General features: G+C 35.0%; 1 protein-coding gene across 2 annotated transcripts; it reads right to left on the bottom strand.

Moving 5' to 3' along the window:
* Positions 1-39,626: 39,626 nt before the first annotated feature.
* Drep2 (DNA fragmentation factor-related protein 2) lies at positions 39,627-70,386 on the bottom strand. Of its 2 annotated transcripts, none has more exons than XM_072524210.1 (3): positions 70,204-70,386; positions 47,841-48,111; positions 39,627-41,177 (listed from the first exon to the last, which is right to left on the bottom strand). In XM_072524210.1, the coding sequence occupies exons 1-3, from the start codon at positions 70,213-70,215 to the stop codon at positions 40,165-40,167; spliced, it is 1,296 nt and encodes a 431-aa protein (XP_072380311.1). In that variant the 5' UTR covers positions 70,216-70,386; the 3' UTR covers positions 39,627-40,164. The 2 variants fall into 2 exon arrangements, with proteins under 2 accessions (XP_072380311.1, XP_072380312.1); XM_072524211.1 differs by having other exon boundaries at positions 39,627-41,174.
* Between the last annotated feature and the right edge of the window lie 1,703 nt (positions 70,387-72,089).

Genomic DNA, 72,089 nt, shown 5'->3' with positions numbered 1-72,089 from the left:
TCCAATCTCAAGACTTTTTAATTTCTATAAAGTTAACATTTTGCTTCCTCTGCTGCTTTTTCTTTTAAGTATAGTGTTTTTTACGATAATACCATTATAATTCAGTGTTCTATTTCTATGAAATATAGTTTAAAAGTTTAAATTAAAGACATTCTAACCTTACTTTATTGACACATGCATTTTATTGCTATTTTTATAAAACAACATGCTTTATTATTTACACAACATTGTAAACTTGTTGTAGTAACTATTAGAATACTTAGATATTGCAAAAAGCGGAAAGATTCTGTAAAAAAAATGAAAAAATAACGAAAAATACAAATTATCCACACTAAACAAGGTTTGTTTGGAAAGTGAAACTGACAGATGTCAATAAAATCTACGTCATCACTTCCACGGTCCATTTCGGCTACTTTCTCCTACGAGTACGTAGAAAGTAGTTCTCAGTGAGCATGTTCAGATTGTGAGATATATATGATGGAATGGTCTGTTAGGTAGGTGCAGGAAAAACATATATTTGAATGAAAAATGTGTGGCATTAGAGCTCAATGCTTATTTTTGTTGTATTTTCATTAATTTTGGATCAGAAAAGAAAATCAATCGATACAACATCGTGTAATTTTGATTATGATAAGCATGAAAGCACTGTTCACCAACGGTTGCTTGAAACTAAAATGACCTTGAAATGAATCGAATATTTTTTCCTCTACTTTGTTTTTTGTTACTTATATAAACAATATTAAACCAAGATCAAGTGATACAGAAAGGGTTTAGGTATTTGATGACTGGAATACTATAACACATACCAAGTGGATTATTAAATAGTAGACTGTTAAGATAATCAAGTCTTGTACAAAAAAAGTTTAAATTTTGGTAACATTTACATTAGAATCTTCAAGTGATTTCTGTTGCTGCTTTAGGTTTATATCCCAATGTTTCAATAAATTATCAATGTAATTTGAAGATTAAAAAATTGCTTGAACTTGTTTAATAACTTCAAATTGTACGGGATGTTTCCAATTTAAGTGGGTCACAGTATATGTGATAAAACTGTATTTTCGGCTTAATTACCTCAAGTTTTCAAAAAATTTGCACATTTTGCGTGAAAGATCTAATGTAAATAACGACCAAAAGTTTTATTGGGTCTAATATAAGGTAATAAACCTGAGTCACGAATACTACTATTAATAATATCGAATGCGGAATGTTTGAATACAATTCCCGAACAGCTCCCTTCTTTTAATTGTCATATATTTATTAATTAGTAGCAATTGTGTCTCAGCAGTACGCAAATTCAAACAGAACTAACAAATGTTGTAGGGGGGTGCTTGACACTCAACCATGAGAGAGCTAAACCACTTAATGAAAGTTTAATAACCCGCCTTAAAATATAACCTCACTTTTATAGATATACTGAGTCAAATATGAGTCTATAACTACTACAAAAAGTGGAGTACTTTTAAACCTAGAAAACATAATATATCTGCAGGTATATTATAAGAATTTTTTGGTAGTAACTCAAAAAATATGGCAGACAATAGTAAATCTTCAAGATTTAGTAAAAAATATCTTATAAGTTCTAGACAGTTTAAAAATTAAAAGTAACAATAAGCTGGCAATTTCGTATGGAACATTGGACCTGGCAGCGAAGATAAAGGTCAAGGAAGAATGTCACAAGAATGATCAGTGAATAATGTCTACCGAGGAAAACCAAGGTCTTTGCTGGATTGATGCTATCTTGTATGGAGAAGCTAAGAGTCAAAATATGAAGAACAATAGCTGAGGATCGATCTGCTTTGATGCAGATAATTGATCAGGCCTGGGCCCAGCATGCACTATAGCGCCAAGTAGTAGTTGTTGTAGTTGGTAGAAAATTTAAAGCTCTTGATAGTGATATCTACTTAAAAATAACCAGGTAAGATTATCATCATCATCAGTGGCATTACAGCTTGTTATGAGCCAAAGTCTTCTTCAAAACAATCTTCCATTCGCCCCTGTCTCTAGCAACTCTTCTCCATGCTTTAACTGCGATGGATTTTAGATCATACTCTATGTTATCTTGATACCTAAGTTTTGGTCTTCCTCTGGCTTGTCTTCCCACTGGCCCTCTTTGGTTGAAAATATTTCTGATCGTTGCATCTTCATCTCGCCTAATTACATGTCCTGTCCATCGAAGGGGAGCTAATTTAATACATTTTTCAACGTCAGGTTTCCCAAAACTTCTGTATAACTCAAAGTTGTAGCGCCTACGCCACAAACCCTGTTCTTGGACTCCTCCATATATTTTCCTTAGAATTTTTCTCTAGAAGCATTTAAGCAATTCTTGGTCGTTCTGTGTAAGTGACCACGTTTCTGACCCGTATGTTAACACTAGCCCTATTAGTGTTTTATATATGGTAACTTTAATTTTCCTGGGTAGTTTTGGGGCCATCTGTTTCCTCAAGCCATAATAGCACTTATTGGCAAGCATTATTCTTCTTTTAATTTCTTCGCTGACATTGTTGTCTTTGATCAGCAGCGAGCCTAGGTAGCCGAAGGTGTCCACCCCTTCCAGTTCCAGATCATCAATTAATAGTGTAGGTAGATGGTTTCCTGATCTAGTACAATACATATACTTGGTTTTCTGTGCGTTTATTTTTAATCCCATTCTCAGTGCAGACGCCCTTAATGATCGAAATGCTTCGATCGGAGATTCTATGGACCTAGCAATAATGTCTATGCCATGTGCATATCCGACCACTTATACAGATTTATTAAAGATGGTGCCATTCGTATTAATATAGCACTCTCGAATTACTTTTTCTAGTGCAAGGTTAAATAAGAGACACGGCAGTCCATCTCCCTGTCTCAGTCCATTTTTACAATGGAAGGGTCTTGAAAAGTCGTTTTGGATTCTGACTACACTCTCTATGCCTGTGAGTGTAAGTTCCGTTAGTTGAACAAGATGAAGCGGCATTTGAAATTCCACCATAGCCTGTAGAAGATTTTGTCTGTTGACTGAGTCGTATGCGGCTTTGAAATCCACAAATATGTTGTGGGTGTCGACTCCGAACTCAAGCGTTTTCTCAAGAATCTGCCTGACTGTCCAGACAGTCGTGAAAGGAGGAAGAGCTAGTAAGTCGAACCATAACTATAACGTGTGAAATATGCATTTACACAAATGCATATTTTGACGAACTGAAGGAAAGGAAATATAATTTAAACCACATATTGAAATTTATATATTGATATTAATATTAAAAATTCAGTTAAATTTCTTAAATTTTAGTTTTCTAAGATATAGTGTGATCCAGAAACATCGGCCACCAATTCACGGTTGATAGCTCTACCTTTGAAGTGGTGAACAAATTCACATATTTAGGCTCCCTGATCACTAAGGAGAACGTCATGACGGAAGAAATCAAGCGAAGAATATTCCTAGCAATTAAGTGCTATTTTGGACTGAGTAGACATATGAGAAGCAGAAACTTAAGCCAAACACATATACAAAACCCTTATACAACCAGTGTTGACATATGGGTCGGAGACATGGACCATTTCCAAGGCAGATGAAAACCTCCTGCTTATATTTAAACGAAGGATCCTGAGAAGAATATTCGGTGGCATCTGTGAAAATGGTGTTTGGAGAAGGAGGTATAACTACGAGATATATCACAGATGTAAACATATATTTGGTGGTAAAGACGTAGTATCCCTTATAAAAATAGGAAGACTAAGATCGGCAGGACATCTGGCAAGATCACAGCAGAACAACCCTCCTAGAAGAATCCTTATGTCACAACCTGTGGGAAGTAGAAGTAGGGGTAGGCCAAAACTCAGATGGAGGGATCTGGCAGAGCGTAAATCATCATTGAGGGCAGAAACATTTAAGGAAACTTCATTAAAAAGACATTCCCTTAGTCTAACAGCAAAGAATTGTGATAGTGAAGAATAATGTGTATGTCGACTGATTTTAACTATTATATTTCCTATTTTTCTTTGCGTAGAAACATTTACCTTTAATCTTAAAAAAACCAAGTGGTTGTCACAATATATTTATGCTTTAACTGCTAATTAAAGTATTCCACTTGAAAAGGGAGTATGTTTAATTAATTGGTGATAGTATAAACTCACTTAACACCTTAAATACATTTTTTATTCCAAAATAAACATTGAATAGATAAGTTTCTTCAAAAAATGATCTTGTAAGGAAGCATTTGATTTCGGCTCCATAAATTACTAAGCAATTTATAAACGATATTAAAGAAAACATGGCTTAACTCTCCCTGACTCCCCCTAACATTAGTGAGCCACAATTGCCACTCAACAAAAATGTACTATTTTGACTGTATAAGTTTGGCACACATGTGGCAGCTGTAGCTCGATTCTATCTGTGAAAATTATTCCAACATTTACACCATTTTTACAAACTTATTCTAGTTCCCTTTCATGATTTTGGCACAATGCTAGGGCTTCGGTAACTGCATTTTTTTACTCGAATATGAACTAGAAACCAAAATAGCAAAGATTATTTTCATATTTCTTATATATTCACGGTTTTAACAATGATTATAAAATATTTACTGGTAGAAATACTAAAACGCTAATTCGTCATTAGCCAAAAGCCATAACTATTCTCTGAAGATTAACAAATTTGTACTCTTTAAAAACCACATTTCCAAGATTAGTAGGTCTTTAAGATACAATGCAAACTTTTCCAAAGATTAAAGACAATGAGGTAAACACGTTCTGCAAGTATGACAGAGAAAAAAGATTCGAGCAGTATAATGGACGGGGTTTATCGATCACGTGACCTTTCCACTGGATATTGTTTAGTAGTGGAATGGTCACGTGGTCGATAAACTCCGTCCATTATAAAGAGATGCAAGTACTACTCGCATCTTTCTTCTCTGTCGTACTTGGGGAACGGTTTAAGATTGCAGCGCGCAATCTAGGTATTATTATGTCTATGTTATTAAAGGTAATTATTAAAATTATAGGCACTACCGTCGATATCCAAGCCCATCTCCAAAACCAACACCTGTACCATATCCAAATTTATACTTCTCACAAACAATTCATTAAAATTTTGCAAATTGTAAGAAAAATATGCCACAATTCTTTTACAATTCCCACTTCTGCCTAAATATGTAGCTTGTGGTTTCACAGAATGTAAAGCATCGGCAAGAAAATGCCCAAAAAGACCAACCAAGTAAATCTAAAGAATACTTAAAATTAGAATAAAATCGGTAAATAAAAAACTGTGAAATTTAATTCTAAGGTAATAAGAAGTACTAAAAGATATCAAATAATCACTTAACTGCATAGTATGTTTATAAAATCAACAACCCTAAATGGTAAATGTCTAGAAGCTGCTTCTCAAGCTTCTTAACATAATAATATATAAAACATTGATACCACTGTAGTTTTCAGTGACAGCTATTTATATATATTGTAATGTTGGACTTGGACTACAACAGTGAGTTACCAACTGAACCTACAAAAGGCGTTACAATTAACAATCGCTTACTTAAAATATTTATATGACAACACAATTAGACCATAAAGTTAATCCTTATAATCCAGGACAAAGTTAACTTAATAATACTTCCTCAATTATTCTTGGTCTAATTCAAAAGAAAAGACAGTTATATAGAGAAATTAAATAAGGACAAACCTCAGCATTAAAAAGCACGTTTAATATACTTAATAAGGATATCCTGGTACTAATAAGAGACTCAACATCTTTGCGTCAATCCATGCTCTTCTTCTTCTTCTTCCTCTTTATAAGCAATTCTGCTTGTTCATTGGCGGATTAATATCTCTATCACTCCATCTTTCGGTCGTCCGATGCTTCTTTTGCCGATCGGTGACGATCTGTTGCGATTTTGACGACACTTCATTCTGCTTATGTGGTTAGTCCATTCTTTTTTTTTTGTGTCCATTCATTTATACACTAAACGTTACACTTTCTTCTAATGTCTTCACTTCTCTTTCAATCTCTAACGTATTTCCTGTAATTCTTCTCAGTACTCTCATCTATGCCGTTTCCTGTAGCCTTTGCGTTGTGGCTGTGTCGGGTATTGTTTCTGAAGTTTCTGATGCGTATGTCATTATTGGTCTTACACTGGCTTTATAAATTCTTGAGTTCATCTTAGTGTTAATGTGTCTGTTTCGCCATATAGTGTTATTAAGGCATCCTGCCAGTCTATTTGCTTTTTGTACTTGATCTCTCACTTCTTTGTCCAGGTTTCCATAGCTGGACAGTGTAATTCCCAGGTATTTTATTTCCATTACTTGTTCAATACTGATATCATCAATTTCTATTTTACATCTTGTTGGTTCTTTGCTGACGACTATTGTTTTAGTTTTCTAGATGGGAGATTAGATTTTCATATTAAATTTTTTTGCTCTTATGTTCAATTTGTGGACCAGTCTTTGCAGACTATCTTCATCTTGGGCTATCAATATTGCGTCGTCTGCGTAACAGAGCATTTTTATTTATTTGTTTCCCATTCTGTATTCTCTTCCTTTGTTAACGCTTTTGATGATTTCATCCATGATTAAATTAAAGATTCCCACAATAATAATTGTGCATTGTCGCATATATAAACTTTGTGAGGGGATAATTGGTGATGAGCAGTTTGGTTTCCACATGATATGGGTACTCGGGAAGCTCTTTTTTGCATGCGAATGCTCTTATAAGAGAATATTGATTTTAGAAAAAATATTTACGTATGTTTTATAGATTTCGAAAAAGCCTTTGATGGAGTACCACATGATAACATATCGACAGAGATGTTAAAGCTTATAAATGAGGAAAACATTGGAATACTGGTCAAGCTTTTCAATGATGTTTATTCGACTGGTGATATCCCTGAAGATTGGTTAAAGTCCGAATTCATAACACTACCAAAAAATCAACGTCCGAAAAACTGTAGCGATTATAGAATGATAAGCCTTATGAGCCACACTTTGAAAATATTTCTACGCATCATCCACAGTAGAATCAGAGATAAATGTGAAGAAGACCAGGATGAAACACAATTTGGCTTCAGAAATGGACTGGGAACTCGGGACGCCCTCTTTGCACTAAATGTATTACTGCAGAAACGTCGAGATCAAAGGAAAGACGTCTTTGCAGTATTTATTGACTATGAAAAGGCCTTTGATCGAGTACAACATCACAAATTAATTACAATATTAAAAGATAAAGGAGTTGATAGTCAAGACATACGATTCATAGAAAAGTTATACTGGCGTCAAACAGCGACAGTTCGCATAAACGGAAAATCAACAGAAATATGTAAAATACAAAGAGGTGTCAGACAGGGTTGTATACTATCCCCACTGCTATTTAATTTATATTCAGATAGAATATTTAAAGAAGCGCTGCATAATTTGGAATGGGGCGTGAAAGTTAATAGAATCCTGATAAATACAATCAGATATGCAGACGATACAGTTATTTTAAGTGATGACATGAATGGATTACAATGCCTTTTAAATGCCATTGATACAGTGGAAAGAGAGTTTGGCCTAAACATAAACTGTTCAAAAACAAAACACATGGTGTTTAGCCGTTTAGCACATCAAGATGCACGATTATATGTTGATGGTCATATAATTCAAAGAGTGTCCAGTTTTAATTATCTTATTACCATATTACTGAACAATTAGATCTAGATCAAGAGATAAAACGTAGAATCGAGATAGCCCACACGACATTTTTAAAAATGAAGTCATTCTTCTGTAATGATTCTTCTTCAACTTCGAAAGCGCATGGTTAAATGCTACATTTGGTCAGTCCTATTATACGGTGTCGAAGCATGGACATTAAAAATATCCATCATTAATCATCTGGAGGCCTTTGAAATGTGGCTGCACAGACGTATACTAAAAATTCCATGGACGGCTATGCTGACAAATGTGGCAGTCCTTGAGAGAGCAAATGCTGCTCGCGAGCTGCTTGATAACATCAAATATGTAGAAAGATGGCCTATTTTGGACACGTAGTAAGGGGAGAGCGATATAATATTCTTCAACTTATTATGATAGGTAAAATCGAAGGACGCAGAGGAATTCGTAGAAAGCAGGCCTCTTGGTTGAAGAATATCAGGGAGTGGACAGGAATGAGGAAAGCTGAGCCACTCTTTAGAATAGCTCAAGACAGAGACAGTTTCACCATGTTAATCGCCAACGTCAAGGGCACTTGATAGGGCACGTTAAGAAGAAGGAGTACCACATACACTATTATTTCAATGTTTGGACTCAGTTGGTTTGGACACGTATGATATTAGACTGCTCAAGCTGCTCAAAACTGCTCAAACTGCTCAAACTCAATCTTTACTGCAATCAAACCGCTTGTATTAAGGTGGATCAAAAGTTTCAGCTGAAGTTTCTATTAAGCGTGGTGTCAGAAAGAGATGTGTTATGTCACCGATGTTGTTTAATGCCTACAATAAACCAGTTTTTGAGATAGCGTTAAATAATCGTCGCAAAGTACACGATGCAACATAAATAATGCAATCATTAGTTCAAAGGCTGAAAGTATGTTTTAAACCACGAAGATTAATATCAAACCCTAATAAACTTCAGCTCATATTGTCTAATTACAAAATATGTTTCACTTAGTTCTAAAATTATAAAATTTCTCTTAATAATTGATAATAAATTAAACTTAAGTAAACCAACTCTTAAAAAGAAAGTTAATAAACGTGTTTATGATTTAAGATGGTTAACATACAGACAAACAACGTTGAAAATTGTAGAGGTTGTTAAGAGAAGCAAACTGGAGACAAAAATAAAATGAGACACCCCAACAACCTACTTAACGAAAGCAGAGGAACCAATATTGGAACGTATGCAACGCTTTATCAGTGTGCGCTTTCGGTTTCAATGTACGGAGGAGAAACACTGACCCTTACTAGAAAAGTAATAAATCAAATACAAGTGGTACAGAAAGCAATGAAATGGTCAATGTTGAATGCATCCCTCAGAGACAGAGTTCCAAATCAAAGAGTTAGAAGAAAAACTGGTATTAAAGGCACAGTTAAAATGGTTACAACGCTGAAATGAAACTGGGCAGGCCATGTTAAGTCAGAGATGGAAGACTCATCAAGAAAACCTCTCCCAACAAGACGGTTGGACGACATTAAGCGTATTCAGTATAATTAGAATCAAAGTGCTCAAGACCCGAAGTAAAGGAATTATTTACAGGAGGCCTATGTTCAGTAGCGAACTTAAAGTGGCTAAACATATCAACCAGATAATATATTTTATAATCTTTGAACAGTTTTAAAATGTTAATGGTTTTTTAAGATATTAATAGCATTACTTAGCTTTAGAGCCTTATATTTAAATCGCATCGACTAACATGCTGTCATTTTTCTCTCATTAAATACAAAAAGATTAAAAAATCTATAATAAAAACTTAACACACTTATTTTATTACTTGTATAAATTTATTTTTATAAAAAAATGCAGTTTTTATAATACTAGTCCAGTCTATCGCGCAAATGCACGATTTTTGACAGATCTTAGAGGATTACACGGTCCAAATCAGAAACCGATCTGTCAGTAATTATTACCTAGTTCAATAATGTCAAATATAATAAACATAGGCTTCCGAAAGTATCGAAATATATACCAAAAAAATTACCAAAAAAGTTTTTTTAACTAAAAAGTATAACAACTTTTTTGCGGATGCCTTTGTTTCTTTTTATACATTACTAATATCCGCCGTGTTATAGAATGCGCCATTTTTATAAAATATGTACTTGTGTTTATTTGGAACAATCTTATGAATAATATTACAATGCAAAGACAATAGTTGTTACTCACAAAAGAGGTTTTGTCGAAACCTGGCACAAAATATTTATAACAGTTTTCTAAAAATCGTAACAAAAATTCAGAAATATGCAAGAATTTTGGCTAAATAGGCCAGAGACTGAATCTAAAAATGGGGTATTACCTCAGAATTCTTTAAAACTGCATCGATTTACTTAATGTTTTGATAAGAGTTGTAAAATAACTCAAATAATAAAAGTTATATCGTGTCAAACACTATGTTTATGTGGGATTGAGTCACAATTGATTGTAATGAAAATTAAACCTTTAATGTTGGATGTTTCGATTTCCACTTCGGAAATCGTTTTCAAAAAACCAACAAAGTTGTACGAAAAAAGAAACATTTTCATCCAAATTTAAGATTATAAAAAAAAAACAAAGAGTTTTGTTTTTTTTTTATTGTTGTGGACGCAATATAAAGCGAGTTATAGCTCCAAGAATCCAACTTTTTATTTGCCGAAAATTTATTTGGAGATTTCAACTTTAAATAACTGAAAAACACCAATTTATCAGGAAGAATTTATAAAATATTTTTTAAAGTGCTGAACTATAGCTTTAAAATGAGTTTTTACAAAAGTCGTTAGGACAAAAATTAAAACAGTTATGATGAAAATACAATAGGCCCCACAATTTTTTAGAGAAAAAATTAACAGTAGGTATACTGCATAAATATACAAAGCACTACGTGAAATGGGAATTAGTGAAAAACTGATAAGAATGGTAAAAGTAACACCCGAAAAACAGAGAATAGGGTTAAAATAAATGGCGAAGAAACAGATAAGTTTGAGGTTAGTGAGGGGGTGCGACAAGGAGACCCACTGTCATCGCTGTTGTTCAGTATCGTCCTCGAAGTTACCATCAGAGAAGCTGGAATCAACAGGTCAGGACTTATATATCAAAGAAAACACCAATGCTTAGCATTCGCTGACGACATTGTACTGATAGCCAGAAGTAAGCAAGAATTAAAAGAAATAATAAAAAGATTAGAAATGAAAGCGAGAAAGAAAGGGATGTATATAAATGAAGAAAAGACCAAATATATGGAATGGACAGAAAGAGATTACCTACAAGAACAATATCTGACAGTAATAACAGATGAAAAAACATATAAATTCGAAGAAGTATAAATATTCCAGTATTTAGGACATCGAGCAAAAAGACAAAAGAGGGAATGTAATCCTTATGAAAAGGAGACCAAAAAAGTGGCCTCTGATGGCGGACATATCCGGAAATGCGAATGCGCCAAATTTAAATTTTCCGACACTTATTAACAGTAGCTATAAAATATTTTTCGAATGTGTCTTAGACGAGAGAGTTTTAATTAAATATTAACGATAATAGTCCAAAATGGGACACAATTGTTAAAAAACTTCAACATAAATAAGATTTCATGTGACAGTTGGGACAAACAATAACATAACCCAACTAAATTTGATGTCTTAAACAAGGAAAGGTCTCTCGTTCCTTGTTTAATGTGGCCTCTCAAGATGGCACTTTGTGTCTAACAATATTTTTGCCCCCACTACCTTTACATTCCCTCTTTTGTCTTTTTGCTCGATGATTTAGGAGCGACATTCACGAGAAGACCAAATATGAAGGAAGAAATCCAAGCGAGAATTATGGCCGGTAACCGTTGTATTTTTGCACTAAACAATTTATTAAGAAGCAAAAACATATCTAGAAGGGCCAAGATAAGAATATATAAGACAGTAATAAGACCTATTGTATTATATGCCAGTGAAACATGGACAATGAACAAATCCGAGCAAGTTTTGCTGCAAGTCTGGGAAAGAAAAGTCCTCAGGAAAATATTTGGAGGTAAATTATGGAATGGTATATGGATAAAAAGACCAAATATGAAATTAGAGGAGATGTATGGAGAGCCGAATATCTTAGGACAAAAATTAAAACAGTTATGATAAAAATACAACAGGCCTCACAATTTTTTTGAGAAAAAATTAACAGTAGGTAAAAGTGACCAGTAAAACTAAAACTTATCGTAACCCTTGAAGAAATCGTTTTATTTATTCTACAATAATATGTTCCAGAAGTTTGAATATTTTAAAGAAAGAAAGAACAGATTTAGAAAAAAAGTTGTTTAAAAAAAATTTTGTAGGTGAATTCTATGAATATTAGACTTAGAATTACTTCAGATAAAATAATATACGTTATTTTTAAACAATTAATTTTCAATGAAGTGTAAATTCTATGTAATTTTAAATTATCACTTTTTTTATTTAAATTACAATGTGTTTACAGTCATTACAGCAACAAAGGTCATGGGTACGGTTACAAACAGTTACAAGTAAAACAGTTACAAAAGAATTACAGTATTTACTATTTAAATGGGAATAAGCCACAATTAAAGGTTAAAGTACGTTTATTGACGTTTCAATTTCCACTTCGGAAATCGTTCTCAAAATACCTATGTATTTTGAGAACGATTTCCGAAGTGAAAATTGAAACGTCAATAAACGTACTTTAACTTTTAATTGTGGCTTATTCCCATTTAAATAGTAATTACGATAAAATGTCACAAGAAAATAGCTTTAGAACAATATTAAGAAACCGTTATGGGCCCAGCGTTATCAAAATTTTCGGAGATTGGAAATTCTATACAAGAAACTGGCACATTGTCAAAATTCATTCAAATTTTTACGAAGATGTAGAGACAACAACCCAATACCAAAAGGCTTGAAGTTACGTCTAGCATATTCAAGCAGAAGGTTGGAAAACATTCTATGTAAAGCCAGCTTGTCCATGATCCGCAAAAGGTTACAATATCATGGATCTAATTTATTTTTTGTCGAACAAGATATTGTAAGTATTGAAGATTTGCTTTTCAATGTGATATCAAATTCTGATTTTAATCAAAATATTTTTAGTTTACATATAGTATATGAAGATTCATATAATAAACAAAGAGATATACATTTAAATAAATTTAATATTCTATTAGAACAAAACAGTATACACCCTTTAGATAACCTCAATAGAAATAATGACATTTTAGCGACAGTTGTCAATCTATCAAATAGACATTTAAATGCAACGGAGAATTTAATACTGTCAAAGGGTCTAAACTTTGCTGTTACTCATCCATCCATTCCAAAATTAGACATAATAAGCTCAGTGGAAAAAATATCTCAATGTTTACCAACCCACGAAAAGGAAGAATACAGAGTAATTATGTAAACTTGAATTGGAAAAGTCTATTAAAATTGAACAAAACATAAGTGTATAAGAATTTAAAAAAATGCCGACTCCATAATCATTCTACCAGCAGACAAGGGGAATGCAACTGTGATAATGGATAAAATTCAATATGAAAACAAAATTAAAGATCTAATAATAAATGGACCTTATACAAAATTAACAAAGGATCCAACAAAGCTTTGGAAAACAGAATATATAGAACTTTATTCAAGTTTAAAGATTGTTTAACAAGTTATCAGAGAAGATTAATTACACCTCATTACAGTAAGACCCCTCATTTTTATGGAGTACCGAAAGTTCATTTGGTATTTTGAGAACGATTTCCGAAGTGGAAATTGAAAAGTCAATAAACGTACTTTAACCTATAATTGTGGCTTATTCCCATTTAAATAGTAATTACTTTAAAATGCCACAAGAAAATAGCTTCAGAACAATATTAATTACAGCATATTTAAAAAGAATTATAATGTGAGCAAAATGACAAGGCAATATCTATATTGCGCAGTATAACTGACAGTCTTTGAGAATCATTATCATATAAGTTACTATTGTCATTAAAAGTTACTGTTAGGTTTTCATCCAGTTTGTGTAGTCTTCGAGTATTGATGTATAGGAGGATTGCTTTGACTGATAAGGTAGTCATGCGTAAGACGGCAATGTTCCATTCTTAGTCGTCTGATGACAACTTTGTTCCTTCTACAAAGTGCTGGTATTTTTAAGGTAGGATTTCTCAGTTGAAGATCATAAAGTTTGGAGCTTGTTCTATTTCAGAAGTTTCGCCAGGCTCTCAAGCACATTTGATTAACTGTATGTTGTAAATCTAACCCAAGTTAAATACTTTCTATTGAAATATTAGAACGGGATGCCTCCTTCGCAGCGTGATCTGCACTTTCATTTTTTATAATATCTACGTACGATGGGGTCTAAATTATATTAACTATTATCTTTGATTGGTGGCATGCGTTGTGGATTCTTCTTAGGAACTTCTTCGGAACGTTACCGTTCCGAACGTTGGCGATAATTCTGGCTATGATAACTTTGTTGGTAGCTATAAGGAATAGCTGTGTTCAAGTCTTTCTATACCATGCTCTCAGGTTAGCAAACCAGGATATTCTTCTTCGTCCTGGGGCTCTTTTGGCTTCAATTTTACCTTGCAAAATGCATTGGAGTAGCTTATATCTGCTTTGATATTTCATTATATGTCCCAAGTACTGCAGCTTACGGCCCTTCACGATGTTAACCAAGTCAATGGTATCTTCAGAATCTTTCTGTATAACAACAGCCTAAAAGCCTGACGTTTTGATAGAGTTTCCCCCTTCAATGTCCACGTTTCTATTCCGTACAGAAGCACTGAGTACACACATTTAAGGAGCCTTATTTTTTTTTCTAGGTTGAGGTCATGGCTCTTGAATACAGAGCTCATAGTCAAGAATGCACTTTTTGCCTTTCCGATGCGACATTTAATCTCTTGGGTATTGTCCCACGACTCATTGATTATAGTTCACAAGTAGTTGTACTGTGAGATACGTTCAGTTCTCATTTGGTTCACATACAGATTTGATGATAATTAGCTTGGTTTTGCTGGTGTTTATATCCAGTCCATATGTTCTACTTGTTTCCGTTATTTTGTTCATTCAGTTTTTCAGCCCTTCTATGGAGCGTTGTGAATACTTTGAGTTAATGGATTTTGGGAGTAAATATTCTTGATAAATAAGATGGAGGATAGTGAATCAGTGCAGATTGCAAGGTTTTTGTTTTTGTTGGTTGGACAACTGAATACTTTCATGACATCATATAGTTCGGCTGTGTAAATGGTACTAGTATGGAAGATGGTAGGTGTAGCTATAACTTCCTTGGTGGCAGCGACAAACGAACCAACCTGGTCTTCAACTTTAGAATCATATGTATAGATAATAGAGTCATACTATTTGGCGTGGATGAGTTCCAGGAAGGATGACTTTAGGACGTAGTAGAGAATTAGAGTATGAGATTGAAGTAGTACTTTGTAAATCTATATCACCTATGAGATTTACCTGTTAAGAAATTGTAAAGCTGGTTTTACTGCTCGGGGTTTATTTAATGATATTGGTTTAATAGGGTTTATTAACCAGTTGACTGGGTTATTTGGATTAGCTGATACTTTAAATTAGTAGGACAGAAGTCGCTGACGAAGAATATCGGTAGAAAGTTCGTTCGCTTCGACTTAAGTAATTTCTGTGGGACTAGATCTAAACACACCAAGACTTATTTGAAAAGCGGTATTCTGAATGATTTATGAGTGGGGAGTTGACATGTATAATATACTTCCATAGTCTATTTTTAAACTAATTAAAGATTGGTAAATTCTTGGCAACATATCTTCTTCTTCTGTTCCCCATTGATGGTGCGTTATGATTTTAAGATATTTATTCTTCTGACTAAAATTAAAAATGCAAAGATTCAAAACTAAAAACTGTAAAAATGCAGAATATTATTATATTATAGAGATACTTATATCAATTAACCTTATATTCATGGAATTTACATCCCAAATTTTGAAACATTTAGAATTTTTAAACTTCTGGAACATATTACTGACGTCATTTTTATTGCTGATTTTTTCTAAAAAAATTTGAGAGGCCTATCTTATTCTCATCATGACTTTTTTAATTTTTGTCCTACAGACTTTTATAAAAGCTCGTTTTAAAGGTACATTTTAGCACTTTTCAGTTCTTTTACGCTTTTCAAATAGATTTTTGGCACAGAAAAAATCGGCTTCAAATTTCTTTGTTGTTTTTATAAACTTAATTTTTGTTAAATTTTTTTTTTTTTATATACAACGTAAGGTTATTTTTTAATTAATCGCGCAAAACAGTTGCAAAAGATATTTTTTTAGGAAATAACGAATAACTCGAAAAGTATTGGTTTAACAAAAAACGTTATATAACATTTTTTGCTTAAAATTTAATTAAAAACTGGTTTGTAGAAATAAATTAAGACTTACTCATAATTTATTCATTTAGATTATTTACAATATATTTATTTACTTTACCTTTGACCTGATGATGACTAGAAAACTGTAGTGGTCGAAACAGCTAAATAAATAGACTGTGAGTAAGTCTGTAATTTATTTCTACAACCCAGTTTGAAATGGACTCACATGGGTAACCAATTCATTATTTAAAATTAAGTTGTTTATCGATTTCTAAGAATATTTTTTCGTTTTAGATTTACACCCCTGAGAAGGGGACATTCACCCAACGGGTAAAAGCACATATTGGCATTATAATATAACTTTTGTTATGTTATGTTACAAAAATAATCTGTCGAAATTTCAAGTAAATCAATGTAGTTTTAAAAACGCAGAGGTAATACCCCATTGTTAGGTTTAGTAACTGGACTTCGTTTTAGTTTTCTACATGATATTAGAGTTTTAAATTTTACATAATTTTGATTTATCTTGTAACCAAACATTTTGCATATGGTTTTATACCTTTTGGGTCAAGTATGAGATAATGTTCGCTTTGGAAAGGTACCTGCAAAACTGCTATGTATTTACCTCTTTACTACTATTTTACCTCTGTTTTCTTTTATTTCTGTAGTAAAAATACGTATTTTTATTAGCATTGAGTATTATTGATGTAAAAAATATAAAACTCAGTATTAATTCTCGAATTCGTATACAATTTGAACTCCAGATTGGGATAAATTTTGATTTGACTCTGATTTGATTTGGGGTCAAATCTTCTTACTCATACAAATTGAAAAATGTTGTATTGTTATATGAATGTTATCCAAAAAGAACGATCTTTGTCCTCCACATGGGGCAATGCCGGAATCTAAAAGAGTTTTTGATTAAAAATAAAAACGTTGAATCTAAGTTTCACTCAGAATAATCAACCGATCAAGACAAAAGTAACTGTCGAATTTTTGCAATTTTTGCTGAATTTGTTGCTCTTTGAAACACATATATCGAACTTAGACAGAATTTTTATTTATACTTATAACCAAAAATGCCTATGGCTTCGCAGAAATCAAGCGTAGACTAGCAATGGCCCAAACCACAACAGCTAAATTTGTTTTAAGTATGGAAAGACCGAACAATAACAAAGAATTCCAAGCTTAGGTTGCTCAATGCCCTTATTTTTTCCATTGCTATATAAGCAGCTGAAAGATGGACTTTTTAAAAAATCAATAAGAATAAGATTGAAGCTTTCGAAATGTGGGCATATAGAAGAATTCTATGAGTGTCCTGGACAGAACATAGAACCAACCTTTCAATTTTGGAAGTGCTTTATATCAAAAACCAGCCTACATAGCTAGAAGAATGGGGAATATGGAAATAATGGGAGTAAAATCTCTAACACACACTATGGGCAGATCCATCTCTCTAAGAGGCTGGTGAAAAAATCCCTATATGAGTCGTCCATATGGCACAGAATCGCAGCCAATCGAGCTAACAATATTTAGAGTGTCATCACACACTGGCAAGCGCTCAAAGAGTGAGGAGGAGAAACCTAGAGGGCCTGAATATATGTCAATGTAGCTATATTAACTTTTTTAAAATAATCAATAATCCCGTTAGATTCTTATGCAGTATTGAAGGGAAAAGCCTAGAAGAGAAAATCGGAAAATGATTTAGTGTGACATTTAAGCAATATATTAGGAACATAGTAATCTAGTCTTTGACATACAGTGGATATAAAATGAAAGGAGAATAGTTCAAAAGATCCGTGTGTGTCAAAGGGCGATGGAGCGTGCTATGTTGGGCGTTTCACTACGAGACAAGATCCCAAATCGCCAGCTACGACAAAGAACAGGAGTGGCTGATGCAGAAGAGAGAGTAGCAACACTGAAATGGAACTGGGCAGGTCACGTGGCTCGAATGACAGATAATAGATGGACAAAGCGGATACTGGAATGGAGACCAAGAGATGATGCCTACCGAAGCAGAGGTCGTCCACCAACACGTTGGACTGACGATCTAAAACGTTGTTATAGGAATTGGATGCAAGAGGCACAAGATCGAAATAGATTGAAAATTATGAGGAAGATCTATGTCCAGCAGTGGATAAGCGAAGATTGAATGATGATGATGATGGATATAAAATAGGTTTGGTAAAAGGAATCACGATGTACTAGATTGCAGAAGTTATAGAAGCGCTAATATTGACTCCGATCACTATCTCCTAGCTGGTAGCCTCAAAGCACGTATATCAAACGCCAGGAACGATAACACTAAGTCAAAAATATACAAATATAACTTTGATAAATTGAATTTTACTGACGTCGTAAGAAATTTTCAAATATGCTTTGATCGTAAACTATCAGAACATCCCAGAAGTGAAGTAGATCCCACTGAATTTAATACAAATTGGGAGTTTCTAAAAACCTCGCTGCAAAAGATCGCAGATAAAGTGTTGGGTGAGGTATCCAAAGGACAGTCAAACAACTGGTTTAATGAGGAATACAAACGAGTATAAAGAAGACTGACGCGTATCTGAAAATGATCAGCAGAAGGACTAGAAGCAATGTTGAAGAATATCGAGGTAAATAGAAGAAATGAAAAACAAAAGCTCAAATAGAGAAAGCGGCGATAAATCAATAAAGAGTTCGAAAAAATGAAAAAATTAAATAGAGAATACAAACACAGAACATTTTAAAGATAACACAAAAAGAATCAGAAGTTTTCAAGCCACAAGCAAACCAAATCAAGATTTATAATGGAATCCTTTTAAATGACAAAGTAGAAATAGTGAAAAGGTAGCAGAAACACTTTAGTATGCTACTTAATGGAAACAGTAGAGCTAATGGTAGATATAATATAGAACTATAAAAGGAGGAAACTGAGCTAACCAACTACGAACTTTGGAAGACATTTATAAAGCAATTGAGTCTCTAGCCAGAAACAAGTCACGCGAAGGAGATAACCTGTCCACAAAAATATTTAAATGTGGCGGTCAAACATTTGTAACCATCTTTCACAAACTATTATTAGAGGTATGGAAAGAACACGCTTTACCAGAATTATCTTTATCAGAATATTCTTCTTTTTGTAGTGCAAATCCATGTCGGATGTTCTGAAAAGATTTGTGGTTGTTGTATTGAACCATATACGTAGATTTTTCAGCCAGGAAATTCTTCGCCTTCCTGATCCCCGTTTTCCTTCTAATTTTCATTGAAAAATTACTTTTTTCCTTGAAGATTGGAATACTGGAATTATATTCCCTATACACAAAAAACGAAACGTGCTTGACTGTTCCAACTTTAGAGGAATTTACCTTCTTAATACGACATACAAAATTTTGTCTTTGATACATAACAAATGATTGGCATAGTATACTGGCAATATAATAGGATCATACCAAAGAGGCTTTCTAAAAAACAGATCTACCATTGATCACATCATCCATCAGATAAATATTAGAAAAAAAGTCGGAGTACGACAGATATTGCATTTACGTCTTCGTAGATTTTAAGACAGCATACGATACTGTTGACAGACTCCAATTATATTCGGCTATGATTGAATTTGGGACACCAAAAGGATTGGTAGAATTAATTAAAATGACAATGAGAAAAGTTGAATGTAAAGTCCGAGTACAAGAAGACCTAGAACCATTTACAATTAACAGAGGACTATAATAATAATATCGTATGGTTTTTTTTTGCCGGGGAGATCCTTTTGGATTGTTCCGGCGCCAATTGCATCTTTAACCCTGTTTCAAGTAGCTAGTATCGATGCACACTAGCAGAGGGGAACCGACGGCTTTACGTGCCCTTTGAAGCACGGTGAAGGGCTCGTCTCATTTTTAGAAATGAAAATGTCGTTGTTGGTGCCGAGATTCGAATTCGTGCGCTCTGACTTAAAAAGCCAGTATCTTACCGCTGAACTACGGCCGTCCACAACAGAGGACTAAAGCAGGGAGATGCGCTATCATATAGAAGCACAGAGTGCCTGTTCAACCTAGCGTTAAAAAAAGTTATGATAGATTCGGGAATAAATTTAACGGATACGATACATAATCGTAGTATACAAATAATCGTGATTATTGGAATAACCCAAAATGAAGCAGTTGAAGCTTTCAGACGTATTAAAAACGCCGCAAAAAACATCTGACTGAATTAACTTCCAGAAAACTAACTATATGCTGGCTTTATCATGAATGCAACAAATAACTTTGAGATGCAACACGAAACTAAAGAGTTCTGCTACTTAGGGTCACTGGTTGACTGCAAAAACAACACATCCAAAGAAATAAGAAGAAGAATATACGTGGCTAACCGCTGTCATCAACTAAGAGAGAGAAACATGTCAAGAGCAACAAAGTGCAAACTTTATAAAGAGTAATACGTCCAGTGCTCACTGATGAAGAAGATCTTTTGGCCGAAGGCAGAACTCATGGTTGAAGAATCTACGTGATTGGTATCAATGCAGATCGATTAATTTGTTTAGAGCAGTAAGTTTAAAAATAAAAATAGCCATTATGATTGCCAACCTCCGTAGGGAGACGATACTCTAAGAAGAAGAGAAGAGCTCACTTATGGATCGGAAACATGAGCAATGACGACCCGAGATAAAGAATTACTACGAATCTTTGAAAGAAAAAATTATTGAGGACCATATATGGCGGAGTTAACGAACAGGGTCTGTGGAGAAGGCGATATAATTTCGAACTCTATAGACTTATTGGTGATGCAGATATCATGAAATCCCTAAAAATAAACCGCCTAAGACAGGTTTGCCACGTTATGGGGATGGATGACAGTGATCCTTCTAAAAGAACCATGCTAAATATGCCGGTTGGAAGAACAAGAACGGGGCGACCTAAACTCAGGTATCTAGAGGATGTGAAATACGATTTAACAGGGACAGAGAAGGAAGGAAAATTGTTTTGAGGCAGGCCAGGGCTCACGAAGAGCTGTAGCGCCAATGATCACGACTAATGTGATATTCTCAGGCACTGAATATTAAATGACAAATATTAAATGTCAAATTAATAGATTGGAACTTAATCTTGACTTCCTGCATAGTGGAAATGGAGTCGTTAAATGTAAAACTCTTTCAGAGTGGACAATGTTAGTATCAAACGGAATCCTAATTCTGACATTTTAAAGTCGATTTTTATCGAACAAATTATAGAAACAGTTAATCTACATATTAGTATTTTATCTTTTTAAATAGGTAAGTTAATCTTTTCCAAATAGATACAGATATTTATCTTTTATTATACGTACAAAATGAATATCTGGTAAAATGGTTTCTCTGTTAATAAATAAATATTAATAAAGGTAAGCTTGGAAGCACTTAAATAGGAGTTCAATAATTTTGAATACTTTAAAAATACGTATTTTTTAAGCTCCTTAAAAACTATTATTATTGTTTAAAAATATATTTGTTTTCAATAAAAAATTCGTGGTTTAACATGCTTTTCGGTTAGTTAAATCGTCGTTATATTTACTATTCGTAATAAACGTTAAAGAGAATTCCGCACCTCCCAGGAAAACATTTTCCCGGCTTGACCCAAAGAAAATCACAAGTAGGATGAGGGTAAAAACGTATTGCATAAAATAGAGCGATAGGGGTGCCCCTCCCTTCGTAACAGCGTCGGCGTCAGAAGTAGAGCAGTGTGCCATCATCACAGGAGAGAGAAAAGTCAACGACCTCGGTGACGGCTGGATATTCCGCCCCCGCCCTTGCCCGCCACCACTAAACTAGATTTCGCAGTGCAGTTCGAATGCAACTTCCAGCGCGCAGAGCAGATCCATGGGGCACTAGGTGCCAGTAGTATAACAGAGACGTAGTAGGATAGTAGTACAACTCGTGTCTTCGCCCTGTTGGAAGTGGGTCACTCGGACCGGGAACGCCCCCCTCCCCACAGCTGATCACTCACTTCCACTTCATTTTCCGATAGTTCTTCGTGGCAGTGCTTGTAGAGGTGAAAACATTTACCTGATGATGGATGAATAGAAACGCACCTACTTAAGTGTTCTCACACGCGGCTCTACTTTTGATTTTAGGAAATCCGTCTTCTGCGTCTGAACAAACTTACAAAATGACACAGAAAGTTCCTAAAACCTAATGTAGACGATTTCATACTAAACTTAAACTGGTTTATTGTTTTTTTATAAATCATCTAATATAGACCTACTGCTTCTTTTCATTCTCATGAAAAATTATATATAATCAGAGATTATTTCGATTTTTTATTTTTAAATATATCTATCATATCACAACATACCGTTTAAAGTGAAATATTTATAAAAAAACCAAATGTAATTGAGCAATATACAATCGTAACTCAATGTTTTTTACCCTAAACAACATTTTCAATTCGCGTCTATGAACTTTACTATCAATTGTCTTAAAAATATTTGAAGCATTCGAGAACCCACAATCGCCCAATCACCAATTTTTATTTAATAATATACAAGGGGATTTGCTATTTGGTACGTCTAAAAATTATCCTTAAAATTTGCCGATCTGCAAAGAAAAGTAATTGCTATATTTACAATTTAGAAGTAAATTTATTAGCTTAAAATATCAATAGAAAAATTAGAGGTTAAACAAGGATGCCTTCTATACCCGATAACTTCTGTACTAATGAAAACATTGATATCAGCTCTGCTTTTGAATTTTAAATAGTATTTTTTCCTATTATTAACTTATCGATTATTGCTATTTAATTTGTAGTAACTTTTTGTTTTAATATTGGTAACGAGATTCTTATTCTACTTGGAAATTTATTACGATATTCGTAACAAGATCGATACTATGTAGCATCAAGTAGTGTGAGTTTCAATTTTAAATTCAAATTATGTGTTTTAAATAGTTTAGACAATTGGATATAAGCTGTTCTTCCTTTTTCAACTATTCAGCCGAACAAGTTATAACAACGTCTTCAGGGAACGGGAGCTCCCTTTTTTTGTTGCTGGAGTCTGAATTGGGAGTATTGTAGACGTTATATTGTTTTGTGAAAGATTTGTGGAAAAAAGCAAGGATGGAATGGTAGTTGACTTACATTTTGTTGCTAGTGAAGAAGGTTTTTTGGTACTATCAAGTTATAAGGGATTTTTAGGAATGGCTCTTAATTCAGCGTATTTGGTAAATGCAGGCTATTGCCTGCGATGTTTTAGGGGGGTTGATTCAAGAGTGTCAAAGTACTCATCAGGAAGTTTACCTTGTGTCAAAGTACTTGTCCTAGGCGATGGCAATTTTTATAAAGAATCTCTTTGCTCTGGCGTTTGGACTTTCAATGTTTAGCAAAACGTATCTTTTTCTAAGAGTTTCGATCCGATTTTAATTTTGGAGATGTTGGAGGATTGATACTGATAGATAATCACGTTTTTTTGCTTATGATTCTCTTTGGGATTTTCCTATCTGTTGCCATTAGTTGGTTGATTTGTCTTTGTCGATAGTTGGCTAGAGTCTTGTTCTGTACTCGAGAATTGGCCTGATAAAAGTCTTGTAAGGTGTATGAGAGTAACATTGTTGGCATTCCCAAAATTACCGCACAATGCTTTCAGAATGTTAGTTCTATTTCTCACCCTGATTAGGGTGTTCTTGACATTGCTGTTCCAGTTGAGTATCTTTGTAAGTTTAAAGTTCAAATAAGACACCGATAATCTGAATATGAGTCTTTTCTCGTTGAGCATAATCCCTTTCTCCCAATATGGTTAAAAAAATCTGGGATGTCAGCATAGAACTAATTGAGCTTTTGTAGGATATTATGTTACCCTCCATGTTCATGAGATTTGTCTAACATAAAACAATCCCTCCCGTTACCATTGGGAGGTCCTGCAGAGAGTAGGGTTTCGTTAGCATAAAGGAGGATGATTTTGGATCTGTAGTTGGTGGTAATTCTAGACTGTATATACACTGTATTGACTGTTATAGACTGTATAGAGAATAAGCGCTAGTATTGAGCCCTGTGGAACTTAGGCTTGAGAAGTGAATGGTGTAGAGAGTTTATCAGGGAGTTTGATGCATATAGCACAAGCAGAGAGATATGAGTCGATTATTTTCAAAAAAAGATTTGGCACCGAGGCTTGGTGAAGTTTTGCGATAGAACCTCCATGCCAGACCTGGTCGAATGCTTTGTGGACATCTAAAAAGGTTCCTTGAGGTTCTAAGATGAAGCTCAGGATGCAGGAAGCTTAAGACTAACTAAAAGAAATTAATTAGGGGAGGCCTATGTTCCACTTTGGACGCAGGAGACTGGATGATAATCATCAAAAAGATACAATAAATAAGGGTACAAGAAATGAAATAATGTAAGTGACGGAAAAGTAATTAGAAGAACAATTATTTAAACATCTACTGATTAATATCTACGTAGGGGGAATATTCCACACAGCCAGTTAAAACACAAAATAAACAAAACACATAAAAAACATACGTCATGCTGATGAGACTGCCATACTCACAAATAAGTTAAAGGAATTACAAGAACTATTGGATGACGTCGACAAAACATCAATAATATTTGGCCCAAGGATCAATAGATATTGTTAAAACAAAGGTTATGATCATTAGCAGTTAACAACATAACCCAGCCCAACCATTAGTAGATAGTAAACCTTTGGAAAAAGTTGACAAGTTCATATAGCTTAGAGGCACTATAAAAAAGTGTTCTTAACTATATTTAATGCAAATTAACCACATTTTTATTATAAAATACGTTTATTATGTACATAATCCCCACGTTGGGTGCCAAAATAAACGTATTTTCAACTAAAATTGTAGTCAATTTCTTGCTTTACAGTTTTCAAGACCTTGGCTACTTTCTTTGTTTTCAACTCCTGAGTTGTTCAATACAATATATATCAAGTAAAGTATATTAATGACCTCTGGATCATTGAGTGTTATTTTTTTGCTTATTTTACTAAATGTACCAAATTGCGTAGCAAATTTCTCAGTTGTATGTAGTCTATGTAGTAGGATCTGTTTACCATTATTAACAAAATAATTAGTTTGTTTATTTATCGCGAGAAGAGTGTAATAAAACGTTTTGAAATTCCACAGTAAACACACACATATTTATAAAGAAAATACTAATTAGTAAGTCACTAAAACGAAGATAGGCTATTTATAATTTAAAATAATCTATATGCCTTAGCACTATAAAAATTAAAATTTGATGTCGATATTGAGAGTGAGAAATATTTTTACTGTGTGGGAATAGTATCATAAGTTTTTTACTAGTTCTTCTTTATTATTTACAGTAGAACTACTAAAGTGATAATGTATATATCATGTTGAAATACAAGGATTATAACATTTGTAATTTTCATTATAAGTGTGGCAGATAAAATTAAACTATGTAGTAGGACCCTGCAGTGTAAGTTGGAATGATTGTATAACTCAGTAGGCTTGCAATATATCTATATTTATTAACAGTAAAGTTAAATACTATTAAAAAAGCTTTTTCGCCTAAGATTTTGCATATGATTAAACATTAGTGTAGAGTTAAAAAAATATTTTAGAAATTTCCTGGATGAATTTTTAGAGTACCGAATAACATTGATTAGTAAACCATTCTTCACTTACAAATGTGAAATCCGGTAATAAGTAAATGTACCTAATGCTATTCGATCGGACGATTATTGATTCCCAACGCCTCATATTATCTTAAATCGGCTAAATCCCGAGTACATTACACATAATAATTATTATAAAAAGTATAAAGCAATTTAATCTAGTACCACCAATGTTCACGGGGTGGTAATTTTCAAACAATGTCCTTCAATACTGCCGTCGTTGGGTTTTAAGAAAGCACAGGTGATTCAAAAACTAGTACATCTAACTGATTTGGTTTTTTTCCATAGATATCAATTAAGTAGGTACTATTTTTTGTTGCAAATATTTCACATCTAAAACGTGCAAATTTCCATAGGTGATTACTAGGCCGAACTCATTGTAGGTTTAGATTTGTAACTAGTACTGCCTGTCAGTTGTCAATTGTCAAATGCCACTTTAAGAAAACTATTTTTAAACTGTTGATTAAAGATAAAAGACAAGTGTTCAATAAAATGGTACATATTTAATTAATTAAATTAATAAAATTTACAATATAAATTTATACATAGAATGATATACCAATCAAAAAAGTTTAAAAATATTTTTATATATACGAGGACTACTAAAAACAAAATTATGTTATTATTTTGTTAGTTAGCTAATATTTTTTTTTAGTTAACACGAGACCAACTGGGTTAGGCAATGACAGTCTACCAAAATGACATAACTCGCTATTGGCCTGGTTTTGTGAAAGTGGAAGTCATGTCAAGCAATACCTTGAACGTTGCTTTACCGATCTTTTTAAACTTATACACTAATTAAATTATTTTATGGACTCTATGTACTGCATGGTCTACTTGAAATCACATGTAATTCTAATTATTAGACAAGTAAGCCAAAATGTCTGATTCATGTTGTCAGAAATGAAGAGTTTATGGTAAAGGGAGACCATAAAGAAGCAGGCTTTAAAATATAATCGCTTGGTTTAATATGATGAGAAATGAAAGCTGCTATGAAGGTTGCCAACATCCAGAATGCGTATACATCCAAAGAAGATAATTTCTCGTAGCATATTTTCTCTATAAAGACGACAATGCTGAACATATAGTTCTGATTTTATTGAAATATTATTATATAGTTCTTTGTTAAAAGAATTGAGCAGCATATTAAGAACGACGTAATTGGAAAAACTAGAACGTAAGATAAATATAAAATTTTTTATATCGTATTATATTAAATCGCACATAATCGTAAATTATATAGTCATATTCATATCATTAAATTTTTCATTGTATAAAAAAATAGGAAACACGTTATAATGGAAGTAATATTCCCTATTATTGTAAAAATAACATACCTCTATAATATTAAAAAATACCAAGAGATTGACATATTAATTCCGTCTAAAAATAGTTTTCTTTGATTAGTGGTACTATAATATTTTAACACATTTTTTGCTAACAAACTCGATAGTTTTTCTGTTATATCGAAAATTTTCTAACATATTAATTTCAACAAATTAGTTAGATGTACTCGTTCAAGAACTTTAGGTCATATACGTACAATATTGTTTAGCATTCATAACTGTTTTTTTTAACAACTCTAAACGATTATGTTTCAAAATATAACAACTTATTTCTACATATATTTAATTATAAAATACGACTAAAAGTATTTAGTCGTAGAGTTAAATGATATATTTTATGATCATATTGATTCGATCCCTTAATAAAAAGTGAATGCAATAAAAATATAGTTCTAAAGTTAAATACCAAAGCCAAAGGTATTGATGGATGGTAAGATGGATGGAGGTAAGGAATTTGATGGATAAATATAAAAGATGTACCAAGCTAGTAATACAACAGTAAACTGTTACTATATAAACGGATTTTAAAACCAATTTGGAGCAATGGAATTTAAATTTACGAACATGTAGTCTAAACTAACATGTTTAGTCAATGAAGGGTTTTTAGAATAAAATCCTATATTGAATAGTTCATAGTTTTAGAGATCCACGGTCTTATGGCAGTGACTTACGTCGAGGCCCTACAACTTTCGAGAAACACATATAAAACAAAAAATAAAAAATATATAGCTTTATATCTTCCTATCTGCAGAACTTGGTCAGGAATTACTTCACGGATAGGTGCATCAATATTGCGAGGGGTAAGTCTATGAGCACCATGGCAAGAGTGCCGCAGGGCTCTGTCCTTGGGTCATTGCTTTGGAATGTTCTTTAAAACGAGATTTTGGAGGCCGACTTGGGAATCGGTATACAGGCATTAGTGTATGCGGACAACCTGCTGGTGCTGGTGAAGTACAACTTAAACTGCTCAATCATGCATAGAGCGAACCGAACTCTCAGCAAAGTGAAGACGTGGATGGGAAGCATGGACCTCATACTGGTGGACGAGAAGACTAAAGCTATGATCCTCAAGGGTCCGAGTGCCAGAAACCAAACAGTTTTTGCACTGGAGGGAGGCAGTATTTTACCTGCCAAAAAAGTGAAGTACTTGATAAGGCCTAGATACGAGGTGAACCTTTGGTGAGCACGTAAAGTACGTCGTTGGCAAGGAAGAAGAGAGTACTTCGGTGCTGACAAGGATTATCCCGAATGTGAGAGGACCAGGGACTGCCAAACAGAGGAATTTTAATGGAAGTGGTCCATTCTACTATACTCTATGCGGCACCGGTATAGCAACAAGTGCTTAACATCACGAAATATAGAAGACTGCTAGAAAAAACCCAAAGAAAAGCACTGCTGAGGGTAGCACGTGCATACAGAACAACATCAACGGTGGCCATACAAGTGATCGCAGGAGTATTACTTATCCACCTGATAGTAAAGAAAAGGGCGGAAACCTATGGTAAGGATGAGCATGAGAAAATAGTAGTTAGGAATAGCAGCGTAACATAGTGGCAGGAAGAATGAACAAATGAGTATAGGGCGGCCTGGACGAGGGTATTAATTCCAAGAATTGCAGACTGGATGAAATGCGGCAACAAAGACACTAACTAGTTTTTTACCCAGTTCCTAAGATGGCACGGCTCTTTCAAGGCCTACCTAGAAAGAATAGGGAAGGTAGCGGATAAAAACTGCGCAGAATATGGAGTATCTGATACGGCTGAGCACTGTGTATTCGAGTGCAAAATTTTCAATGACGACACAAATGAATTACGCAGAAGGATAGTTAGGGTAAATGCAAATGCCATAATGTAGGTATCAATGAGGGGAAAGACTGAATATAGGGCAATACTGAAGGCAGTAATTTAAATCGTCAAAAAGCAGGAAATACTAGAGAGGAATCTGCAGCAAAGGTAAGAAAAGGAGAGATAGAAAGAGAGAGATAAAGAAGGAAAAGACGGGCTATTCATGTAATGTACCGGTCTGGAGAGGACCCACTGCTTGAGTAGTCTGGTTGAGGGGGTGGACTTTGGGAGAACTGCGTGCGGATGGAACCTTCCACTCTGTATCCAACACACGCCAGGGTATCCTTAACGGTACACAGCCTGATACAGTATTAAGAAGATTTCCCACCTCCTTCCCATAAAAAACATGGAAAACGAAAAGATGGAAAATATCTTCCTATAAGATGGAAAACGAAAGACTATTCAAAAAATACTAAACTACAATGCTAAATATATAAAATAATTTAGTGCGGATCATAGAGGTAAAATTTGAGTCTGAGTTTGGATCAGAAGCCAATTACATTGAAGGAGTAAATCTAACTTGAAATTAAAGATATTAAAAATGGCAAAGCATGCGGACCTGATGATATCTCATTTGACTGGACAAAACTAGTAGTTGATGAGTAGATTGACGATTATTAGATCTTTTAAATGCAGTATATATGACGGGATAATACCAAGTAATTGACTTGTGTGAAAATTTATAGAGATCACAAATAAAGGTAATATAAAGGACTGCAAGCCCAACACCGAAAGGTACAAATGGGTCTACTGATTAAGTAAGTAAAGTAAATAAAGGACTGCATCGAACATCGTACTAGAGGACTAATGGTACCACAGAGGGAATAAGAGACAATGGAGTAGTATTAAAAAATATGATATGCAGATGACACTGCATTATTAGCAGATTTAGATTAGCTTAGATTAACACAGCTTAGCTTAATAAGATATATTTTTCCTGTCTAGATCTGTTTTTTTGCCTGTCTAAACATGTCTTTTTTTGTCTAGAATTATATTGACATAAGAAACCATTAGTCATCTTATTCTCACGGTTGCATTAGGCCATATGAATTCGGAGTGATTAAATTTTTGTCTAGTGGTTGTCTGGAGGTCGCAGGGTTCAATTACTAATACATTCAGTCATATCAGGTTTCAACAAGTCTTGACACGAATCATCGTGGTGTTGGGGTAGAGAAGGGGAAGTTGTATTATAATGATGAGATTCACATTAGCTAAAGAACACAAAATTTGTAGTAATAGAAACGACAAAAAGTCTGGGAAGTGATCCGATTCTTGGTGAAACACTACATAAAAAACTATCAATACCAATATTTGGAAACTTAGATAAATAATATCTATAATCAAGATAAATAAATAAGAAGTTCGGTCTTTAGCAGAATGAGAAAGTTCTTTATGTTGTGCTGCTATTTGATTCCTATTCGTTCGTAAGGTGTTGAAGCATTGATTTTAAAACAAAAGAGGTACGTCAAAGATTAAACAAAGAGTATGATGTATATGCGTTGATAACAATAAAAAAACTTCAGTTATTGGAATAGATCATGTGGGAGAAGAAATATTCACTGCTGAAAAATATTATGTAGGCAAAATAAAGAAAAAAAAAAGTAATGTAAGTCGAAGAAAAATATCCTGGCTACAGATCTTTCGTAAATAGTAAAGCTGTAGTTTAACCGAACTTTTTCGAAGGAGAGTTGATACAGTTTGACTCTAGTTAGAATAAAACAAAGAGAAAAAGAATGATAAAAATAAAAAAGATGTAGGAAGACTACGAAAGAAATCATAGTATTTTTCGTAGCGTTCTTATATTTTGCTTGCAAGAAATCATGTTGCTAATAAAAGGAAAGGATCCCAGTGGTTGGCTGTATACCATAATTTAAAAAAATCATAATACATTTGACTGAACAGGCAAAGCATAATTATTTCCTATATTAAAAAAGAACAAAATTAAACTAGGAAGTTTAAATAATTATTAAATATAAAACTAATCGTATTGGTTATAAAATATTAAAGTTATTAATTATCATTTTTAATGATTGGGATATACGAATGCTAAAAAATATTGCAGTCTAAAACTCCTCACAACAAACAACTATGAAGCGTGGTTTTTGTATTTATTTTCATAAATTTTACATGTTTTTAACAAGTTCATTACCTATACATTTTTCTGCCGTACAGTACATTTAAATCGTACATTGTAATCGATACTGATAACACGCTACTGGATAAAATTAGCATTCTCCCCTTATGTTTGTTTAATCTGAAATTAAACTGGAGGAAAACAAGATAAAACATACACTGATAGTTATCGGTATATGTATAGTTTGAGCACCATAGGGCAGTATTTCAGATTATTGAACACATTCTAAAAATATGTGTTAAATTGAAAAAAAAAAAATCAGCAAGACGACTCACCAATAACAATGTGTTATAACCAAAAGCAGCGATTTTTTGGTATTTGTAGACTTTGTGAATATCTGACTAAGAATAATTTTAAAGTCAAACACTAAATCATATTTTGTTATTTGTCTGAAATTTTCTGATTATTTTCGAAGATTTTGGTAAAGACGAAAAAACGTTTTAATTTTTTTTTAAATTAATTTTGGGCCAAGGGGTCTAAACATTTTTTTGGTTTCGTACTTTTTAATGTAGAATAACATATTATTTTATTTTTGGAATTTTACTATCTTAACCGGCTAGATCGAAAAGTCGTTTTTTTGACCATGATGCCCCACCTATAAAAATCTGATAATTTGATTTGAATTAAAACGGAGATAATTTGACACTCAAATATATATTTTTTTGGAGTGGCGTTTGGGGCAGTTTTTTTTAAACGAATTTTAAAAATTTTAAAATTGTTCAAATATTTGAATTTTTAGACAAAAATTTTGTACAAAATACCATGATGTAGACAATAAAATATCCTACACATTGAAAAAAAGAACGAGTTTCTACCGTTATTAGAATTGAAGATATCGTCAAAAAACGAAAAATCAAGTTTATATTTTATTTGAGGTTATGTTTGGGTCTAGAAGTCTGAAGTTTTTTGGTCAGATACTTTTTGATATAAAATATATTTTTATTTATCGGTGGGGGCATTTTTCACTATCTTAACCGGCTAGACCCTTTTAGAAACTGTTTAAAAAAAATTTTTAATCCAATTCAGATATATAAATCTATTGGACATTTTCTGTTTTGTTTTGCATTCTATATAAAGTGCGTTTTCCGCCAAAAATTATAACAGTTTATGGGGAATTATTATGGATTCTTCGGTCAGTTTTGTAAATGTGAATAAAGGTACGATTCTTACAATGATTGCAGACGGCAGCTAGCCATTGCCGCCTAGCAGCAATTACTGTCGTATTGATTTCGAAGTCAGCATTAGCTACTTCAGTTACGTTTCGGCATAAAACAGTCGAGGTTGGGTATTGGGTAAAAAAATATGTATTACGAAATGCTGCAAGTTTCATGGCAAGAAGAAGAAGAAGATAACATCGATGTTTTATTGTATTATTGCGTTAAGAGAAATCCTACACAGCCATTGTACTTAAATATACTGGAAGAAGGCTCTTATGAAACATTGATCAAAAGATTTTATTTACTTTTTGGGCGATCTCCTTCCAAACATTTTCTTTGAGATGTGAATTTTTATAATTCGCATTTTTGCTGTCGAATAAAGAGGGATATTTAGATACTAGATCAATAAAATAATCACTTTGTTCATTTGTCAATATTTACATATCGTCCAACTTCACAACAGCACTAACGGCAGTACTGTGTTTGTTCAAGTGTGTCGTCTGTCGTCGGTCAACACAGTAATTGACGTTCTGCCAGGTAGCAGATGATCAGTCGGAATCAATCAACTGGTACCTGCGGTTGCTGTTTGCCGTCTGCAGTTATTGTCGTAATCGTACCTTAAGAATTTGTACTATTTCTTGGCCAAATGTAGATAGTAAAAACAATGTATGTGCTTTAATAGTTCACTCAACAATAAAGAAAAGAAGTTCCTTTAAAGAAGTGAATTAGTGCAATATGATAGATATAAAGGATGCGTTTTTACTATTTTGTACCAGTTAATCATATTAGCATCCACTAAGTGACAGTAACTTATTAAATTGCCTAAGATATTTATTTAAGTTAATCACCTGATCAAATTAATATTATATGTGACCAATACATGCCTTTCAAAATGTGTATGTTATCATACATCAAATATTTTTTCTCTCGTTTTGTTTAATCCATGTAGATTTTATTTTTATTATAGTTTGTACTGTGGATATTAGGTGAGATGAAGAATCGTAGGCCAACGCATAGCTCAGCATTTAAATATGCATTATAACATGCATCAGGATGAGTTGCGGAGTGTCTTCAAATAGTCTCAGGGTATATTCAAGGATACTTGGGTAACTTTTAAAAGAAATAGAATCTTTTGAATCTATGAAACCAATGCTGTAACATTACAATTGTTATTTATACTTTAATTCGTCTTAAATCTTAAAATTTAAATTTAAAATATTCTTAGATAGATATTTCTTTGTATTGTTACGATAAAAATCCTGGCCTAAAAATAACTGTAAAATATATGATGACTTATATTCTGTTTTGTTGTAGAAATTTCGCCGGAGGTTCTAGATTTCAAATTATGGTGAATTCTCCAACTAGATGTTTCTCGATTTTTCGATGCAAGACAATGGCGATCTTTCAATGCTGTTCTAGTATATCAGGATTTCGTATATAAATACAACATTTTTATATGGAGGGCCAGTTAATACTCAAGACCCGCGCTCGCGAATTTGTACGTACGGATATAATAAATTATTGTCAGATAAGTTAATATAAATAAAGAAATAAATTAAATCCGTAAGTGTTATAAATATTGAACCTTTTAATAAATTCACAACAAATGGTGTCAGAAGTGGGATCGAACATAAATTAGACTTATAATAATAATACAAGTGAATATAAAATAAATTGTGAAAATGGCTACGATTTATGAGCTGACAGTGACTAATTTAAGAAGACATCTTGAAGACAGAGAATTAGCTTCTACCGGAAAAAAGGCTGAGTTAGTCCAACGACTAAAGAACGCTTTGCTAGAAGAAGGACTAGATCCAGAGACTTATATATTTGAAGACAAACATGATGCTGTCCTCTCGTCGATTTCGAAAATTTCTGGTGACATCGCATCATTAGAGAACAAAGTTTCTGACGATATTTCGAAAGTTTCTTCTGATGTAGCCAAAGTTTCTGGTGATGTAGCCAAAGTTTCCGGCGACATCGCTTCGTTGGAAGATAAAGTTTCTAACGAGATTTCTTCGCTGGAAAGCAAAGTCTCTGCTAACATCTCTTCGGAAATCTCTAAAGTCACTTCTGAGATGTCTGCCCTGGACGATAGAATATCTTCATTAAAAAACCAAGTTGCTGCCGATATGTTAGCGTTCGAAGAAAAGATATGGAAAGAGATGGAAAAGAAGATGGAGCAAACAGGGACAGCAGAGAGAGGTAACAATCCGATTACAGTGGAGATAAAAGAAGACGAGACGAAATTTAAGTTGGAGACACGGCCGAAATTTGAAGGAAGTGGAGGTTCTATTCATGTTAAAGTCCCAACTTTCGACGGAAAATCATCATGGAACAACTACATGAAACAGTTCGAATCAGCCGCAAGAGCAAATGGATGGTCTGAAAAAGAAAAGGCTGTAAACCTGACTATCGCCCTTCGAGGAGATGCCTTAGATGTGCTTCAGACCATAGCCGTAGAGGAGACCGATGATTTCGAACAACTGAAGAAGAGGTTAAATATGCGATATGGCCACGAACATTTGGAGCATGTATATCAGTCACAGCTTAAAAATCGTAGACAGAAGAAAGATGAGGCTCTTCAAGAATATGAGGTAGATATTGCCAGATTAGTACGATATGCTTATCCAACAGCTCCCGAAGACATGATGGAAAAATTGGCCGTTCAAACGTTTATTGATGGTCTTCGTGATCATGAAATGCAGAGAACACTGCGATTAGCTCGTCACAAGACGCTGGTTGATGTCCTATCCGCCGCCCTCGAATACGAGTCAGCTACGCAGGCCTCTGGCGGGTACAGTAAAGTTAGGACTGTAAAAGAGGAAGGAGATGAAGATAAACTTGACCAGCTCGTTAATATGATGAAAAGCATGACATACAAGAAAACGAAGACCATCAGATGCTGGAATTGTGGCGAAATAGGACACGTACGAAGCTCCTGTAAGCACCCTAGGTACGACGCAAATCAAGAAACTCACCATCAGGAAAACTAGAACGGGTCAGCCTTAGGGGGGCAGCTTCGACCCAGAACTTTTCCAAAGACCCTCTCATACTAATAGCTTCTTTGAAATGTCGTGAAGATAGTGTATATGTAGATGGAGACATAAATGGTAAAAAGCATACGTTGTTGGTGGATACCGGAGCGACCAGAACCATTATACGCCCGACAGTTATAAACAGCCGAAAGAAACTGTTACCAACGAGGTTACGACTTCGGACCGCTACAGGTGAAAATGCCAACATTCATGGAGAAATCCAGGTACAATTGGGAATTGGGGCAGAAAAGTTTGTCCATACTGTTATAGTTGCTGACATCGAAGAGGATGTTATATTAGGAATGGACGTAATGAATATGCATGGATTCCAATTGGATTTTAAGAATAAGGTAATCAAAGTTGGCAACGAGGAGGTATTTCTCCATCCACATAATGACAACACTGTGCAAGCAGCCATTACAGAAGATACAGTCGTGCCTGCGAGAAGCGAAACGATCATAGTAGCGCGACTACAGGGAATTGTAGACGAAGGGAGACCTGTTATGATGGAGCCTTGGAACCACGACGATGAGGTTGGCCGTGGAATCATAATTGGAAAGGAATTGGTGACTTCGGCTAAAGAAATTCCTGTGAGACTTATCAATGTCAACGACTACCCAGTGACCATAAAGAAAGAGACAAAAGTAGGAACTTGTGTACCTGTGACATCCATAATTCGTCAGGCGACAACATCTGATAATTCCAACGACAAATTCGACCAAATGGTTGCAGTTGCAGGACAGTCTCTAAATCAGATGGAGAAAAGGAAATTAAGGGAATTTCTTCGGCAGTATCGTGATATTTTCGTACCGAAAGGAGGAAAGACGGGAAGAACTACCGTTGTTAAGCATAAAATTGATACTGGTAATGCTAAGCCAATTCGTCAAACAGCTCGACGATTACCACAGGCGAAGAGAGAGGAAGCTGAAACGATTGTTCAGGAAATGAAGAAAGACGGGGTGATAGAACCTTCTACGAGTCCATGGGTCTCTCCGGTGGTCCTGGTTAAGAAGAAAGACGGAACGACGAGGTTCTGTGTGGATTACCGTTTGCTGAACAACGTTACCAAGAAAGATAGTTATCCTCTGCCTCGGATCGATGACACATTGGACACATTGGCTGGAAGTAAATTGTTTTCTACTTTAGATTTGAAGTCTGGATACTGGCAGGTAGAAATGGACCCAGTCGATAAAGAAAAGACAGCCTTCACCACAGGATCTGGATTGTGGCAATTCAACGTTATGCCATTTGGACTTTGTAATGCTCCTGCGACATTTGAGAGGCTTATGGAAAATGTGTTGAGAGGGTTATCTTGGAAAACATGCCTGGTTTATTTAGATGACATAATCGTCTTGGGGGAGACATTCGAAGATCATTTGAGGAATTTAGAAAACGTTTTTAATCGACTTAAAGCTGCCCAATTGATGCTAAACCCCAAGAAGTGCCAGCTATTTCAAGGTAAAGTCAATTATCTGGGTCATATAGTCAGTAAAGAAGGAGTGGCCGTGGATAAGGGAAAAATCGATTCCATTAAGGAATGGCCAAAACCAACTGACAAACATCAAGTGAGAAGTTTTCTTGGACTATGTACTTACTACCGGAGGTTTATTAAGAAGTTTGCAGATATCGCTAAGCCATTAACGCGACTTACAGAGGAAGCAAGAGAATACCGCTGGGATATAGACTGCCAAAATGCCTTTGAAACGTTGAAAAAGCATTTAATAACAGCACCAATTTTGGGGTATCCACTGCCAGAAGGAGAGTTCATCTTAGATACGGATGCAAGTAATGTGGGAATTGGAGGAGTGCTGTCTCAGATTCGAGGAGGACAGGAACGAGTCCTCGGATATTTTAGTAAAGTTCTCTCAAAACCTGAGCGGAATTATTGCGTCACGAGAAGAGAACTTCTGGCAGTAGTGAAATCAGTAGAGCACTTCTATCAATACCTCTATGGAAGAAAGTTTCTAATCCGAACCGACCATGCCGCCCTTAAGTGGTTGATGCAGTTTAAGAATCCAGAGGGTCAGATAGCCAGGTGGATCGAACGACTCCAAGAATACGATTTTAAGATTGAGCACCGGGCCGGAGTTAGCCACAGAAACGCTGATTCTCTTTCCAGAAGGCCATGCTCAGCAGAGTGTTCCCACTGCAACAAAACGGAATCCAAGGAAGCAGCAGTGCTAAGAACGACGATTGTCAACGACGACTGGACGCCTACTAAGATCAGGGAAGAACAAGAGAGAGATCCAGTTATACAGAAAATCCGAAAATGGAAAGAGGAAAACCGTCGACCACCTTGGCAGGAAATATCAAACCTATGCTCAGTAGTTAAGACGTATTGGGCCCAGTGGGACTCATTTATCATCGAAGATGGCTTGCTTAAACGAGTCCTGGAAAATGATGACGGTTCAGAGAAGAGAAGACAGTTGGTGATCCCAAAGAGCAGAATAGCCGAAGTACTTCGTCAGTTACACGACAGTCCATCGGGAGGGCATTTTGGTGTAAGGAAAACCCTTCAGCGAATTCGGGAACGGTTTTATTGGATGAACAGTTCCGACGATGTAAAAGACTGGTGTAAGAAATGTACTATTTGTGCCACGAGTAACGGGCCTTACCGAAAAAGGAGAGCTCCTATGAGACAATATAATGTTGGAAGCCCGTTTGAAAGAATAGCTTTGGACATCGCTGGGCCATTTCCAGAAAGTGAAAATGGAGGCAAGTACATGCTGGTAGTAATGGATTACTTCAGTAAGTGGGTCGAGATTTACGCACTTCCAGACCAGAAGGCCGCCACCGTTGCAGATAAGTTGATCCAAGAATATATCAGCCGATTTGGAGTGCCTTTGGAGATCCATAGTGACCAAGGCAGGAACTTCGAAAGCGATCTATTCCAAGGAATATGTGATAGACTAGGCATGAAGAAAACAAGAACTACAGCATATCATCCGCAATCTGATGGTATGGTAGAACGGATGAATAGGACAGTTGGCAAATATTTGACAAAGATGGTGTCCGATCATCAGAGAGACTGGGACCAATACCTTCCGTTCTTCACAATGGCCTACAGATCTGCTGTTAACGAATCAACAGGCCAGACACCAGCGAAAGTCCTATTCGGACGCGAAATGCGACTACCTTGTGATCTAGAGTTTGGGTGTCGACCTGGAGAAGATGTAGCAGGTGAAGATTATGTGATCGAATTACGAAGAAGAATGGACGATGTACATGAGTTGGTCCGTTCCCACCTTCAGATCGCTAGCGACCGAATGAAGAAACGGTACGATACACAAGCCGAAAAGGGTTGCTTTAAGAAGAACGACAAAGTATGGCTGTATAATCCCAAGAAGCGAAAAGGTTGTTCTCCCAAATTGCAGCAGTTTTGGGAAGGTCCATACCTCATTATGGAGAAGATCAACGATGTCATCTACCGAATAAGCAGAATTCCGAAGGGAAAGCCGATGATAGTACACCATAACCGGCTGGCGTCTTTCGAAGGTGACCACGACGTAGATGAAGAAGTGGAAGTAAACCAAGTCCACGATGTGTCTGACCTCACGTTTGAGGAATTCATGGGTGCCTATGGAGGTACCGGTAAAGCGAGACATGGTGTTACCATTGAAGAAAAGCAAGATCTACTCGCGCTCCCCGATGACTACTCGCTGGCCCTCACCATCCCGGCCAGTATCAAAGACGCACCAGGGTTGGCATCCGTCTTTCGAAGGAAGTTTGGTCGAGTTGCAGAACTTCAATGCCAGGTGCCAGCTCCCGGTAAAACCTTGAAACTCCAAGATGCATCACGTTACCTTTTCTACCTGGTAACAAAAGACACTGCCCGTGACCAACCTACCTACCGAGATGTATGGGAAGCCTTACTTCAATTGAGAGAGCACGTACTAGAGTCCGACGTGCAAAAGTTAGCCATGCCAAAGTTGGAGTGCCGCCAATTAGATTGGAGGGTTATCCGAAATATGGTGGAGGAGATCTTCAAAGACACCGAAGTCCAGGTGTTAGTCTGTTGCAATCCGCATAGTTACTGGTGCGGAGAGAAAACCGTCCCTTGTCATTTTTATACAACTGGAAGTTGTAAAAGAGGGTCCAGTTGCCGATACCAGCATACAGTTCCGGTTCCAGTCCCGACAAGGTTCCAGGAGGAACCATCTTTTAAGAGGGGGGCAATGTTACGATAAAAATCCTGGCCTAAAAATAACTGTAAAATATATGATGACTTATATTCTGTTTTGTTGTAGAAATTTCGCCGGAGGTTCTAGATTTCAAATTATGGTGAATTCTCCAACTAGATGTTTCTCGATTTTTCGATGCAAGACAATGGCGATCTTTCAATGCTGTTCTAGTATATCAGGATTTCGTATATAAATACAACATTTTTATATGGAGGGCCAGTTAATACTCAAGACCCGCGCTCGCGAATTTGTACGTACGGATATAATAAATTATTGTCAGATAAGTTAATATAAATAAAGAAATAAATTAAATCCGTAAGTGTTATAAATATTGAACCTTTTAATAAATTCACAACAGTATCTAACATTAACGTTTACAATTACTTTTGTCACAAAATATATAATCAAAAGATCAATAAATAACAATATAAGGATTTACTGAAATTATTACTAATGTACTAGGCCAAAATATAATTTATTTATTATAATTTTTAACAAGAAACAATATACAAATAACTACATCGATTATTGGTGATGGTAATGTCATAAAAAATGGTATAAGTGGGAGAAGTAATCGTTATTCAGTTACATATTAGTTTAGAAAATTATTATTTTAAATGTACTAGTAAATTCATTGACGAATTAATCGTACTATCGTTGCGATTGTCTTTCAGTCCATTTTTGTTAATTTACGGTAAATGAGTATTTTTGTGGTATCGACGGTGGTATACACAACACGATCGCGCGGTACCAGTCACCTTCAAAAATTTTTTCTACAAAGTCATTTACAGATACGAACATGTCACATCGGATATGTTGTGTATGCGGCATATCTGCGGTATTATTACTATAGTCTGCATTTTTGTGCATTTTGACAAATGGCAGTCAGTAGCTTAACGATTCACAGCCGATCCTCCTCCTCCTCCTCTTCTTCAGCTTCTTCTACAACGCCCTCGTTCTCTTCCTTGTACCCTGGATGTTCCGAAATGGCGTAGTAGTTACCGTTATAGATGACCCCCAATTCTCTAAGAACATCTCCTCGAATAGTCGCTTTGATCGTCCAATTATAACAGTCTTCACTTTCGCTTTCTCGGTCTAATCTTTCTACGTCTAGAATTTTGGAGCTGAGTCTCTCTAGAATGATCCCTATATCTTTAATACTCAAATGTCGTTTCTGATCGACGCTCAGCTGGTCGATTAGCAGCAGGAACTTTTCAGAGGTGACGGCCTCGTCCTCCATCACGGTGTTCTCGGTTTCGCTTTCGGAACTCTCGTGCTCGGACTGCCCGCTACGACCGCCACCTTCAACGTCTAAAAAACGCACATGTCTGGAAGGGGGCTGTGGAGATGTCTGCTGCGTATCTTGTATGGGAGAAGTCGCCACCGATTTATGAACGGCGATTTTGCGACCCTCTTCGTGTAAAGCGCAACAGTGGAAATCACATTCGATGGCCCCGTTACTTTGAGGACTTCCTGCTCGTGGCATGTGAGCGTGATGAGCGCATTCCGGAGTGTGAATGTGAATCGTAGCGCTCTCCAAGGAACTACCTTGCTTGGACAGCCTATGAACCGGTTTAACATCATCGTGGTTTATCACAGTGATCTGAGGGCTAGCATAACGCGGTTGGGGTTGGGCGAGAGCGGGTGTATACACGTCGTTGATTGCAGTCTCCTTCTTTCCTCCTGATCCGGTTTGGATCACAAGCGATGGTCGTTTACTAGGAGAAAACTTACCGGGAGAAGGTGAAGGTGCCTCCGATGACGAAATCCTGGAGGGACCTGAACGCTGGTCCCAGTGCAAAACGACGGTAACCCGCCCTTTGTTATCCATAATCTTCCACGATGGGGTCTCATCGTGCAAGTCGAGTGCGTGGATGGTTTCGCAAACTATCTTTGGGATGGCGGAGATTGCTACTAACAAAAAAGATAATTAAATTTGTAAAAAATCCAATGTAAAATTTTTTTTTAATTCTAGTTTTTAACAAAAGATAAAGATGATCAAACGCAACTTCCTAGCATAACTGTACTTGGTGTGGTAATCTACGCTAGCACAGTTTCTATGGCAAAATATTACAACAGCCTTACTAAAGGGCTGTTTAAAGCAGTTATTGTAAATTATTAATATCTATACCTCCTTAACTTAGTTTTGTACCAGAGTTTATAAAAATAAAGTTAGATTAATAATAAACTGCGTTAGGCTTTCACGGCCATCGTCTAACTTGTTAAACTGTTTGTTCGGGCTGTTAGGCCGTTGTCTTCTGAGATTAGTTCTCGACGTTTTGCCAACACTAGGGGTTGGCATCTCCAGATAACATCTCCAGAAGATGCCAACCCCTAGCGTTGGCGAAACGTCGAACACTAATCTCAGAAGACAACGGCCTAACAGCCCGAACAAACAGTTTAAAAAGTTAGATTAGTTGGACAAAGTTGTCCCCCTTTTCGAGCAGTGAAGATGTATGTTCCCTTCATGTTAAATGTCATAACATCGACCTAATGTCAATAAAATATTAAAATTAACCATGACTGTCATGTAAGATAAGGGTTTCGACGTCTGTTTACGTAGCTAGTTTCAACTTCTTTTAATGTTTTTCACTGATGATGGTCTCACTGGACCGAAAACGTTCTGAAGAGTTGTAGTCCTTAAGGATACAATTTAAAATTATTTTTTAATAAAAAATATTCCATTATACAAAAGAAGTTCTTACGAATAAAATACTGTTAACTACTATTGTAGTTAAATTCTCCCTAAACATAAAATGCATCCCTACCGGATACGGTTACATCAAGAATTCACAGTCGATGATTATCATCGCAGATAAGTTTTTGTAAATGATTTTCATTAATGAGCAGCAAATTCATGGAAAAGTATGGAGCCAGTAAGAAAAATGAAGGGGAGTAATTCTGGTTTAGTTTGCACAATACCAAAATATGTTATTGCAAATAAATTCTTTAAGAACAAATTTAACAGACAATGGACTTTGGTGGCACGAAATGGAACCACTAAGAACGAAATTGACTTCGTTATAACCAATATGATTGCTACAATACATGATATCAGTGTAATACATAAATTTCAAATAGGCAGCAACCATAGACTAATAAGAGCAAAAATTGTTTTAGATTTAAAACTAGAAAGAATAAAATGAATCACAAAACCAACAGTAACCGGTTTAAATATTTATAGTCTAAAAGAAAACTAAGGTCAGTACAAAAGGACAATTAATTAAAGATTATATGACCAAATCAACAGATCTCAATTAACGGAAATCATCCTTGATAGTGCCAAAGAAATCGGAGGCATGCAACAACAAAATGAACACAGGAAACAAACTAATAAAACCAAAATAATGTTAAAACTTTGTAAAACCAGAACTTTATAAGACAATAACGAAAAGTATTAAAGAGGACAATAAGAAATTACAATGAAAGACTTGAAGAAAATGCAATCGAAAACAGAAAAAATTATAAGGAAACAAAAAGAGCATTAGGTAATCATTGGGAAGAAGCAAATCGTTGCTCTAACAAACGAACACATCAGAATTACAGACAAAAATAAAATAATAAAACTCGTGACTAAATTCTACATGGAACTATACAAAACCCCTGAAACACTTGAAGACGCAATCAGTAACCAAGAAGATGTACCAGAAGTCCTTCTGGAAGAAGTAGAATCGGCAATTACAAAAGTGAAAAGCGGTAAAGCAGCTGGAATAGATGCCATAATATTGGAACTGCTTAAATATGCTAATAAAAAACCTGGAAAATCTTAGCAGGCATATTTAAGAACTGCCTAAGATCAAAATATATACCAGACCACTGGAATACAGCAAACATAATTCTCATTCATAAGAAAAGTAGTAAAGAGGATATTAAAAACTATAGACCTATAAGTCAACTACCAATCATATACAAGATATTCACAAAGATCATTAACAATAGATTAACAAATGCATTAGATGCTGCAAAGCCAAGGGAGCAAGCTGGCTTCAGAAGTGGATTCAGTACCCTGTATCATATCCAAACAATTCGATAACTAATGAGTAGAACTAAATAATATGAAATACAGCTAGTATTAACCTTTATAGATTTCGAAAAGGCTTTCGATTCTATATATCATAAGTTAGTAATAGAAGCATAATAAACAACCAAGACAGAATTTCCCACTACCACAGGCGTCCGACAAGGAGACAAGGAGACAAGGAAGTCCGACATGGCATAAGGAAACAAGTCAGTACAGCATGGCATAGGAAAGCGAATATTAGACAATCGTGGGCAGAAATAAAGAACGACTATGTAAGGGAGGCTGCACCGTAATCGGTAGAATACGCTGAGAATGATGATGATCATGGTGAATATTCTGTCATAAAACTGTGTTATCATGAATTACCAAATTGATTATTATTTATTATTAATACTTGAGCGATGACTTTTTTATAATCCAGAAAGCAGATAAAACATCATTGTCTACATTCATAGCTTTTCGAAATAGTACTCTAAAGCTACGGTTTATTAGAACAGTGCGCAGCGCACAGCATACATGTACAGCAGAATCTGTTGTACTCGACTCACGGAAGTTTTGGGTGAGTCGGTTTGTTATATTAATTCGCATTAATATTCTGTCGCTCTAAAAACAAGTTTAGAAATTAGTTTTACGTTTATTCTCGCAAAGGTTGTACGTTTAAAAAAATGAATTCTTGCAAACTTAACGCAATAATTTTATTACTCCAAGAAGAGGAGGAAGAAGAAGAGTTGATAACGTTAAATCTAGATAAAAGAAATAAAAATGTAAACGAAACTTTTTCATGTTTTAATACAGAAGGTGCTTTTAAATTAACAGTCAAAGAAAGATTGTTTCAAAACGAGGAAAGACTTCGAGAATATTTTAGACTTTCCAGGGATATATTTGGAACTGTCTAACAATTTGTACTAGATCCACTAGTCTTTTATCTTCCTAGGGAGAAAATTTAGTAGACATCACTTAATTATTACAATAATACCTATGTAAAAATACAATTATAATTTCGGTATAGATGTGTACGCTGTGAGCTCAGCTGAACGTTTGCGTCCAAATCAAATCGCAGTTGATTCCAGCGCACACCGTCGACGTACACGACTATCGGTCTGCAGTGCGCGCAGCTCAGCAGAACCTAACACACCGTTCTCATAAAGAACCATTTCTTTGATTTTGACGATCGTGCGCGGCGTTCGACTGACTATGAGTTATGCGTCGCTCACTGTTCTAAACCTATAACAAACCATAGCTTAATACTGAATGAAAGTTCCAAGGCCATTTATAAAGTTAATTTATCTTCGATGGTTGCATATATTGTACCATTAAATGTTAACATGTGCTTCACTAAACTTATGGTTCTATTATTTTCGCTCTTTTTAAAAGATATTTTGTTCGGCAATGATATAAATACGTATAGAGAAAGTCACATGGACTAGGTACATCAGAAATTATTGCGGCACTAATATTTTTAAATAACGTTGTATAACTTATTCTGAACTTCAAAGCGCTTTGTATTTCACAAATTTCATAAAATTTATTTTGTGCTATATCGTCAATTGTTTGAGCTTGACAAAAGTGTAGTCTTACATTAAATCTGTTTTTAAAATCACTTAATAAATAATGTGCAACCCGCGCCATATCGATTCCGGGTCGAATGGTGTGAAATGGGCGACCGGGCAGATTATTGTGGACGACCAAGCAATATCTGCGAAATGGAATACTGGAAGATTAAACTTAACATTACGTAAAAATACCGCATAGCAACATGAAATGTTAGGGAGTTGCTACAGCCAGGTAAATTGTATATATTAGAAAATGAACTGATCAAAGGGAAGATAGATATTTGTGGGATATCTGAGAAACACTGGGAAGGCCAAGGGCATTGGGAGGCCACTCATTATAAAGCTTTCATATCAGGAGCTAACAAATCAGGACAAAAAGGCGTAGCAATAGTAATTCAAAAATGTTGGGCAACATATGTACATGAATACCTTCCAGTAAATGATCGACTAACCAAAATAACTCTAAACGCTAAACCAGCCAAATTGCATATTATACAGTTATATATGCTAACATCCGAAGCGGCAGAAGATATAGAAGAAGAAACATACCACCTGATACATGAAACCATCTCTAACATTCCTAAAAAAGAACCAATGATGACGATAGGAGATTGGAATACAAAAATAGGAAAAACTAAAATGAATGATCATTTAAAAGGAACGATAGGTGAGCATGGCTTAGGCATGCTAAATGAACGAGGTGAATGGCTCCTTCAATTTGCCATCGATATAGATCTTAGTATAGTAAACACAATGTTTAAATATCATCCGCAGAGACTATCAATATGGTCTTCGCCTGGAGGACGATACAAGAACCAAATAGATTATACTCTTGTCACTAAACGATGAAGGAGCTCAATAATCAAGGTGAAGACAAAACCATCTCCAGACTGTGGTTCCGACCACAAAATGTTACAAGCAGAATTTTGCATTAAGTTACACAGTAAAACAATCACAAATATAAGACAAAAATTTATTCCAAAACACCCGGCAAAGTTTAGAGAAGCATTAGCACAAGCTAACCTACCAGTGACTACCGGAGACCATGACAAAAACGTGACAATACACAAAGAAATGGATCACTGAAGCGATCAACAATACTAATCCCAACGACAAAATAGCTAGGAAAAAACATTGGATGACTGAAGAGACTCTCAATCTTGTAGAAGAACGACGAAAACTTAAAAACGACATATCAAAATCAAAACAAAAAGAAATATAGCTATTCACCATAAATACAACTATAAAACAGAAGGGCCAAAAATAACTTTATTAAAACATATGTGCACATTTAGAGGAACAAGCTGACCGCCAAGGATCTAGAGAACTTTTCTCAAAAGTCAAGTATCTAGCGAGAGAATTCAAACTGCAGACACAGATCATCAAGGATAAAAGTAAAAATACTCTAACAAATATAGACAGTATAGCAGAGACGTGGAAACAATATTGTGAAATACTATTTATTCTCTAACAACGAATCAGACAATAATACAGAGAAAAGAAGTTATGAAAAAGAACCTCAAATATTGAAATCAGAAATTAAGACGGCAATTAAAGAGCTAAAATTCAGAAAAACATAAGGAGAAGATGGAATAACAGCTGAAACATTCAAAGAAATGGGAGAATTAGGTATGGAAGTAATGCTTAGAATTTGAAATGAGATCTGGAACACCGGAAAGTAGCCAAATGACTGGGGTAAACTCACGTTTATTCCCATATATAAAAAAGGTTCATCGACAGATTGCAGTAATTACCGGACAGTAGCATTGATATGACACGCGAGCAAAGTACTTCTAACCATTATCAATGAAAGACTAAAATCAATTCTCTTACTACATATTCCCCTAAAACAATGCGGATTCTTCCCACGTAGAGGAAAAATATTTGGAAAACGAGGTCCAGAAAGAAGAAGAACATCTTGGTTAAAGAACCTCAGAATCTGGTTCAATACAACATCTGTGCAGGTTTTCCGTGCTGCTGCAGATAAGATAAAGATTGCCATGATGATCGCCAACATTCGTAATGGATAGGCACATCAAGAAGAAGACGAAGAGGAACAAGAGAACATATTCGAACACTTTGATACTGTAAAAGGGAATAAAATGTTGCATATACTTGGAGCAATGGGTACGCCAGAACATCTAATCTATTTATTACAAAAACTATATGTAAATAATACTGCTAATGTAAGAGTTCATAATGTGGTTTCAAAAAACTTTAAATTAAAATCTGGAGTTAGAGTTTTTTGAGGAATGGCAAGGTGGAGCAACGATAGGAGAAAGAAAAATCAAAAACCTACGTTATGCTGATGACACTGTTATATTGGCATCATCACCAGAAGAACTGGTACAAATTATGAATGGGCCAGGCACAGTGAGTACAGAGTATGGTTTGAAAATAAATATGCAGAAAACCAAAGTGATGATCATCGATCATCAGAAACAACCAAGTAGGGATAAGAAACATGGCAGGTTACGAAGTGGTCAGGCAATTTAATTACTTAGGCTCCGTTATTACTAACAGTGAAGGATGCGAAGACGAGATCCGTCATCGCATCACAATGGCCAGATCGGCAAAAAATAAACTCACAAAAATTTGGAAGAACACTGACATCACAAAAAACACAAAATTACGCCTTGTTCGAGCATTGATATTTCCTATCGCCACCTGTGCTTCAGAAACTTGGACAATAAAAAAAGCCGATTCAAAGCGTATACTGGCATTTTAAATGTGGGTCTACCGTAGAATGTTGCGCATACCATGGACCGCTCATGGAGAAAAGATAGTGGAGGAATAAATAATGTCCAACTTGTATTTTTAGACTAGTCAAACTCTATTTTTTTTCTGATAAAGCCTTTTTATTTCATCTAATTTAAAAGATATATTTTTCAGATTTGATGAGAAATTTATGTGCCGCAAGTAGATGTAAAATTGGGATTATATCCCCACGTATTTTGACAGAAATTTCCTTAGATATGGGAATTAAATTTAAGAGTTACTTACCTGCCCTGATGACGTCTACACCTGCAGGCAGCCATCTCTCTCCTGGCCGAAGCAACAAAAGGATGGTATTAGCAGGTAAAGTTCGAAAATATTCGGCGTCCTCAACTTGCGTCCCGTCACTTTCGAGAACGAGTCTGACGGGCTCGCCAAGCGACAGGCCTAACTTATCTCTTCCCCGGAGGACTAACTCCTCGAGGCTCCCGACCACCAACCCCTTCCGCACGTTACGTCGTCCGTCCCATAGCTTGAACGGCCTCTTTCCGCGCGATTCCTGGAAAAAATATTAACATTTCACTCTAAAATATACAATTAATATAAATAGAAGTATTTATAGCATTGTACATCGCGTATTGTTAAGCGAATGAGAGATTTTTTTTTACTTCAAGACAAAAAAGAATCATTAACCATTAAGGATGTTAGAAACATTAGTTTATAATAGTTTTAATATTAAAATAGTTGGTAAATATGTCCCATATTTACACATCTTTACATATTTTTACCAAATCCTACGGCCACTTGTTATAGAAAACGACGTTAGCGAACACGTTAACGAATTTGTATATTTTGGAACGAATTTTTATGTTTCTCAGATGATCTAAAGTGTTACCTTTCAATATCATCCCCGGGGGATTGTCTTAAATTTCAGGCAGATTTGAGACTGGACGAATAGTGTAGGATCAATGATATGGATCTTAATATTTCCAAGTGTCACGCCATAATATAATTGATTTTAAATACAGAATAAAGGGTCCACAGTTGTCCCAAGTAACATTATTTGAGATCTTGGTGTTATTATGAACTACACACTCTCATTTGTCAATCATATTGACGTAATAATTTTTAGAGCTCTAGGTATGCTTGGGATATGAAAGAATAGTCAGTAGAGGATTAGATAATATTGCAGAAAGTGGGGACATTGAACAAACATGGATGCAAATAAAAGTATGTATGACCAAAGCAGCTCAGGCCAGTAATAGAAATATAAAACACGAATACAAAGAATGGTTCGACGATGAATGTAAAATGGAACTAGATGAACAAAATAAATTAAGAATGAAACTGATGCAAGAAAAAACAACAGAGATAGAGAGAAAATACAATGAACAAAGGAAAAGAGCCAAAAGAATAATAAGATCTAAGAAAAGAAAATACAATGAAGATAAATTAAAATGTATAGAACAGAGCTATAAAAATAGAGAAATTAGAAACTTATATCAAGGGGTGAAAAATGAGAAAAAGGGGTACCAAGGAAAACCTGTACACTACAAAAACAAAAGTAGAAGAAATTTAGTAAGTGACGAAGAAATATTGAGCAGATGGAAAGAATACTTTGAAGAACTTTTAAATGAAATTCCCACAACAGAATATGAAGAGGAAGAAGAAGTGAAGGAAAATGTCGATCAAGAACGAATAGAGGAAAGACCGCCTAACGAAAAAGAAATAAAAGAAATAATAGAGAAACTAAAGAATAATAAGAGCCCAGGAAGAGATGAAGTAACAGCTGAAATGTTTAAATATTGAGGACCAGTACTAATTAAGCATTTGGAAAAGTTGCTAAAAGACATATGGGAACAAGAAAAATTACCGAAGGAATGGACCGAAGCGACACTGTGCCCTTTTCACAAAAAAGGCGACAAAAGTTTATGCCACAATTACAGGGGAATCCATCCATCCAATGGCGCTACAGCCCAAATCGGGCCTTGGCCTCCTTCAACAGGCTTCTCCAACCATCTCTATTTACCGCTGTTCTTTTCCATGAACGCGTTCCCAGGCAGTTCCTGGCATCCTCATCGACTTCATCTTCCCATCTCTTTTTAGGTCTTCCAACAGGTCTTTTTCCCTGCATTCTTGCATTTAATAATTTTCTGGGGATTCTATTCTCATGCATGCGGACCACGTGCCCTGCCCATCGTAATCTCTGCAGTTTAGTATGTTGTGCTAGAGGTGGTTCGCTATATTGCTCGTATATTTCTCTATTGTACCTAATTCGCCAGTTGTTGTTTTCACTTATTGGGCCCAGGATCCTACGTAATATTTTTCTTTCAAACACATCTAATGCATTGGCAGATTTCTGTGTCACCACCCATGTTTCGCAACCATAACTTACTATGGGCCTGATTATTGTTTTATAGACCCGGAGTTTTGTTTTCCGGTGTACGTCTCGCGATTTGAATATGTGGCCCATCGCGAAATAGGCTTTATTTGCCAGCACAAGCCTTCTATTTATTTCCGGTTCTTCTTCATTGCTTGCGACCAGATCCATTCCTAGGTATGTGAATCTATTTACATGTTCTATATCGTCAATAAAGTGTTGTTGCACCGATCTATTTGATCTGGTTTGTATGAGTAGTTTTGTTTTATTTGTATTTATTGCTAGCCCTACTGCTTCTGCACTCTGTTTCAACTCAACGTAGGTTTCTTCCGCTGCATTCATTGTTCTGCTCATTATGTTTATGTCATCTGCGTATGCTGCTAATTGGGTAGACTTGTTTGTAAGTATGTTATTTGTGCTCACCGTCAACCGTCTAATTACATATTCCAGAACAAGATTAAAGAGCGTTGGAGCTAGTCCGTCGCCTTGTTTCAGTCCTTGCGTTATCGTAAACGCATCAGTGATCTGTCCCTGAATACATACCTGTGCTTCTGTTTCTGTCATTGTCATTTGCACTAGTCGTATTAATTTTGATGGTATGCCAAATTCTTTCAGGGGAATAGCCCTACTAAATGTTGCATATAAAATACTTGCAGTATATATAAAAGATAAACTATCTCAAAATATAGATAATGAGATAGGGGAATATCAATGTGGATTCAGAAGAGGGCGCAGCACAGTGGATCAAATTTTCCTACTGCGCGAAATACAAGCAGAAAGCTACGAATATGGGAAACCTACAATGGCCCTATTCATCGACTTTAAACAAGCGTTCGATAGGATAAAACGCAAAGAAATATACAAAGCACTACGTGAAATGGGAATTAGTGAAAAACTGATAACTATGGTAAAAGTGACACTCCAAAAAACAGAGAATAGGGTTAAAATAAATGGCGAAGAAACAGATAAGTTTGAGGTCAGTGAGGGGGTGCGACAAGGAGACCCACTGTCATCGCTGTTGTTCAGTATCGTCCTCGAAGTTACCATCAGAGAAGCTGGAATCAACAGGTCAGGACTTATATATCAAAGAAAACACCAATGCTTAGCATTCGCTGACGACATTGTACTGATAGCCAGAAGTAAGCAAGAATTAAAAGAAATAATAAAAAGATTAGAAATGAAAGCGAGAGAGAAAGGGATGTACATAAATGAAGAAAAGACCAAATATATGGAATGGACAGAAAGAGATTACCTACAAGAACAATATCTGACAGTAATAACAGATGAAAAAACATATAAATTCGAAGAAGTAGAAATATTCCAGTATTTAGGAGCGACATTCACGAGAAGACCAAATATGAAGGAAGAAATCCAAGCGAGAATTATGGCCGGTAACCGTTGTATTTTTGCACTAAACAAATTATTAAGAAGCAAAAACATATCTAGAAGGGCTAAGATAAGAATATATAAGACTGTAATAAGACCTATTGTATTATATGCCAGTGAAACATGGACAATGAACAAATCCGAGCAAGTCTTGCTGCAAGTCTGGGAAGGAAAAGTCCTTAGGAAAATATTTGGAGGTAAATTATGGAATGGTATACGGATAAAAAGACCAAATATGGAATTAGAGGAGATGTATGGAGAGCCGAATATCGTAGGGATCATAAAGTCACAAAGACTGAGATGGTTGGGACACATCCAAAGGATGGAAAACACGAGACTGCCAAAAAGAATGCTAATGGGAGGAATAGGAGAGAAAAGGAAGAAAGGCAGACCGAAAACCAGGTGGAAGAAGGATGTTGAAAAAGACATAGAAAAACTTAAAATACCAAACTGGAAAAATAAAGCAACAAACAGAAAAGAATGGAAAAGAATAGTGACCCAAGCCATGGGCCTTCTAGGCCTGGAGAGCTAAATTATATAGGTATGCTTGGATTTATTAAGAAAAATACATCAGACTTTGAGAAAGTATTATAGCTATTAGCTTGTTAGACCTATATTAGAATATTGTTCTCCAGTCATACCTGTCAATACCTGTCATATTCACAGAATTGAGCAAGTACAGAGAAGGTGTTCTGTGGTACTTAGCATATAAAGCAAATATTCCAAAAATTAATAAATATTCTGATGATTATTGACTTTGCGTTAATTTAAGAGGCATTCCGATTACCAACGTCAAAACTGCAAAGAGACCAGGCAGACCTAGAATTATTTTTTAAAATCATTAATTGTATAATTTATTACACTTCATTGATTTTTAAAATGTTGGTGGAAGTTCCAGTTAGGAACACAAGATAGATCACATATCATCTTTCATCAGCCCTTTAGGCGGACCAATGTTATAGCTATTTATACATTTAGACATGTATAAATAACCCCGCGGTTATTTATACATGTCTAAAGTAGCACGAATTGCAAATCTTCATGCAAATAATCTTGAATTTTTTAACATAATTTTTAGTAAGTTTATAAGTGTGTCTATTGTTCTTTGGTATTATAAGTTGTTGTAAGAAAAAACTGCTCGGTCTGCAGCAGTTTTGAAAAGTTTTATTGTTAATTACTATTTATTTATTCATGTCGTGTATTATTTCTTTTATATACGAAACTGCAACACTGCCACGAATAAGGTTGGAGTCTACATTTATCCCACTTCCAAAAAAACCTAACACATCATCATGTAAAGACTTTAGACTAATTAGTCTCATGAATCACTCTCTCAAGCTACTTCTTAGGATAATTCTTAATAGAATCAAGCAAAAATTTGAAGACACAATGTGGGAAAAACAATTCAGTTTCAGAGAAGTATTGGGAACAAGGGAAGCTTTGTTCTCAATGCTAACACTACTTCAACGATCATGGGAAGTACAGAAACCAATTTACGTCTGTTTTATAGATTTTTAGAAGGCGTTTGAGAGGGTTCAACATGGTAGGCTGTTCGAATATCTAGAAATGATTGGAATAGATGATAAAGATCTGAGACTTTTACAACATCTATATTGGAATCAAGAAGCTTCTATTGTGGTAAACAGCAAAGAAACAGACAAAATTTGTATTCAGAGAGGTGTTAGACAGGGTTGTGTGTTGTCCCCAACTTTGTTTAACGTTTACTCAGAAATAATTTTAAACGAAGCCTTGGAAGAGCAATCTGGAGTTCGAATCGGGGGAGAAACTATTAACAACGTCAGATATGCAGATGACACCGCGATCATGGCTAAAAGTATTGAAGATCTTTAATTCCTAATAGATCAAGTCACCAGAGAATGCTCTAATAACGGACTAAGCATAAATACAACAAAGACAAAGTTACTTGTGGTTAGTAAACAAGACCTCGGCGCTATACAACTAATTGTCAATAATGAACCGATAACAAAAGTTAACCATTTTAAATACCTAGGATATTGGATAAACGTGACACTAAATCCTGATGAAGAAATTAAAACTCGTATAGAAATTGCAAGAGGAGCATTTATGAAACTTAGATCTATTCTGAGCAATTCTCAGCTGAACTTACAGCTGAGAATTAAGTTCCTAAAATGTTATGTATATCCTGTATTACTGTATGGATGTGAAACCTGGATTATGAAGGTTAACATGATGAACAAATTAGAAGCCTTTGAGATGTGGGTATATCGTAGAATGCTCAGAATATCATGGGTTCAACACATTTCAAACAGAGAAGTCTTGAACAGAGTAGGTCAAGGTGAAGGCGACTTAATAAAGGTGATAAAAAGAGAAAACTCGAATATCTGGGGCATATAATGAGAGGAAGCAGATACAGGATAATGCAGTTGATACTCAACGGAAAGCTCGACTTAAAAAGAGGAATTGGTAGGAAGAAATACTCATGGCTCCAAATCTTCGTCAATGGACTGGCTTATCAGCAGATGAATTATTACATGCCGCGCAAGATCGAGAACAATATCGGCAAATCGTCATGGAAGCTACCCACCCATAAAACTTGGGCACGGTACTCAAAGAAGAAGATTATTTCTTCATTTAAAACAAAAATTAAAAAGAAACTCTTTACTTAACATTTATAGACCTACAGAAGAACCTTGTTCTGGTTCTTCCTCTTATTCTCTGACCAATGGGTCTATCAAGGAGCGTTTTTCTAGCTGGGTCATTTTGTTCCATCCGCATTACATTCCCTATCCACCTCAGACGTCCTATTTTAATATGTTTCAAGATATCTGGTTCCTGGTATATTCTATAAAGTTCGAATTTGTATCGTCTTCTCCACACTCCATTGTCATTCACTGCTCCATAGATTCGCCTTAGTACTTTTCTTTCGAAACATCCGAAACATGCTTTCAGTACTTTTTGTTAGAGTCCAGGCCTCTGAACCATATGTTAGGATTGGGCATATTATTGTTTTGTAGTACGTACACAATAACGTAACTGACTTAAGACACGAAATTGAAATCAGTTTTCAGGAAGTAGAGATAGCCATAAATTCACTCAAAAATAGAAAGGCACAAGGACCAGACGGAATAACCAACGAGCTTCTAAAACACAGAGGAGAAAGTATAACCCTAGAGACGACAAAACTTATACAAAAACTAATATTGCACTGCAAGATACCAGACGCATGAAGAAACAGTATAATGATACCAATGTTCAAGAAAGGAGATAAAGAAGAAGCCAAAAATTATAGAGGTATAAATCTACTGAACACCGCACTTAAGCTTACCACAAAAGTCCTAACCAACAAAATCAATAAAGTAACAACTTTATCAGATGAACAACAAGGATTCAGATCCGGAAGATCCTGCGTAGACGCCGTATTTGTACTAAGACAAATCACAGAAAAGGCCATCGAGTACAATAAACCAGCATATCTATGTTTTATAGACCTGACAAAGGCTTTCGATCGCATCCAAGTCGAAGACGTCTTACACCTTCTGTATAAAAGAAACATACCAATCAATATTATACAAACCATCGAAAACATCTACTTCGATAATTGAATACAGGCAAAGATACGTTTTCAAGACATCATTGTTCCAAATGAAGGAGATATTAGCTTTAAAAATATTGTGTTAATCTGTCAAAATTTTTGAAAAAAGACGAATAATTCAAAAGATTCTACCTACAGTACCTTATGCACATTTGATCTAGAATTTGATGCAAAATCTAAAAATGTGATAATATACAAGGTATTCTATTTAACATAACAAAGTTGTAGTTTACTTCCGGTATAAACAATAGTGACATATCTGTCAAAATATTTTCTTTAAGTTCGCTATAGCTTCTAATCTTCATAAACTAATTTTCAGTAGTAATATCCCTAGGACATTGATAACAGACGAGATAATTTCATGACAATCGAAAGTTCGTTCCTGAGTGCTGTTACCAAGCAACGAGCTTGAGAAATTTGTCATGAAATTATGAGGCATTCATCAATGTCCGAGGGATATTCGGCGAATAATTTTTCGAAAAAAAAATCATAACTCAACATAACGAAACATTTATTTATTAAAAGTACAGTTAGTGAAAGTACAATTATTAAAATTTAAGTTAACATTAGATTCGTTGCTGTTCTCTACTATAGAAGATCTTCTATAGTATTAATATTTTATAATATATATATAATATATATAATTCTATTACATTTTGAAATTTATTTGGATGAAGTTGTCAAACTCGATCGTGTTGTCATAGGGATTGAAAATTGCACTGAATGCAATTATCAGTCTAATGTTGACATGATTGGGTGAAATTGTTCCACATGACACAAAATGACGAAATTTGAATGGTTGTTAGAACAGTCGAAAAATTATCATTAATATAGAGTTTCCGAGATATAGGTAGAGGAAGCTGTCATGAAACATTCTGCATAGAACACCAATAAGGTCAGTAATATTATATAGAGTATGCCACTGTATGTCACAGTGTCACTTAAACAGAACTGCTAAAATCTAAAATCTTTAGGCGAAAAGTCTAAAAAAGATATATAGAAAAGTAAAAGAACAAGGATTGTGGTTCGGACTTACAACGTTGTATCGAAGGTAAGGGAAATCTTACACCGTAAAATTTATTAAGGTGGCAAATCTCAGACAGATAGGGCATGTAATCAGACGAGACGAAGATGCAACAGTCATAACAGTTTTTAATCGAACAGGATCGGTGGGTCAGCGAACTAAGGAAAGCTGAAGCGTACGTAACTGGACAAGGATGAAAGAATGCTTTGGATCATAACGAACTGTAACACCATTGATAATATTCACTACAGAACTGGATGAACACGTGTCATGTAATGGGTGTGTCAGTTATGATTATGACCAAGTTATTTTAACACGGGACCAGGACCACTTAGAATACTTGACGATGAAATACATGCCTAAATATAAAAAAAGGACTGACATTGAATTTGAACAAAACAAAACGTCTCTTACATATGGAAACACATAACGGGAAGGAATAGTAGAAGGATATTAGAACTGTAGATACTTTGGTGCAATAATAACTATAAAATAATGGATAGGCAGCAAATAAGAAGAGCACTACGTAGGAAGAATCGTAAGGAGCAAATTGAATATAATATGCTTCGATAAAATACTCCGAAATAAATAGAGATAAAGAGGAAGTCTAGAAAGCTAAAAAAAGGCTGTCAAATTAATGAGAAAAAGGGCCCCCAACAAACCACCAATAAGGTAATATTATATAGAGTATGCCACTGTATATCACAGTGTTACTTAAACAGAACTGCTTAAAAGCTTCAGGCGAAAAGTCTAAAAAAAAATATATAGAAAAGTATAAGAACAAGGATTGTGGTGCGGACTTACAACGTTGTATCGAAGTTAAGGGGAATCTTTAAAAATTTATTAAAATTTATTAAGGTTGCAAATATCAGACAGATAGGGCATGCAATCAGACGAAACGAAGATGCAACAGTCATAATAGTTTTTAATCGAACATGATGGGTCGGCGAAGTAAGGAAAGTTGAAGCGTAAGTAACTGGAAAAGGATGCAGGAATACTCTAAGGAATGCTTTTGAAGTTATACTGGAAGGAACAGTACAGGGCAAAAGATCAGTAGAAAGACGCCAGAACTCGTGGCTGAAAGACCTGAGGAGATGGTTTGACCGCTCATCCCCAGAAATCTTTCGCGCAGCAGTTTCTAAAACTACAATTGCCATTTGGATCGCCAACCTTCGAAAGGAGACGGCGCCATGAGAAGAAGAATGCTTTGGATCATAACGACCTGTAACATCATTGATAATATTCACTAATGAACTGGAAGAACACGTGTCATGTAATGGGTGTGTCAGTTATGATTATGACCAAGTTATTTTAACACAGGACCAGGACTACTTAGAATAATTGACGATTAAATACATGCCTGAATATAAAAGAAGGACTGCCATTGAATTTAAACAAAACAAAACGTCTCTTACATATGGAAACACAACGGGACGGAATAGTAGAAGGATATTAGAACTGTACATACTTTGGTGCAATAATAACTATAAAAGAATGGATAGGCAGCAAATAAGAAGAGCACTACGTAGGAAGAATCGTAAGGAGCAAATTCAATATAATATGTCTCGATAAAATACTCATTAAATACTAATGAGAAAAAGGACTCCCAACAAACCAAACAAAAAATTGAAGAGTTGGAAAAAATAAAATCACAAAATGGAGTAAAAAACTATTTTATTTAATAAAAAAATATTAAAATATAATTTCATAATTTATAGTTTAACACGCGCGAATAGTATAAAAAATTCAACAATTAACCAACTTTATAAATTTGCTATATATAAGGTCGTTCCACCAGCAATATAATTGCGGTTATACATTTTCTGGATCACATGACTCCTGGACCTCAACAAAATAAAGGAAAAATTTAAACAAGACCTAGTTATTGATGACCTACATTTCGTAAACAATATAAATCAACATAGCTTCCGGCCACTATTTGGAATTATTGCATTCAAGTAACAATTGAGTGTTGACCTATTATTGAGAGTGCATTCACCCCAATTTGTACAGCTCCAGCCAAATTTTAATTTGGTATATTCTATGTTTGTTCTTTAAAAATTTGTTTACGCAATTTTAAAACAAAAATATGATCCGTCTCATTAGTTAAAATAAAAATATATATGGGAAGACTTGTCTTGCAGGACCGTAAAGGACATCAAACAAACTCGCATTCAAATCGAGCTGAAACATCAACACACAGTACAATAATGGTGCATTGACCTATAAATCGTGCAGATTGACGTAAACACATATATGTCGCTACCTTAGACATCAAATTTTCCTGCTGCAACACACCCATCCTGATCCTTTCGCCGTCGCACAGCACTCTGGAACGTTACGCGCGCCACCACATCTCGCACCGACCTGACCTACTCCACAACCTACTCCGAATCCGCACCTTCGCCCTAACTGTACGGCGCCGGCGTTGCCACAATGGCGAGCTTCGACGGAGATCTCCGGAATTTCGTAACTGGAGCACGCACCTATGTTTGTTATCAGATCACTGCTGTTAAGCGGAGGAAGTGGCACGGCAGCAGTGCAAAGGGTCATCTTAGTTCGATGGTAGATTCAGTTTTTTAGGTTTTATATTTATTTAGCGTAAATATGGGTCACCCAGCTTCTTAGCAGTCCGTTTTATGTAGTTCGAAAATATAGCAAGTATTGCATCTTGTATGAAACATTTATAACGTCCAAATTTATTTTATAAAACTTATATTAAAAAATAAGATTTTTAAAGCTTATCTACAAACCTGGCAAATTTCACTTGAATTAGATTGATTTAAAAATTTGATTAACCATGCAAAGACAAACAGGACTTCGAAAAATATATTATACAGTATGATGCCAATGTATGGAGTAAATTCATTATTTCAGAAAGAGACGACTTTTAAAAAAAATCTTAAAACACGTCAATTTTAATTTTTGAGTGACCATCAACTGACATATATGTGTTGGACATTACGTCATCAGTTTCGGCGTAATAACGTAATCGACGATTTTTTTAAATATAAACCGAGGGTACGCGACAGCTCATTTGAAGGGTATCCTTATCGTCATTGCAACGATGTAATTACTTAAATATTTATTTCTACAGGGTTCACTAAAATTATGAACTTTGTCAAGTAACATGGAATTACAATAAATATTCATTCGCTGAACAAAAATACACTAAGGAACGCCACTGGGAATAAAACAAAATATGGTTTTTAATTACTCAATTACTCAATCAACAGTGAGTAAAATTGAAAAAAAAATTTAGAGAAACGGGCCATGTTAAAGATCTTCCCAGAAGTGGTAAAAAATCAATATCCGAAGCCAAGAAACTGGACGTTGTACTGGCGTTTCAAGAAAATCCCCATACCAGTTCTAGGCAGGTCGCACTGGATAATAATGTCCACCAATCAACTGTAAGAGTGCTAAAAAAAGAGAAGTGGCATCCATACAAAGTACATCTGGTTCAGGAGCTATTAGAAGATGACTTTAATAGAAGAATCGAATTCTGCGAAACCATTACAGAGATCAGGTTTTCATACAAAAGGTACTTTTTTCTGATGAAGCATCTTTTATGCTATACGGTCACGTAAATCGCCAGACATATCGATACTGGGCAAGTGAAAGCTTAACTACTTCTCGTTATCTAGAATCGTTAATCTTAAGGATTATCTGTTGCCACAGCTGAATCAGCTATTTCCAAATAGAAATAATTTGTGGTACCAACATGACGGGGCTCCCCCACACTACGGCGTTGAGGTACGAAATTACCTTAATAACGTTTTCCCAGGTAGGTGGGTAGGTAGAAGGGGGCCCATCGAATGGCCACCAAGGGCTCCAGATTTCACTCCGTTAGACTTTTATTTGTGGGGATATTTAAAGAGCAGACACCTACGGAGCACAGACATGGACATTTACACAGGCCAATTTGGGTAGGATAAGGAAGGCACAAAGAGCGATGGACAAACAAATGTTGGGTATATCACTTAAAGATAGAAAACGTAACCAGTGGATCAGAACCAGAACAAAGACAGTAGACGCAATAGAACAAGCAGCAAAACTAAAATGGAAATGGGCTGGACACAATGAACGTCTCCAAGACGGACGATGGAACAATGCCATCGGAAAGTGGCGTCCATACAATGCAAAGAGATCAAGAGGCAGACCACAGATGAGGTGGAAAAATGACATCAGGAAACAAGGAGGTCCCACATGGCAGAGAACAGCTCAAGATAGGGAAAGATGGAAAGAACTGGGGGAGACCTACATCCAACAATGGACGGATAGAGAATAGGTTTAAAAAAAAAAACAAAAAAAAAATCGTTGCAAAAGCGATAAGGAGACCTTTCAAATGAGCTGTCGCGTGACCTCGGTTTGTATTTAAAAAAATCGTCGATTACGTCATTACGCCGACAATGATGACGTAATGTCTAACACATATATAGCAGTTGATGGCCATTTAAAAATTAAAATTTACGTGTTTTAGGATTTTTTTAAAAAGTCGTCTGTTTCTGAAATAATGAATTTATTCCATACATTTGCATCATACTGTATGTCATTACTTGGAATATAAGATAAAAAAACTGGACAATATAAGGATATCACCGAAGAACTGCAGAAGGATTATTATGTGTTTATTACAAGAGGCAAGCAAAAAGAAAAAAGAAAAAAAAATGAAAAGACTACAATTATTGCATTTTGTTCTATAGCAGCGTTGATAAAGAACGTTATGTTGTGTTGAGTTGTAAACCTACTTTAATATTAGTGACATGTGAAATAAAAGAAGAAGCCAGGAAGTAAAAGGATGGTTTGTCTTTAATAAATAATATATAAAAAAATTGGTCGTCAATTCTAACAAACAGCCCACAAAGTAGACCAAACATGGCGTCAGAAGTAAAAAATTAAGTCAAATATCGAAGAGTCATTCATAGAGTGACATATCAATAGTCACAGAAGTCGAAACATAAAATAACAGCAAATGGTGGGGCGTAAAAAGAAATATTAAAAACAGTCAAGGTATATAATTTGTCAACTATGGCAGAACAACATGCTGTCGAGCAAAACCAACCAGCTGTTCTTGTAAAAATAAAAAGTAATGTAATAGGCAATGAAATTCAATCTTTGTCAATGGACGGAAATTTGGCTTACAACTGGAAAGAATGGTGCATGAATTTAAAAAGTATTTTTGAGGGCGACAGGTTTAGAGGAGGAAAATGGTGCGAGAAAGGTAGCTCTATAATTACACTTCATTGGAATAGATGCATGAAATATTTACAAGCCCTTTAGGGTTAACATTGATACTGTAAAATTTAGAGAAGTAGTAAAGAGATTTAAATTCGTTAAAGTGCAGAGACTTAGATGGGCTGGACACATTGCTAGGATGTCAGATCACGAATACACCAAGAGATTAACATTTTCAAAACCAGCGGGCACAAGAAGCAGAGGACGACCACGAATGAGATGGATTGATGATGTGGAAGAAGACCTACAGATTCTAGGGGTTAGAAGATGGAGGGAAGTTGCCAGGAATCGACAGGAGTGGCGACTTCTTTGTGAGCAGGCCAAGATCCACAACGGATTGTCGAGCCACTTATGATGATGATGAGTAAAGAGATTTAAAAAATATTGTAACCCGAAGAAAAATTTAACAGTAGAAAGACATTTTTTTCCTGTTAGAGTACAGAAAGATGGTAAAACCATTGAGGATTTCATGACTAGTTTAACTCCGTTAGTGGCGTGGCTGACATACGTCATACTCCATTATTTGTACTCGCAGATTTATATCGGTAGGTGTCAGCGCTATCTAGACTTCACTATCTTCCAAGCAGTGTGTGAGTGAATATATAATGTTGTTCTGCACAGTAACAGGCGTTTAGTTGCCAAGCATTTCCATAAGTCTTTTATTGGTTGACGACTGTCCTCCATGCCACTAACCGTGTTCTTAAGTTTGCCAAAGTTTTCGATTTTGGTCTACTAACTATACTAATTTTTTAGCACATATTGATAGTAGATTCATAATGGTATTATCTCGTGATTTTTACCGGATCTTACTTTTTTTAGAACAAAATGGAGAATTCAAAGAAGCGTAAAGTTGAAAGAACCTGACGATCCTGACGTTTGGTTGAAATGGTTCGAGGGCGATTACAACATTGTTTGCTTTAAGACAGGTGAGAAATACGGCGAGAATAAATGACAGCTACATTTGATATTTCATTTGATATTTGCTTCCCGCAAAAAGACGGGAAGCAAAGAAGATCTGTAAAAGGAAGAAGCGGTCAAGTTTAGAGCAGAAACTAGTTCGTATTGAAGAAGATTTTTTACATAAACAAGTCAGGAATTTCTACCAAGAAATAAAACGAGACCGAACCCAGTACAAAACCACATCAAGATATTATAAAGATGAAGAGGGGAATCTGTTAGGTGGAACAGATGAAAAATTAAGAAGGTAGGCCAATTATTTCGAGAACATATTATGTACGGACGACCAAGATGAAAGAGAACAAACGCAACTACAACATGAAGAAGTAAGGGAACCAGATGTAAATGAAGAAGTACCTACCAAGGAAGAACTTATAGAGATCATAAAAAACTTAAAAAAACAACAAAGCACCTGGTGAAAATGGTATCATTGCTGAGTTTCTAAAAGAAGGTGGCGAAATGGTGCAAGAAGAAATCGCTGAGTTAATACGCGAAGTGTGGATCAAAGAAAAAATACCCAATCAGTGGAAAGAAACAATCTTATGTCCAGTGCATAAAAAAGGAGACGTTACAGAATGTAAAAATTACAGGGGAATAGCTCTACAAGATACAGTGTATAAGATTCTGGCCATATCAATTAGAAATAAAATTAAAACAAAAGTTGAAAATTGTCTAGGTGAATATCAAGCAGGTTTCAGAGCAAACAGATCGGTAATTGACCAAATTTTTACAATGAAACAAATTTTAGCTAGCTCATATGAATTCAACCTAACATTACACATGCTGTTTATTGATTTTAGACAGGCATATGATACTATAAAAAGAAATAAAGTATATGAAGCGCTAGAATATTTTAAATTTCCACCAAAAATAGTAAGACTGACTAAATGCATACTCAATGATACTAAAAGTAAGGTCATGTTAGAAGGACGGGTTTCGGATAGCTTTATCACCAATAGAGGTCTGCGACAAGGTGACCCGTTGTCAACAGATTTTTTCAATTTGATCTAAGCGAAGATTTTACGAGAATGTAACATCTACACTAGAGGCACAATATATCATCACAGGCATCAATGCGTAGCATATGCAGATGATGTTACCTTAATACCAAGGAGACCTGCAGAATTAAGAGAAATCTTTACTAGAATAGAGAGAATAGCCAGGGAATATGGTTCAGAAATAAACGAAGAAAAAACAAAATATATGGTGATGAAGGGAAACGAAAATCATCTAGGATAGTCCTTTAAAATACAAAGCCCAAGTAAAGAATATAACTTTGAAGTTGTTAGCCAATTCGATTACTTGGGATTGACACTAACAAATAGGAACGAAGAGAACCAAGAAATCATAAAAAGAATGGCCAAAGGTAGTAAGAGTGCTGGGAGCCTGACTAAGATACTAAGGTCGAAGATAATATCCAGAACAGCAAAAAAACGAATATATACAACAGTTATCCGACCTACAGTACTCTATTCTATCGAGACCTGGACACTAAATAAAGATATGGCAGTAAAATTAGATAGATGGGAACAAAAAATTCTTAGAAGGATATACGGAGGTGTAAAAGAGGGGAACATCTGGCGAAGAAGAACGAATGAAGAAATAATGCAAATATATGGGCAACCAAAAATAACAAAACTCGCTAAAATTCAAAGATTAAGATGGCTCGGACATATAGCAAAAATGAAGGAAGGAAGAGTTCCTAATGAATTAATAAACACGGAGGCTGGTACAAAAAGAAAAAGAGGCCGCCCCCGAAAGAAAATGGCTGGAGTCGGCAAAAGAAGATCTGAAGTCGCTGCGGGTACAAGATTGGAAAAACTTAGCACAAGATAGAAAGAAATGGAAGAAAACCGTTGAAGCCTTGGGCCTTTGAGGCCTGTTGAGCTGAACTATATATATATATATATATATATATATATATATATATATATATATATATATAAATTTTGTGAAGATGTACGACACAGTTACTAGACAAGAGCTTTGGAAATAAATGAGACAGAAATGGGTTAATAAGAAGTACGTAAGGTTCGTGAAGGATATGTATGAGGGAGCGTACACCAAAATAAAGACTTTTCAGATTGACTGAAAGTTTATGAGTGACGGTTGGCTCTACATTTCTCTACCCTACCTATTTAATCTTGATATGGATGCACTAACAGAGAAAGTAAGGGAGGGGGCTCCTTGGTCAATGTTCTTTGCTGATGATATCGTGTTAGTAGAGGAGAGCAAAGAAATGTTAGAGGAGAAGTTGGAGAAAGGCTATTAAAAACTGAAATTAAAACGTCAAATAAACTTGGTTTAAAGTAAAATTATGGCTTATTTCCAATAAAAATACTAAATTGCGTTAAGATTTTTTGATTTTTCTGAATATTTTGTATTTTTGAACTTCAAATTTATGAATTTTTTATAAAAAATTTTGACACAATTTTTCTATGTCAAATAATTTTAATTGTATTACTGACCACGCCCTGTATATTTTTGACTTAACCCTGTATACAACATCATAGCGTATTGGTCTAAGTAAAAAAGAAAATGATGACTTGAAATGACGAAAAAGAAGTTAACATGTCACATGACACGACCAAAAGAAAAAGACGCAACGACACGAGACGAAAAGACGAAGAAGAGTTGACAGACGCAAAGAAGTGGATCGTTTATTCGACTTTATTCGTAAACATATTCGTAAACTGCATTAAGATGTCATAAGATATTAGGTTAGAAAATATTGGCGATTTAAAGGTAGTAGGTGACTTGGACTGGAGAGGAAAAGCAAAACACAAAAGAGAATGGAGAAGTCTAATCAAGAATATTAGTTAAAAAATAGCATAAAGTAACTCGAATGTAACTTTTTGCCAGACAGAAAGCCATAAGTCTCTTTAGGTGTAGCTCTTTCATCTGGCTCGGTTGCATAAAGGCCGAACCCAGGATCTTCCACCTCTGATATGGCACCTTGGGCCATCCGCAAATCCATTTTGATAGATAGATAGATAGATAGATAGATCCTAAAACGATCACGAAAATGGGGAAAGGACGGCCCAAACAAAGAATGGTTTGGTAACTTAGAGAAAGATCTCAAAAAAAGGGGAATTAATGGTTGAGAAGCAAGAGTAACATCTAATAATCTCATAGTTTGCTGGTTCATATTTTTTGAAAAAGGTAAAAAGGAGATATATTTTTCATCTTTAAGAGTCTTTTATGGTATTATAATTATTATTATTAAAATCAGATTGAAATATATTTTATTTAGGTTTTGTGTATCTTCTTTGTCGTTGATTGCGTTGGTATTTCTTTTTATTTTCTATTGATCTTTCTATTGATTCGTATATCTCCCTTTTCTTTTTGTTTTGCTCGGTTTTTAAAATTTTGATGTTTTCGAAGACAAATTTATGCTTCTTCGTATTTTCATGTTTTGTGAGCGCAGTGATGTTTGATTGTTCTTGTCATATTTGTGAGAACGAATTCTGGATTGAAGCAGTTGACTGGTTTGAACAATATAGACGCCACAGTTAATACATGGTATCTCGTAAACAACATGTGATTTTTTAAGTTTTGGAGTTTGTGTTTTTAGTTTGGTAAAATATTTATTTAAAAGGTTGTTGCCTTTGTGAGCCACTATTATGTTATGTTTGGCTAAAAGATTCGTTAGTTGTTCGGATAAACCTTTTATATATGGAACAGTATGGATACTGTTGGGTTTATTGTTAATTGTATTGTTATAAAATTTATTTAGTCTTGATTTGAAAATAGTTTCGATTAGATACTCGGAATATGCATTATTTAGAGGGGCATTTTTTGTTTTTTATTGCAGTTGGTCTATATATTGGATCTGTTAGTTTTATAGATCTATCAGCCAGATTTATAATTACAGACTTCTTATGTGAGAATAAATGATGAGATTTATAGCTGAGATATCGTGAAGACCATGTTCCTTTTGTAAACCACATATCCAGAAAATTTATTTTATTATTTTGTTCAATTTCTATAGTAAACTTTAGTTTTGGATGGTAACTGTTAAAATTATCTAAAATTTCGTTAATTTTATTTGTTGGGATAGCACAGATACAGTCATCGATATAGCGGTAGAAGAATGGTACATTAAAATCTAAATGACTCATGACAGATTCTTCTAAATCTTTCAGAACCAGTTGGACAATGACACAAGAAATATTTGCACCCATTGCACATCCATCCATTTCGTCCTTATATAAAAAGTATGTTGAGTTTATTGTTAACTCTACAGATGATTGGAATTATTGCAATGGGATGTTAGTGTACTCTTTTATGTCATTCCACTTCTTTTTAATGATGTCAGTGGCAAGTTTTAGTGGGATGTTAGTGTATAGTAAAATGACATCTAAATATATTAATTTTTAGTTATTTGGTACGTGAATGTTTTTAATTTTAGAAATAAGGTCATTGGAATCTTTAATATAATAAGGATTTTTATTTGTGACATTATAAATAATGTTTTTTAAGAACTTTGAAAGATTCACGAAGTGTGATTAAATGCAGGAAACGATATTACGTAGAGGTACATTCTTCTTGCCTGTTTTAGGTAAACCATAAATTTTTGGTGAAACAGCATTGTGTAGCTTAAGTGATTTTACTGTATTTGGTGATATATGGTGATATATCAAGGCTGGCCTAGATATTAACCTCGCGAAAACAGAGTACCTATCTACAAGTGAAGAAGACATAGAAGATCTACAGATTGATGACAACGTAACAATCAAAAGAAAGGATAAATTCAAATACCTGGGGTTTATAATCACGAAAAAGGCAACAAAAGAGGAAGAAATTACACAAAGATTAGGACAAACAAGAACAGCAATCCGACAACTTAACTCAGTATGGTGGGATAGACACCTAAATATGAAGACAAAAACGCAGATTTATAAAACATTAGTGCGAAGTATTATGACATATGGGGCTGAAAATTGAATTATAAACAAAAAAAATAGCAGTAAGATAGTAGCAACAGAGATGGAATGCCTGTGAAGATGCTGCGGAGTAACAAGAATGGATAGGAGAAGTAATGACGAAATAAAGTAAAGAACATCAATAGAAACAGACATACTAACATATATAGAACAAAAAAGACTAAAGTGGTATGGACATGTAAGAAGGACTAGCGACAGCAGATGGATAAAGAGAATAACCGAATGGAGCCCCATAGGAAGGAGGAAAAGAGGACGACCCCGAAAATCCTGGAGGAACGAAGTAGACGACGCCATGAGTAAGAGAGGACTAAACGATGGAGAATGGAACAACAGAGAGAGATGGAAACGGTTGAGCGAGGGAAGGCAGTGAATACTGTAGAATCCCTAAATATATATATGGTGATATATAACCATTTTTGTCCCATCTGACAATAAGATCATTATTTCTTTTTGGAAAATATTGGTAGGATCATTTCTAAGTTTATGATATATGGTTTCGTCTTTTAGAAGATCATTCATTTTATTATTGTTCTGAAGCTATTTTCTTGTGGCATTTTAAATTAATTACTATTTAAATGGGAATAAGCCACAATTAAAGGTTAAAATACGTTTATTGACGTTTCAATTTCCACTTCGGAAATCGTTCTCAAAATACAAACATTAGTAAATTAAACAAATTTTGTTTTTTGGTACTTAGTGAAAAATTCTTCCAATCATTTAATTTTATCTGACTCATCTATATTGACAATTCAGACATACACTATACATTTTAAAGTAGACGACTTTAAAATGATATTGCCAATATTGTTGTGTTGCGTTCCTGGGACGACTTTACTTATAAGATAGTTCATTCAATTACATGAAATCAACTTTAACTTGAGAATATCCGTCAGAAAAGATCATAACATGTAATTCGTCTTTAAAAAGACAAAAACATGAAATGATGATAGTAATATTCTCCTGTTAGTGATTCCATAGTAAATTATGAGGGAAAAACCAGGAAAAAACCTCATAATACTATCCCGACATGGTAAGTATTTGATCTTGCATTTAGTTTACCTTCAATAAACACCAAATTCTGATTTTATATGTTTGTTATTTAAAAAATAATAATGATGTATTCTCTATATGTTACTGACTTACCAATACTGGTATTTTCCTTTTAATAACTTCCTCTTTCAATATGAGTAACCAGATCCTACTACATTCTGCCGAGGAATTCGCGACACAATTGGTCTCATTTAGCATAATTAGAGCCGCTTCTTTGATTTTTCTCTTTTTACCATCCGTTTCTTTTAGGACTATATTTGAATCATTCCATTGAACCCTATGTTCATTATCCCATGCATGTTTACATATTTGAGATCTATCAAATTCTCTATTTTTAATATAGGATTGATGTTCACTTATTCTAACATTTAATGGCCTTGATGTTTCACCTAAATAAAACTGATCGCATTCACAAGGTATTTTATAAATGCAATTCCTTGTCCTTTCTTGTTCATTGTTAGGTTTGGTTTTGGACAAAATAGATCTCAACGTGTTTGTTGTTTTGAATGTTGTTGAAATGTTGAATTTATTTCCTATCCTTTTAAGCTTTTCCGATAATCCTTTTATGTATGGTATTGTTATTTTCCTCGTATTATTCCTTGTATATGCTGTAGGATCTCGTTCTAAGTTGTTTTGTTCTATTCGATCGATTGTTGAAAATTCCTTATTTATAAACGATAAAGGATAATCATTTTTTAATAAAACAGATGTTAACAAATGTTTTTTCTCCAAGAACGAATTTCTCGGTCCCTTTTTAATATTAATATTGTGATTTGATTTGAAATTTAAATATCTGTTGGTGTGTGTTGGTTTTCTATACACCTTTTTTATTTTTGGAAATTGAAACGTCAATAAACGTATTTTAACCTTTAATTGTTGCTTATTCCCATTTAAATAGTAATTAATTCATTTTATTGTCGTAATCATTAGATTTTATAATAAATAAAATATATTTCAATCTGATTTAAATAATAATAAATACAACACCATAAAAGACTCTTAAAGTCATAACTAATCTCCACTTTACCTTTTTCGAAAGCACCAACGATACGCCCATATAAAAATAATTATTATATATTAATGACAGTAAACCATGAGATATCAGATATCAATTTTTACTTCTAACAATTCATTAAGGTCAGTCTCTTATTTTACGTTTTGGTAAGTTTTTTTATATATTTTACAATAACTTTTTGTACCTAATCTGGTACATTTTAGAATCTTGAAAAAGGCAAGAGTTTCCTGTCGAAGCATTGATTTTAATGGACAATAAAATCTAGTTCCAAATTTAATATTACTTGTTGAACTTAATCCCAAGAAATACTAAATTTATATTAAATATAGTATGGTAAAAAAAAGTCCTTAAAACTATATATATATATATATATATATATATATATATATATATATATATATATATATATATAGCTATAATTGCATCTGTTTTTATTCTTCTTGGAAAACCCCCTAGGTATATATTTATACGTATGGACCGATAAAATACATCTTTTCCTTTTGCATATACCGGCACCTATACCAAAAGTGCGATGCTAAGGTTATGATTGCGACACTGAAAGATATTTCAATAAATATTTAGTTTGATTATAAATAAAAATTGTATTAAATGCATTTAAAAATATTTAGATCAGAAAAATAACAAAATTTAACCCTACTTTTTAGCCGGCGTAATCAAAGAATAAGTTGTAATACATTCAAAGGCATTTTCATCCGCCAATTAAAAGATAGACCGGCTAGACGAAGACATACAAATATTTCTTAATCCCTTTAGGTAAAAGACAATCTAATTTTATATAAAAAGAGGGGCGTAGTCTTCAGTTTCAACATATAACCTTTTCCCAGGGCCTGAGGATCGCCCACTCAAAATTTATCTCAAAAACAAAAAATCTATACAGCCCTTACAAATCTCAGAAGGTGGCAACATAGCTTATATTTCATTTTGCAATTGATTTGTTAAACCTTTCCACAACTCCTTTTGCATATTTACTGAAGTTAAACTAAAGAATAAATCGTTGGGTCAGTTTTAATTATTATTGTTTAATTGGAATATAGAGAACAGTTAAGAAAACAGTTGTACTTACCTCCCTTGCCATCACGGCATTTCTTTTCTTCGGCCGCCTCTTTGCCGGCCCAGGCCCAATTCACTGTCACAAAATCACTAAACTGAACCAGTCTGTTTTGCTCCATTTCTTGCCCTCCAGTTTTTCTCCATTCTCTGGCCAAATATCTTTTCGAGACGATCTGAGACCCTTACAAGCAGCAACCCTGCGATCTGCCCCCGACTACAGCGCCATCTAGGGTCCGATCGATTCCGCCAAAGGCGGCGGTCACGAATAGAAACGTGTGCGCTTGCCCCATGGGATTTCTTGCGACGCGCACTGAGGATATTGTAACGCCCGGAATATTTAAAATACGGCTTCCAAAAGACGCCAAAATATGTTTGAAAGTATTTGAATTAACTGTCAACATGAAAATTGTTTGGTTGGCTTTAATTTTTTATTTGCAAATTGTAAAATTCGTATATATAAAATGTATTATAAAAGTAATTAAAATCAAAGGTTAAAGGCTTCGATTCATGATAAAATTTCAAATAATGATATAATATAAATATACTCAGTGACATTAGAAGTGTTTCACCCAGAAGGAGTAATTTCTTGAACTTAATTTTTTGGCAACAGAATGACTATATTTAAAACATGCTATGATAACAATACCGGTTTATCTCTTCTACTTTTTGTAAAAAGAAAGTTTTATCTTCTAAATTTTTTTGTGAGAGACCGACCTGTGAAAACCGGTTCGTATAGAAATTTTTAGTTATTGTTCCTCAGTCTAATTGTATTCAGTGTAAGCAAATGCCTCGAGTTCGAATAAACCATAATTACCACCATTTTAGCGATTTTGACAGGGGTAGAATTATTGTGTATAAAGATATGGGTTTGTCGTGTCGCGAAATTGGCCGTCGTGTTAATTGTACGGCAATGACGGCTATGCGTGTCTGTCGTGTGTGGACAAACTAATGCAGAGGAATACGAAGAAGACCAACTGGTCAACCAAGGCGTACCACAGAGCGTCAAGATAGGCGCTTTAGATTACTGGCTCTGCGAGACCGTTTTGCTACTGCGCGTCAAATTGCTGACCAATGGTTTTTAGTAGTAGGTAGACCTGTTAGTATGCGTACACTATACCGTCGTATTCGAGCCTTTGGACTGGTTTCATTCCTCCCATGACTAGTGCTTCCTTAGACTGCGGACCACGGTCATCAACGTTTGAATTAATGCAGAGAACGGCAGCATTGGGAAGCAGAATGGCGTAATGTAGCATTCAACGATGAATGACGATTCTGTTTAGGAATGCATAATGGTCGTAGGATGGTAAGATGCCGCCGCGGAGAACGACGAGATATCGGGTTTGCTGTTGAGAGGCATGTATACAGGACAGTTGGAATAATGGTTTGGGGGGCTATTGCCTATGGTAACCGATCACCATTTGTGTTTATTCGAGGCAATATCACAGCTGCGCGTTATGTTAAAGACATCTTACAAACCAGTTTACTGCCTAATCTCGACGGCCGTCGAGACGTCCTTTTTCAGCAACACAACATGCGTCCCCATATTGCTCATCAAACTATGAAGTTTTTTCAAGAAGCTGGCGTTAATGTGTTGCCACGGCCATCCCATGTTCCGGATTTAAATCCTATCGAACATGTATGGGATATGATGTGAAGGAGACTGTCCACTTTGCACCATCCTGCACGGACTCTGGCACAGTTAATACATGAAGTTTAAGTTGCTTGGAACGAGGAGCCACAAGCAGACATTGAACATCTCATTTTTTCAGAACAAAAAGAAGAAAAACAAAAACTCCAAACTATTAACAATATTAAACGTTAAAGTAAATAAGTAAGCAAAACATTTGCAGTTATAGACGAAAACTAAAAAAGAGAAAGAAGTACTCCATGCATTATTTA

The sequence above is a fragment of the Diabrotica undecimpunctata genome, chromosome 3 (assembly GCF_040954645.1).
Source record: "Diabrotica undecimpunctata isolate CICGRU chromosome 3, icDiaUnde3, whole genome shotgun sequence".
Classification (NCBI taxonomy): domain Eukaryota; kingdom Metazoa; phylum Arthropoda; class Insecta; order Coleoptera; family Chrysomelidae; genus Diabrotica; species Diabrotica undecimpunctata.
This window is presented reverse-complemented; position numbering and strand designations above follow the sequence as displayed.

What these genes read in the sequence shown, in the direction of transcription:
- Drep2 (XM_072524210.1), bottom strand. An exon ending in TGTAGACGTCATCAGGGCAG is followed by an intron (nt 41,178 to 47,840) that starts GTAAGTAACTCT and finishes CTTTTTTGTTAG; the next exon opens with TAGCAATCTCCGCCATCCCA.